Here is a 72089-nt window from a genome sequence, read left to right as displayed (position 1 = left end):
AGTTGGTTGTCATCGAGGAGTCGCTGGTTGGGTTGATCTGGTTGGTTTGTCATCAAGGAGTCGCTGGGTTGGGTTGATCTAAGATTGGTTTGTCATCAGAGTCACTGGTTGGGTTGATCTAGTTGGTTGTCATCAGAGTCACTGTTTGATTTGAAATCTACTTGGTTGTCATCAGAGTCGCTGGTTAGGTTGATCCTGGTGTTTGTCATCAGAGTCGCTAGTTGGGTTGATCTGGTTGGTTGTCATCAGAGTCGCTGGTTGGGTTGATCCTAGTTAGTTGTCATCAGGAGTCACTGGTTGGAGTTCAGTCTACTTGGTTGTCATCAGGGGTCGCTGGTTGGGTTGATCTAGGTAAGTTTGTCATCAAGGGAGTCGCTGGTTAGGTTGATCTGGTTGGTTGTCATCAGGAGTCGCTGGTTGGGTTGATCTGGTTGGTTGTCATCAGAGTCGCTGGTTGGGTTGTCTGGTTGGTTGTCATCGAGAGTCGCTGGTTGGAGATTCGATAGTTAGTTGTCATCGAAGTCACGTTGGGTTGATCTGGGTTGTTGTTGTTATCGAGGTCGCTGGATTTGGGTTGATCTGGTTGGTTGTCATCAGGAGTCGCTGGTTGGGTTGATCTGCGGTTGTCATCAGGAGTCACTGATTTGGGACTGATCTAAATTGGTTGTCATCAGAATTAAGCTAGTTGGGTTGATCTGGTTGGTTGTCATCAGGGAATTCGCTGGTTGGGTTGATCTAGTTAGTTGTCATCAGGGAGTCACTGGTTAAGGTTGATCTATGGATTTGTCATCAGGAGTCACTGGTTGGATTGATCTAGGTGGTTGTCATCAGGAGTCGCTGGTTGGGTTGATCTGGTTGGTTGTCTCGAAATTAAGCTGGTTGGGATGATCTAGTTAGTTGTCATCAGGGAGTCGCTGGTTAGGTTGATCTGGTTGGTTGTCATCGAGGTCGCTGGTTGGGTTGATCCTGGTTGGTTGTCATCCAGAGAATTCGCTGGTTGGGTTGATCTAGTTAGTTGTCATCAGAGTCGCTGAAGTTGGAGTTGATCTGGTTGGTTGTCATCAGGAGTCGCTGGCTGGGTTGATCTGGTTAGTTGTCATCAGAAGTCGCTGGTTGGGTTGATCTAGTTAGTTGTCATCAGGAGTCGCTGGTTGGGTTGATCCTAGTTAGTTGTCATCAGGAGTCGCTGGTTGGGTTCGATCTAGTTAGTTGTCATCCAGGAGTCACTGGTTGGGTTGATCTGATTTGGTTGTCATCAGGAGTCGCTGGCTGGGTTGATCTGGTTAGTTGTCATCGGGGAGTCGCTGGTTGGGTTGATCTAGTTAGTTGTCATCAGGGAGTCGCTGGTTGGGTTAATCTAGTTAGTTGTCATCAGGGAGTCACTGGTTGGGTTGATCTAGTTAGTTGTCATCAGAGGAGTCACTGGTTGGGTTGAAATCTAGTTAGTTGTCTCATCAAGAATTAAGCTGGTTGGGTTGATCTAGTTAGTTGTCATCAGAATTAAAGCTGGTTGGGTTGATCTAGTTAGTTGTCAAAATCAAGAGTCGCTGGATTTGGGTTGATCTGGTTTGTCATCAGGAGTCGCTGGCTGGGTTGATCTGGTTAGTTGTCATCAGGGAATTAAGCTGGTTGGGTTGATCTAGTTAGTTGTCATCGGGGAATTAGCTGGTTGGATGATCTAGTTAGTTGTCATCAGGGAGTCTGGTTGGGTTGATCTAGTTAGTTGTCATCAAGGGAGTCACTGGTTGGGTTGATCTAGTTAGTTGTCATCGAAGTCGCTGGTTGGGTTGATCTAGTTGGTTGTCATCGAGGGAGTCGCTGGTTGGGATTGATCCTAGTTAGTTGTCTCATCAGGAGTCGCTGGTTGGGTTGGTGATCTGGTTGGTTGTCATCGAGATCGCTGGTTGGGTTGATCTAGTTGGTTGTCATCAGAGTCATGGTTGGGTTGATCTAGTTAGTTGTCATCCAAGTCGCTGGTTGGAGTTGTTGATCTGGTTGGTTGTCAGCAGAGTCGCTGAGATTTGGAGTTGATCTAGTTAGTTGTCATCAGGTCGCTGGTTGGGTTGATCTGGTTGCTTGTCATCAGGGGAGTCACTGGTTAGGTTGATCTGGTTGGTTGTCATCAGGGTCGCTGGTTGGGTTGATCTAGTTAGTTGTCATCAGGAGTCACTGGTTGGGTTGATCTGGTTGGTTTGTCATCGAAGTCGCTGGTTGGAGTTGATCTAGTTAGTTGTCATCAGGGAATCAGCTGGTTGGGTTGATCTGGTTGGTTTGTCATCAGGGGAGTGGCTGGTTGGGTTGATCTAGTTGGTTGTCATCAGTTAGTCGCTGGTTGGGTTGATCTCGTTGGTTGTCATCAGGGGGAGTCGCTGGTTGGGTTTATTTGGTTGGTTGTCATCAGGGGTCGCTGGTTCGGTTGATCTGGTTGGTTGTCATCAGGGAGTAGCTGGTTGGGTTGATCTGGTTGGTTGTCATCAGGAGTCCTTTGGTTGGGTTGTTGATCTGGTTGGTTGTCATCAGAGTCGCTGGTTGGGTTGATCTGGTTGGTTGTCATCAGGGAGTCGCTGGTTGGGTTGTTGATCTGGTTGGTTGTCGTCAAGAGTCGCTGGTTGGGTTGATCTAGTTAGTTGTCATCGGGAGTCGCTGGTTGGATGATATCTGGTTGGTTGTCATCAGAGTCGCTGGCTGGGTTGATCTGGTTAGTTGTCATCAGGGAGTCGCTGGTTGGGTTGATCTAGTTAGTTGTCATCAGAATTCGCTGGTTGGGTTGATCTAGTTAGTTGTCATCAGAATTCGTGGTTGGGTTGATCTAGTTAGTTGTCATCAGGAGTCACTGGTTGGGTTGGGAATCTGGTTGAGGTTGTCATCAGGGGAATTAATGGCTGGGTTGATCTGGTTAGTTGTCATCAGGGAGTATTTGGTTGGGTTGATCTAGTTAGTTGTCATCAGGGAGTCGCTGGTTGGGTTCCAGTCTAGTTAGTTGTCATCAAGGAGTCACTAGTTGGGTTGATCTAGTTAGTTGTCATCAAGGGAGTCACTGGTTGGGTTGATCTAGTTAGTTGTCATCAGGGGAGTCGCTGGTTGGGTTGATCTAGTTAGTTGTCATCAGGAGTCGCTGGTTGGGTTGATCCTAGTTAGTTGTCATCCCAGGGAGTCGCTGGTTGGGTTGAGTCTGGTTGGTTTGTCATCAGGAGTCGCTGGTTGGGTTCAATCTAGTTAGTTGTCATCAGGGAGTCGCTGATTTGGGTTGATCTAGTTAGTTGTCATCAGGGAGTCCTGTGGTTGGGTTGATCTGGTTGGTTGTCATCAGGGTCGCTGGATTTGGGATTTGATCTAGTTAGTTGTCATCAGGAGTCGCTGGTTAGGTTGATCCTGGTTGGTTGTCATCAGAGTCACTGGTTGGGTTGATCTGGTTGGTTGTCATCAGGGGTCGCTGGTTGGGTTGATCCTAGTTAGTTGTCAATGAGGAGTCACTGGTTAGGTTGATCTGGTTGGTTGTCATCAAGAGTCGCTGGTTGGGTTGATCTAGTTAGTTGTCATCAGGGAGTCGCTGGTTGGTTAGATCTGGTTGGTTGTCATCGAGGGAGTGGCTGGTTGGGTTGATCTGGTTGGTTGTCATCCAGTTAATTAAGCTGGTTGGATTGATCTGGTTGGTTGTCATCAGGGAGTAGCTGGATTTAGGTTAATCTGGTTGGTTGTCATCAAGGAGTCGCTGGTTGGGTTGATCTGGTTGGTTGTCATCAGGAGTCGCTGGTTGGGTTGATCTGCTTGAGTTTGTCGTCAGAGTCACTGGTTGGGTTGATCTGGTTAGTTGTCATCAGAGTCACTGGTTGGGTTGATCTAATTGGTTGTCTTCAGAGTCGCTGGTTGGGTTGATCTAGTTAGTTGTCATCAGGGGTCGCTGGTTGGGTTGATCACCAAGTTTGGATTTGTCATCAGAGTCGCTGGTTGGGTTGATCTAGTTAGTTGTCATCAGGGGAGTCACTGGTTGGGTTCGAATCTACTTGGTTGTCATCAGGGAGTCGCTGGTTGGGTTGATCCTAGGTGGTTGTCATCAGAGTCGCTGGATTTGGGACGATCTGGTTGGTTGTCATCAAGGAGTCGCTGGTTGGGTTGATCTAGTTAGTTGTCATCAGGAGAGTCACTGGTTGGGTTGATCTACTTGGTTGTCATCAGAGTCGCTGGTTGAGTTTGATCTGGGTGGTTGTCATCAGGAGTCTTCAGTTTAAGGTTGATCTGGTTGGTTGTCATCAGGAGTCGCTGGTTGGTTGATCTCTGGTTGGATGTCATCAGGGAGTCCTTCAGTTGGGTTGATCCTGGTTGGTTGTCATCAGGAGTCGCTTGGTTGGGTTGATCCTAGTTAGTTGTCATCAGGGGAGTCACTGGTTGGGTTGATCTAGGTGGTTGTCATCAGGGAGTCGCTGGTTGGGTTGATCTGGTTGGTTGTCATCAGGAGTCGCTGGTTGGATTCGATCACTTGGTTGTCATCAGGAGTCACTGGTTGGAGGTTGATCTAGGTGGTTGTCATCGAGGAGTCGCTGGTTGGGTTGATCAGTTGGTTGTCATCAGGAGTCACTGGTTGGGTTGAAGTCTAGGTGGTTGTCATCGAGGAGTCACTGGTTGGGATGATCTACTTGGTTGTCATCAGAGTCGCTGGTTGAGTTGATCTCGTTGGTTGTCATCGAAAGTCGCTGGTTGGGTTGAATTGGTTGGTTGTCATCGAAGTCGCTGGTTGGGTTGATCTAGTTAGTTGTCATCGAGGAGTCACTGGTTGGGATTCGATCTACTTGGTTGTCATCAGAGTCGCTGGTTGGGTTGATCTGGTTGGTTGTCATCAGGAGTCGCTGGTTGGGTTGATCCTGGTTGGTTGTCATCAGAAGTCGCTGGTTGGGTTGATCTGGTTGGTTGACATCAGGAGTCATTGGTTAGGTTGATCTAGGTGGATTTGTCATCAGGAGTCACTGGTTGGGTTGATCACAAATTGGTTGTCATCGAAGTCGCTGGTTAGGTTGATCTAGTTGGTTGTCATCAGGAGTCGCTGGTTGGGTTGATCTCGTTGGTTGTCATCAGGGAGTCGCTGGTTGGGTTGATTTGGTTGGTTGTCATCAGGAGTCGCTGGTTGGGTTGACGATCTGGTTGGTTGTCATCAGAGGGAGTCAAGCTGGATTTGGGTTGATCTCGTTGGTTGTCATCAGGAGTCGCTGGTTGGGTTGATCTGGTTAGATGTCATGGGGAATCGCTGGTTTGGTTGATCTGGTTAGATGTCATGGGGAATCGCTGGTTTGGTTGATCTGGTTAGTTGTCATCAGTCGCTGGTTGGGTTGATCTGGTTAGTTGTCATCAGGGAGTCGCTGGTTGGGTTGATCTGGTTAGTTGTCATCAGAAGTCGCTGGTTTGGTTGATCTGGTTAGTTTGTCATCAGGGAGTCGCTGGTTGGGTTGATCTGGTTGGTTGTCATCAGGGTCGCTGGTTGGAGTTCTGATCTAGTTGGTTGTCATCAGGGAGTCACTGGTTGGAGTTGCTCTAGTTGGTTGTCATCAGGGAGTCATGGTTGGGTTGATCTGGTTGGTTGTCATCAGTCGCTGGTTGGGATGATCTGGTTGGTTGTCATCAAGAATTAAAGCTGGATTTGGGTTGATCTAGTTGGTTGTCATCAGGAGTCACTGGTTAGGTTGATCTAGTTGGTTGTCATCAGGGAGTCACTGGTTAGGTTGATATCTGGTTGGTTGTCATCAGGAGTCGCTGGTTGGGTTGATCTAGTTAGTTGTCATCAGAAGAGTCACTGGTTGGGTTGATCTAAGGTGGTTGTCATCAGTCGCTGGTTGGGTTGATCTGGTTGGTTGTCATCAAGAGTCGCTGGTTGGGTTGATCTACTTGGTTGTCATCAAGGGAGTCACTGGTTGGGTTGATCTGGAAATTGGTTGTCATCAGGAGTCGCTGGTGGAGTTGATCTGGTTGGTTGTCATCGGGGAATTACGCTGGTTGGGTTGATCTGATTAGTTGTCATCAAGGAGTCACTGGTTGGGTTGATCTACTTGGTTGTCATCAGGAGTCGCTGGTTGGGTTGATCTCGTTGGATTTGTCATCGAAGTCGCTGGTTGGGTTGGGGCCCAGTTGGTTGTCATCAGAGTCATGAGTTGGGTTGATCTAGTTAGTTGTCATCAAGGAGTCACTGGTTGGGTTGATCTACTTGGTTGTCATCAGGAGTCGCTGGTTGGGTTGATCTGGTTGGTTGTCATCAAGGAGTCGCTGGTTGGGTTGATCTTGTTGGTTGTCATCGAAGTCGCTGGTTTGGGTTGATCTGGTTGGTTGACATCCAGGGTGTCACTGGTTAGGTTGATCTGGGTGTTTGTCATCGGGAGTCACTGGTTGGGTTGATCTGGAAGTGGTTTGTCATCGGGGAAATTAGCTGGTTGGGTTGATCTGGTTGGTTGTCATCCCAAGGAGTCGCTTTGGTTGGAGTTGATCTCGTTGGTTGTCATCAGGGAGTCGCTGGTTGGAGTTGATTTGGTTGGATTTGTCATCAAGAGTCGCTGGTTAGGTTGATCTGATTGGTTGTCATCAGAGTCGCTAACAGGTTGGGTTGATCTCGTTGGTTGTCATCAGGAGTCGCTGGTTGGAGTTGATCTGGTTAGATGTCATGAGAATCGCTGGTTTGGTTGATCTGGTTAGATGTCATGAGGAATCCTGGTTTTGGTTGATCTGGTTGGTTGTCGTCAGAGTCGCTGAGGATTTGGGTTGATCTGGTTAGTTGTCATCAGGGACTCGCTGGTTGGGTTGATCTGGTTAGTTGTCATCAGGGAATTAAGCTGGTTTGGTTGATCTGGTTGGTTTGTCATCAGGAGTCTCGCTGGTTGGGTTGATCTGGATTTAGTTGTCATCAGGAGTCGCTGAGGTTGGGTTGATCTGGTTGGTTGTCATCGAGGTCACTGGTTGGAGTTGATCCTAGTTGGTTGTCATCAAGGAGTCACTGGTTGGGTTGATCTGGTTGGTTGTCATCAGGAGTCGCTGGTTGGGTTGATCTGGTTGGATTTGTCGTCAGAGTCGCTGGTTGGGTTGATCTAAGGTGGTTGTCATCAGAATTAAGCTGGTTGGGTTAATCTAGTTGGTTGTCATCGAGAATTACGCTGGTTGGGTTGATCTACTGATTTGGTTGTCATCAGGAATTCGCTGGTTGGGTTGATCTAGTTAGTTGTCATCAGAGTCACTGGTTGGGTTGATCTAGTTGGTTTGTCATCAGGAGTCGCTGGTTGGGTTGATCTAGTTGGTTGTCATCAGGGAGTCACTGGTTGGGTTGATCCTAGTTGGTTGTCATCAGGAGTCACTGGTTGGGGATTCTGATGACTCTGGTTGGTTGTCATCAGGGAGTCGCTGGTTGGGTTGATCTGGTTAGTTGTCATCGAGGAGTCGCTGGTTGGGTCCAGTCTGAGTGGTTGTCATCAGAATTACTGGTTGGGTTGATCTAGTTGGTTGTCATCAGGAGTCACTGGTTGGGTTGATCTGAGTGAAGTTTGTCATCAGAATTAAGCTAGTTGGGTTGATCCCTAGTTTGTTGTCATCAGAGTCGCTGTGGTTGGAGTTCGATCTGGTTGGTTGTCATCGAGGTGGCTGGTTGGGTTGATCTGGTTGGTTGTCATCGAAGTCGCTGGTTGGGTTGATCTGGTTAGTTGTCATCAGAGTCGGTGGTTAGGTTGGTCTGGTTGGTTGACATCAGAGAGTGGCTGGTTGGGTTGATCTGGTTGGTTGTCATCAGGGAATTCGCTGGTTTGATTTGTTCTGGTTAGTTGTCATCAGGGAGTAAGCTGGTTGGGTTGTTCTGGTTGGTTGTCTTGGGGAGTCGCTGGTTGGGTTGATCTGGTTAGTTGTCATGAGGGAGTCGCTGGTTGGAGTTGATCTGGTTGGTTGTCATCAGGGAGTGGCTGGTTGGAATCGATCTAGTTAGTAGTCATCGAAGTCTCGCTGGTTGGGTTGATCTGGTTGGTTGTCATGTGGGGGAGTCGCTGGTTGGGTTGATCTAGTTAGTTGTCATCAGGGGTAAGCTGGTTTGGACCTGATCTAGTTGGTTGTCATCAGGGAGTCATGGCTGGGTTGATCTGGTTAGATTGTCATCCAGAGTCGCTGGCGGGGTTGATCTGGTTAGTTGTCATCAGAATTCGCTGGTTGGGTTGATCTGGTTGGTTGTCATCAGGGAGTCGCTGGCTGGGTTGATCCTGGTTAGTTGTCATCAGGGAGTCGCTGGTTGGGTTGATCTGGTTAGTTGTCATCAGAGGTCGCTGGCCAGAGTTGATCTGGTTAGTTGTCATCAGAGTCGCTGGTTAAGGTTGATCTGGTTGGTTGTCATCAGGAGTCGCTGGCTGGAGTTGATCTGGTTAGTTGTCATCAGGGAGTCGCTGGTTGGGTTGATCTGGTTAGTTGTCATCAGAATTACGTGGTAGGGTTCGATCTGGTTGGTTGTCATCAGGAGTGCATAGGTTGGGTTGATCTAGTTAGTTGTCATCAGGAGTAAATGGTTGGGTTGATCTGGTTAGTTGTCATCGAAGTCACTGGTTGGGTTGGTCTAGTTAGTTGTCATCGGGGTCGCTGGTTGGGGACTGATCTAGTTGGTTTGTCATCAGGGAATTACGCTGGTTGGGTTGATCTGGTTAGTTGTCATCGGGAGTCGCTGGTTGGGATGACTCTGGTTGGTTGTCATCAGAAGTCGCTGGTTGGGTTGATCAGGTTGGTTGTCATCTGAAGTGCATTTATTTCAGATTTGATCTGGTTAGTTGTCATCAGGGAGTCGCTGGTTGGGTTGATCTGGTTAGTTGTCATCAGTCGCTGGTAGGTTGATCTGGTTGGTTGTCATCAGGGAATTAAGCTGAAAGTTGGGTTGATCTAGTTGATTTGTCATCAAGTCGCTGGTTGGGTTGATCTGGTTAGTTGTCATCGAGGAGTCGCTGGTTGGGTTGATCCTAGTTAGTTGTCATCGGGAGTACGCTGGTTGGGTTGATCCTAGTTGGTTGTCATCAGGAGTCGCTGGTTGGGTTATTTGATCTGATTTAGTTGTCATCAGGGAGTCGCTGGTTGGAGTTAATCTGGTTGGTTGTCATCCAGGAGTCGCTGGCTGGGTTGATCTGGTTGGTTGTCATCAGGAGTCTCGCTGGTTGGGTTGATCTGGTTGGTTGTCAGAATTAAGCTGGTTGGGTTGATCTAGTTAGTTGTCATCCAGGGAGTCGCTGGTTGGGTTGATCTGGTTAGTTGTCATCAAGGGTCGCTGGTTGGGTTGATCTAGTTGGTTGTCATCAGAGTCGCTGGTTGGGTTGATCTGGTTAGTTGTCATCAGGGAGTCGCTGGTTGGGTTGATCTGGTTAGTTGTCATCAGAATTAAGCTGGTTGGGTTGATCTAGTTAGTTGTCATCAGGGAGTCGCTGGTTGGGTTGATCTGGTTAGTTGTCATCAGGGAGTCGCTGGTTGGGATGATAAAGTTGGTTGTCATCAGGAGTCGCGGTTGGGTTGATCTAGTTAGTTGTCATCAAGGGAGTCGCTGGTTGGGTTGATCAGTTGGTTGTCATCAGGGGAGTCGCTGGTTGGAGTTGATCTGGTTAGTTGTCATCGGGGAGTCGCTGGTTGGGTGATCTGGTTGGTTGTCATCAAGAATTACGCTGGCTGGGTTGATCTGGTTAGTTGTCATCAGAATTAAACTGGATTTGGGTTGATCTCAGTTAGTTGTCATCGAAATTAAAGCTGGTTGGGTTGATCTAGTTAAAGTTGTCATCAGAATTAGCTGGTTGGGTTGATCTGGTTAGTTGTCATCAGGGAGTCGCTTTGGTTGGGTTGATCTAGTTAGTTGTCATCCAGAATTAGCTGGATTTGGGTTGATCTGGTTAGTTGTCATCAGGGGAGTCGCTGGTTGGGTTGATCTAGTTAGTTGTCATCAGGGAATTAAGCTGGTTGGGTTAATCCTGGTTAGTTGTCATCAGGAGTAAGCTGGTTGGTTGATCTGGTTAGTTGTCATCGAGGGAGTCGCTGGTTGGGTTGATCTAGTTAGTTGTCATCAGGGTCGCTGGTTGGGTTGATCTGATTTAGTTGTCATCGAAATTGCGCTGGATTTGGGTTGATCTAGTTAGTTGTCATCAGGGAGTAAAGCTGGTTGGGTTGATCTGGTTGGTTGTCATCAGAATTAAGCTGGTTGGGTTGATCTAGTTGGTTTGTCATCAGAGTCGCTGGTTGGATTGATCTGGTTGAACGTTGTCATCAGGGGTCGCTGGTTGGGTTGATCTAGTTGGTTGTCATCAGAGTCCGCTCAGTTTGGGTTAAGTCTGGTTAGTTTGTCGTAGAGAATTCGCTGGTTGGAGTTGATCTGGTTGGTTGTCATCAGGAGTCCTTTGGTTGGTTGATCTGGTTGGTTGTCATCAGAGAATTAAGCTGGTTGGGTTAATCTGGTTAGTTGTCATCGAGGGAGTCGCTGGTTGGGTTGATCTGGTTAGTTGTCATCAGAATTAGCTGGATTTGGATGATCTGGTTGGTTGTCATCAGGGAATTAAGCTGGTTGGGTTGATCTGGTTTAGTTGTCATCAGAATTCGCTGGTTGGAGTTCAATCTGGTTAGATTGTCATCAGGAGTAGCTGGTTAGGTTGATCTGGTTGGTTGTCATCAGAGTCGCTGGTTGGGTTTATCTGGTTAGTTGTCGTCGAGGTCGCTGGATTGGGTTGATCCTGGTTAGTTGTCATCAGAGTGGCTGGCTGGGTTGATCTGGTTAGTTGTCATCAGGGAGTCGCTGGTTGGGTTGATCTGGTTGGTTGTCATCAGGGAGTCGCTGGTTGGGTTGATCTAGGTGGTTGTCATCAGGGAGTCACTGGTTGGGTTGATCTAGTTAGTTGTCATCAGGGAGTCGCTGGTTGGGTTGATCTGGTTAGTTGTCATCAGGGAGTCGCTGGTTGGGTTGATCTGGTTGGTTGTCATCAGGGAGTCGCTGGTTGGGTTGATCTAGTTAGTTGTCATCAGGGAGTCGCTGGTTGGGTTGATCTGGTTAGTTGTCATCAGGGAGTCGCTGGTTGGGTTGATCTGGTTGGTTGTCATCAGGGAGTCGCTGGTTGGGTTGATCTAGTTAGTTGTCATCAGGGAGTCGCTGGTTGGGTTGATCTGGTTAGTTGTCATCAGGGAGTCGCTGGTTGGGTTGATCTGGTTGGTTGTCATCAGGGAGTCGCTGGTTGGGTTGATCTAGTTAGTTGTCATCAGGGAGTCGCTGGTTGGGTTGATCTGGTTAGTTGTCATCAGGGAGTCGCTGGTTGGGTTGATCTGGTTAGTTGTCATCAGGGAGTCGCTGGTTGGGTTGATCTGGTTGGTTGTCATCAGGGAGTCGCTGGTTGGGTTGATCTAGGTTGGTTGTCATCAGGGAGTCGCTGGTTGGGTTGATCTAGTTAGTTGTCATCAGGGAGTCGCTGGTTGGGTTGATCTGGTTAGTTGTCATCAGGGAGTCGCTGGTTGGGTTGATCTGGTTGGTTGTCATCAGGGAGTCGCTGGTTGGGTTGATCTAGTTAGTTGTCATCAGGGAGTCGCTGGTTGGGTTGATCTGGTTAGTTGTCATCAGGGAGTCGCTGGTTGGGTTGATCTGGTTGGTTGTCATCAGGGAGTCGCTGGTTGGGTTGATCTAGTTAGTTGTCATCAGGGAGTCGCTGGTTGGGTTGATCTGGTTAGTTGTCATCAGGGAGTCGCTGGTTGGGTTGATCTGGTTGGTTGTCATCAGGGAGTCGCTGGTTGGGTTGATCTGGTTTGTTGTCATGAAATTCGCTGGTTGGGTTGATCTGGTTGGTTGTCATCAGGGAGTCGCTGGTTGGGTTGATCTGGTTGGTTGTCATCAGGGAGTCGCTGGTTGGGTTGATCTAGTTAGTTGTCATCAGGGAGTCGCTGGTTGGGTTGATCTGGTTAGTTGTCATCAGGGAGTCGCTGGTTGGGTTGATCTGGTTGGTTGTCATCAGGGAGTCGCTGGTTGGGTTGATCTAGTTAGTTGTCATCAGGGAGTCGCTGGTTGGGTTGATCTGGTTAGTTGTCATCAGGGAGTCGCTGGTTGGGTTGATCTGGTTGGTTGTCATCAGGGAGTCGCTGGTTGGGTTGATCTAGTTAGTTGTCATCAGGGAGTCGCTGGTTGGGTTGATCTGGTTAGTTGTCATCAGGGAGTCGCTGGTTGGGTTGATCTGGTTGGTTGTCATCAGGGAGTCGCTGGTTGGGTTGATCTGGTTTGTTGTCATGAAGTCGCTGGTTGGGTTGATCTGGTTAGTTGTCATCAGGGGTCGCTGGTTGGGTTGATCTGGTTAGTTGTCATCAGGGAGTGGCTGGTTGGGTTGATCTGGTTAGTTGTCATCAGGGGGTCGCTGGTTGGGTTGATCTGGTTGGTTGTCATCAGTGAGTCGCTGGTTGGGTTGATTTGGTTAGTTGTCATGAGGGAGTCGCTGGTTTGGTTGTTCTGGTTAGTTGTCATCAGGGAGTCGGTGGTTGGGTTGATCTGGTTGGTTGTCATCAGGGAGTGGCTGGTTGGGTTGATCTGGTTGGTTGTCATCAGGGAGTCGCTGGTTGGGTTGATCAGGCTGAGTCACAAGAGCTTGGAGGTCATTTCCATATTTTAATATTTCAATGAATTCTCTTGGTAGTAATGGAGAAGTCAATTCCACTGAAGCGTTACACCCAGACATAGCAGAGTATGATGAACAATTTATTCCGGCAAGATAAGTGGAATTTTTCTAGAATTGCACGAATTCGATACCAACAGTAATCTTGTGAGCTATTGTCTGCCATCCATGCAACCAACACATCTCTGATATCTCCATTGGCCCTTTCAACGGATCCCTGGCTATTGGGATGTCGAAGCTTTCCATGGACCAATATAATAGATCTGGTCACGTTTATAACAATTCAGTGATGATATGACATGTGATGTAAATTTAGATCCGTTATCACTCTGGAGAATAGCTGGGGGACCAATGAGAAAGATATTTAAAAAGTGGAATGCAGCGATCACATGTGATTTTTTTTTAAGTCCGGGTGTCAAGGACTGAAAGACGTGGCCGACAGGTGCTGTTTCGTTAAGTCGGGACCATAGATTATGGTCAAGGGACTAACACAGTTAGTCTTCTTGTGTCAGGCCAGGTCAATCAAGGCCAGAATTGCCCTGATGACACGTTTCGCAACAGAAGTTCCACACTCCTACCTGTGAGCTGTTCTCAGCTAGGTTTATAAAAACTTAAGAACATGAGAATGGAGGAAACTACAGCGGGCCTATTGGCCCATACTGGGCAGTCCCGTTTACACCCAACCCCTATAACCCATATATTCATGCAACCTATGTTTGAAGCTGTCTAGTGTATTCAAGTTAATGTTGATGTTTGGTAACTTGTTCGACTCATCCACTACTCTATTTCCAAACCAATGTTTACCTATCTTGCACCTATATCTAAATTTGTCTAATTTAAAACCATAGCTACGAGTTCGCTCCTGGTTGGATGGTTTGAGTACCTTTATTGTATCACCTTTGTTTAGCCCTGACTTCCATTTACACATCCCAATCATATCGCCTCTCACTCTACGTCTCTCGAAGGAGTGCAAATTAAGATGCGGAAAGAAATGGCAACAAATTTCAAAGATAGATATCCATAGTCTTTTGATTTTGTTCAGTTTTGCTCTCATAATGTCAGAGTTACATGCTCACACCGAGGCAAGGGCGAATTTTGAAGTTTATGATGACATAGTAAAGTTTTGGATTACTTTATCCAAGGGACATTCATCGCTAAATATCGATCTATCAAGGTTCTGGTACAATTTGGAAGCATCTATGTCTGTGAGGCAGCTTTCTCGCCAATAGTGTTTATAACAAAAATATTATAATAACTGTATATCACACTTCAATTAAGAAAATTGTATGATTTTCAAATTTGCCCCGCAAGGGGGCTAGTTTATTGGGCACCCCCATGAATGCTGTGCAAAGCAAAGCTCAAACGCGTTTATAGTGTGTCACGGAGAAAAACATTAATAACAAAATGCAGGGGAAACAATGGAAAAGCAAGATTACAATCACTGTCCTGTTCTAACATCTACATCCTGTATTCACCAATGGAGGAGAGAGCATCTCCAACATAAACAAACAATACATCTTCTACAATTTGAATATTAACTCAAAACTTCTTTTGTATATGTTTTGTATAAATGTATATTATATGATTACAAAATATTAGAAATTACATTGAACTAATATAATTCACATTGAATACACACAATAAACTCATTTCAAGGGACATATATCTTTTTACATCTTTCATGTAAAACCAAACCGCATTTACAATGGTGATTGATACAAAAGTACATACAGCACACATCTTAGTATATTAACGGTATGTAAATACAGTGCCATATGTAACAAGCGCCCAACAGGGAAGCATGCCGAGTTCATACTTGCCTTCACGACTCGTGCATTTCTATGTTGCTTAACTTCATATACCACCAGGAATAGAAATTAATCAAATAATGACGTACATATGTCAGATATGAATTATGCTACAGTCTTAGCATTTGACATATGACAGTTGTAACTTTAAAAATATGTGTTCTATGCTGTTTAATTACATAATTATAACCCAGTTAACATAAAGAGTATTAAATAATAATGTATATATATATATATATATATATATATATATATATATATATATATATATATATATATATATATATATATATATATAATCACTGTAGGTGCGCGTGATCTAGGTATATGCTGATAACCACAAGGAAAGAAGAAACACGTTCCCAAGCGCTTTCGTGTAATTCACACTAGTCTGTACTCACCCCTGAAGATGTGAATTACACGAAAGCGCTTGGGAACTTCGTGTTTTTCTTTCCTTGTGGTTATCAGCATATATATATATATATATATATATATATATATATATATATATATATATATATATATATATATATATATATATATATATATATATATATATATATATATATATATATATATATATATATATATATATATATATTGTGACGTCATTAGATGTAACTGTGGCACTACTTGGCACTGCTACCTCGAGCTTGTATATAAGCTACGGTGGCCATGGCTGGTCACATTTCCACGGTGCATTTAGCGGTAGACGGGAGTATCGTTTTTCGCAAGATAATAAGGTAAGTCGATAAGGATGGTACGTTAATATTTTTTCAAGTGGTATCTGTATTACTGGGTAGCGTGAATAGATTTTACTCACCAGAAATATAGTAGCATGTTTTTATATGGCAAATAGATAATATTTAACTCTGTTTTATCGCATATATCGCCCAGTGTATTTGTAATACGCACTGAAATACATATCGGTGTTATAAGATATTACTACCCTTCAACAGCTGAGGTTTATAAGCACTTTAAAGAGAGTAGTCACTAAGAACTATGGGATATAGCATATCCTACACGTGTTGTATAATTGTGCTAAAATACAGACATACTTGTATAATCTATAATTCCATATAACCGTATACTTTGAGTAGCGAGGGTGAAGACTGAGGTAAATAAATGGATGTTGATCAAATAGGAGTGAAGGACATAATAGTTAATTTTCTTACACATTTTCCAAATTAAAATTATACAACTGTGGATTGAATAACTTTGTTACTTTATTTTACCTAAGATGTCGTCCTGGAGATGTGTAGTAATTCTTAAGTAATGAGGTAAGTGGTGGTTGGCTGACCCGACTGTGTTCATGAAAAGCCGATGAGGATGAACCTAGTATAAGGAAAATCAGTGTGGCAGGATTCTTTATGTTAAAACATGCGGGAATTAAGGTTACATGAAGTGTTAAACGTATCGAACGCAAAAAAAAAAAAAAAACATGACAGACACCATGTTTTTAAAACATGTTCCCAAGCACGAGTGTTTACATGCAATACCTTAATAATCTTAGGAAAGGAAGTGTTCAAAACACGTAAAGGGAATTTGTCACTGTAGAACTTTCAGTATAGATGAACATGTAAATGCATCTGCTTTCACTGGCGCTGTAAATGAAGCAGTGAGTTTTAACCAAAATTTGGTTCTTTTCTGCTAAGATCAAACATTAGCCTATGCTCGCGGAGGTAAAGATCTGCTTGTCTCTTCGTAAGTAGATTTCGAAATCACTGTATCACGCGAAGGATGATTGAAATTTGAATATAATTGAATAAGAAAAAAACAGTTGTTACGAAATTGTTTTCTTGAACATAAAAAACTGAGTAATTGCCTATGTTCGTGTTATGTTTTTTTTGTTTTTTTTAATACATAGAAGTGTTGGAGAATGGAAGTTAAATACGAATGTGAAGTTTTTCGAAGTTCTAGCTACTCTGTGAGATCTTCACATTCAACGAAAAAATAGTTTACGTGTAAATTTCTGGTAATTTTTAAGCATTACATATTGTTGGTGTGCCTTTAGAAAGTATCGTATTTTAACTTTCCAATCACTCAGATCCAAGATAATTAGATAATTAAATATGCACTCTTTCCTTTTCTTTCCAACATATTCAAGGAGTAACAAAATTGTTGCGCAAAGAATAAAATTAAATCCTGCGCTAAGAATTGAGTGAATAAGGTAGACGGAAACATAGTGTAAACGAGACTATGTAATATGTCCAGGTTATTTTTAGATCTCATTTAATTTTTACCACCAAGGAGTGAAATAGCTTGTAGTAGTTGGAAGCTCTCCCTTATTACTTAACACATATGTCTTTGCCTTATAAAAATATAGACATGCTGGAACCAACCTTGGATGTCAAGTATTGATTAAATGTCTGTTTGCCATCCAAACATTAATCTAAGCTAACCTAAAATAAGTTAAACTATCCTAACCAAGCCTAATCTAACTTATTCTACCCTAACATAATGTAACTTAATTTAAGTAAACGTAGCCTAACCTGACCTAGAAATCCATCATATTATAGTTATATTCTTATTATTTCTCCGTGCAAATTAATCCTAGTTAAATAATTCAATTTTGAACAATTAGCGTTAGTGGCGTGGTGAGGACGCTGTTAGCCTTAGTTCGATAACCGTTTATGTTGTACAGTTTATATATTGTACAGTTAGACCTATGTTATGTAACAGGAATAAATGTTGATTAAGCTTTTGAGATAATAATTATATAATTATAGGATCCAGATTTATTCAACATATACTGTACGTTGGCGTTATAAAGTTATTACTGCGCTTCAAAAACTAAATTCTTTAAGTACCAAAGAAAACTAGCAACTCCACTAGTCCATTTGCAAATAAAAACTATAAATTATAAGAGATATAACTCTCTATATTAACATGAATATCTAAAGTGAGAGATTCTTACAATCGCGTTCAACAGAGGCAGCAAGAGCATTATGGACGTAAGAGAAGCAAAAACCCTAGAGTTGATTAACGATCGCGCCAGGATTGTATGGCTGTGGATGTGTGGTATGTCTGCGCGGAAAATTTCGTGCAAGACCGGGGCGAGCATATCCACAGTGTACAGATGGATCAAGAGGTGGAAGGAGAAAGGCACCGTGCAGACAAGACCTGACTGTAAAAGACAAATCGTCATTCCTCAAGAAGACAATTACGCCGTTCCTGTATACACGCATTTACCTCACCCAAGAATAATAGATTACAGATTTCCTCTTCATATCCATTACACTCCATACGCAGCAAGATATACATTTTCCCATGGCAGTTCCTTTCATGAAATATATCCTTTTTGTAATGATTTATTTTCGAAACATTACCATTAAGAGTGAACAACACATTTAGTTTAAGATATGCGTTTATTATCACATTCAAATTAACTACAGGCCAACCTTTATCTTGAGAAACAGTAAAGTAGAAAACAATGTAGACACTAATTCCTTTATACTCAACCAAATTAGGTATCGTGTTCAAAGTTGGTAGTAATTTAAATATCCATTGATAGAACTGTTTACGGAGGACGTATAATAAAAAGCATGTATCCTAGGAGATCTCTTTAATAAACTGGTTAGTTTCTATAGTCATATATTATTATATTATTTGAATTTGTTTTAAAAATGGCAACATTAAATAAAAAGTTATACAATTTATCTTTTATTCAATCACTCATATTCGTGCTTTTGAATATATATATATATATATATATATATATATATATATATATATATATATATATACTGCTTTGCTAGTGTGCAACCGCCGTCCGGCTGACAGCGACATAATTTTCCAGCGTAAATAAAATGGTTAATTAATGCCTTCCTAAAGAACAATCGACATGGGACCAGGTTTGTTCCACTCTACGAATTTTTTGCGATTTTTGATGAAAAACGATTATGCCGTTTCGGGTGCCCAGAACAGACACACACACACAGACACACGGTTATTCATATAGTATATTAGATAGATGGTCGTGGTTGTTATAATCATGGTCGTGGTTGTTATAATCATGGTCGTAGTAGTTATAATCATAGTCGTGGTTGTTATAATCATGGTCGTGGTTATAATAATCATGGTCGTGGTTGTTGTAATCATGGTCGTGGATATAATCATGGGCCTAGGATTTGAAGGACTGCTGAAAGAAAATTATTCAGTAGTGGACGCCTCTTAAGTGGCTTTGCTTTGTAAAATATTCTGTTGTACTGTTATCAGTTGATCCTTGGAGATCGTATGTGTACAGAATATAGGAATGTGAAAGAGTTCCATTTAGTTTGTTAAGTAGAAAAGCAGGTATATGTTAGAATTAATTAAGTTAACTGTGAAATACCGTAAGTTAGTCATGGGCCGCATTATGATTTAGGTATTTTTCCGCGGGCAAACCCACCAAAATTTGTAGCCTGCCTGACCCAAAAGTAATGTTTATATTGTATTAGCACAGAAAGTGAAAAAGTTTATCGACACGTCTACCTAACGATATTTTCAGGTTACAATCACAGTCGTTGGCATTTAACAGAAGGTGAGTGAAGCAGTCTGTGAATAAGGTGATTTTTCCTGCAGTTAAAGTATTCGTCTTACTTATGAGACAAACGCACCAGAATAATACCAATGTTAATATATGAGGAACTACAATGAAACAGCCTCTCTCTATATATATATAAAAGAACATAACATAAGAACATAAGAAAGTGGGATACTGCAGGAGGCCGACTGGCCCATACAGGGCAGATCCCTTTCACACCCATCCCAGCACTTCCATGTGCCTATCCAACTTCGTCTTGAAGCTCCCCAGCGTCCCCGATCCTACTATAGCACTCGGTAGCCTATTCCACATATCCACAACTCTATTACCAAACCAGTGCTTGCCTACATCCTTTCTGAATCGGAATTTATCTAATTTAAAGCCATTTGTTCTAGTTATTTCGTTATTACTGAGCTTCAGAACATCTTCCATTTTACCCTTGTTAATCCCACTTACCCACTTGTACACCTCTATCATATCTCCCCTAACTCTCGCCTCTCCTAATGAATGTAAGCCCTAAGCTTTTCAGTCTTTCTTCATATGGAAGGTTTCTATCAATATGGATCATTTTTGTCATTCTTCTTTGTACTCTCTCCAAAGAATCTATGTCCATTCTATAATAAGGACACCAGACTGAACCGCATAATCCATGTGTGGCCTCACTAATGCTGGAAATGCAAAGTTTCAAGATAACGTCAGCAGTTCTGTTACTCACAGACCTAGATATGAACCCAAGAATCCTGTTTGCCTTGTTGCGAACGCTAATACATTGTTTTCTAGGTTTCAAGTCGTTGCTAACAAATACACCTAGATCTTTTTCACAAACTGAGTTTTCTATTTCCGTGTTACCTAGTTTATACTTAACGTTTGTATTCGTCTACCCTATCTGTAGTACCTTGCATTTATCAGTATTAAAATTCATTTGCCAGTCTACTGACCACTCATGTAAGGTATCTAGATCTCTTTGAAGGTGTTCAAAGTCACTGTCTGAATTTATCACTCTCCCCATTTTGGTATCATCTGCAAATTTACTAATCCTACTAGTTATACCTAAATCAAGATCATTAATGAATATAACAAACAGCAGAGGGCCTAATACAGATCCCTGGGGAACTCGGCTTTTGACCGCACCCCAGTCTGACTTTAATCCATTTATGCTGACTCTTTGTTTCCTACCAGTTAACCATGACCTAATCCATTTTAATACTGATCCACCTATTCCATGTGCTTCTACCTTCCTTATCAATCTCTCATGAAGGACTCTATCGAATGCTTTACTGAAATCTAAATAAATTATATCATATGACTTATCATTATCTACCGCTTCATATACTTCTGAGAAAAAGCTAAGCAAATTTGTGAGACAAGAATGTCCCTGGGTGAACCCGTGCTGAGAAGAATGAATTAAGTTGAATGTTTCAAGGTGGCTTCTGATTTTTGTAGCAATAATTGACTCTAGCAACTTGCCTATGATTGACGTGAGACTAATGGGACGGTAATTTGATGCTATTGATTTATCACCCTTGCGAAAATCGGAACTACATTTTAGTTTCAAACTTCTGGCACTAAGGCCCGATTCTAATGACTTATTAAATAAAACTGCTAATGGATTACTCAACTCATCTCTACATTCTTTTTAATATTCTAGCATATACCTCGTCTGGACCAGGCGATTTATGAGGAGAAGCTTCAGTTTGTTAATTACTTTAAGCACATAAGATTTACTAGTAATATTGATATTCATCAACATATTTTCTACTATATACTGTCGTTATATACCTTATGAACTTCTGGAAACTGTGCTGGGTTTCATTTTGTGAATACAGACGAAAATGACTATTTAGCATTACTACACATTTCTAACTCATCATCCAGTCATTTCTCACCATTAGTTTTAAGGGGACTATTGTATCTCTAACCTTTGATTTATACAGTTGATAAAAAGCTTTGGGGTTATTTTTCGATTCGTTTGCTACCTTGATTTCATAATTTCTCTTTGCTTTCCTAATTTCTGTTTTTACCTGTCTTGTTAGGTTCTGATAGTAACCAAGTAAGTGATTTTCGCCTTTCTTAACTTTTCTATATACTCCTTTCTTTTTCCCTAGAAGATCTAAGAGTCTATTATTCATCCATTTTGGTTGGTTCGTATCGATCTGAATTTTCTTTTAGGGATGTGTTTATTTTGGGCATTATTGATTGTCGCAATAAATTGTTCATAAGTAGCTGCTAAATTAAATTCGGGGTTATCCCGTCCTAAGTTGACAGTTTCCGGAGGTGTGGGGGGGATTAATCTTTTGACCATAGGGTCATCCCTTAGGTCTCTCCTTATGCTACCGTAATTAGCATTCCTAAAATCCGGGATCAAGGCCGAATTTTCCTTCTTCCTGCCATCCCATATTATGTTAAAATATGTGGCTTTATGATCACTGTTTCCTAGTTCGTCTCCAATCCCAACATATTTTACTAGATTTTCATTATTACTGAGAACTAAATCGAGGATATTATTTCCTCTAGTGGGCAAGTTTATAAATTTATATATAAAACTATCCTGTACTACTTCTATAAAATCTTCAGATTCATTATCGCTAAGTTGATTTTTCCAATCTATGCCTGAAAAGTTGAAATCACCTAGAATACATACATTGTTTCTATCAGATGCCTTCTTTATTTCCTCCCATAGCAATTTACCATCTTTCCTACTCAAATTCGGTAGTCTATATATAACACCAATGACTACGGATTCACTGCCCTCACCAATCTCTACCCAAATACTTTCATTGTCGCTATTTGTTTTAATGTTTGATTTATTGCAGCCTTTTAATGACACCCTGATATACACTGCTACACCGCCACCTCTCCTTCCTACTCTGTCAAATTTAAATAGGTTATATCCTGGAATATGAAATTCTGCTAAAAAATGCTTGCTGTTTGAATTTATCCATGTTTCCGTTATTGCAATTATATCTATGTTCTCTTTACTAACAATGGCCCTGAGCTGGTCCATTTTGTTACACAGGCTTCTACTATTAGTATAATAAACACTCAATATATTTCTTCCGTTTCTATCTGTTTTACATTTATTACTTTGATGTTTGTTATTATGACTAACTATATTTTCAGCATTATCTACTTCTGTTTCACTACTTCCCAGGACCTGCTTGTTTTTTGACTCCCATTTTCCCCGACCCCTCTCTACTGGCGAAACCCCCCCTTCGGAGTGACAATTTCACGCTCCAGGGATGCAGACAACGTCTTTACCCCCTCACGAGACAAGTGTACTCCGTCGCGACAGTACAGGTAGTCGTTGCCATAAAATCGTTGCCCGTCATCAATGTTTTCCAGTCGGCAATTACCAGCAAATTGCCGTGACAGCCATTCACGACCAACCCTTCTAGGCAAGACACCACAACAAGTGGGGATCCCTCCCTACCTCTAATCTTCCCAGCGCCTCCCTATACCTCTCGGAAAGTTCCTCACTCCTAACTCCATTTCTATGTCAGCCTCCCACACTAAGACACACTACTGGATTGGTACCTCCCTGACAAAACTCTCATCTAACCTCTCCGCTACATGCCCTATCCCAGCCCCAGGGAAAACATTTTACCCTAGTCCTACGTTTCTATCTCTCTCGCACAAAAGCCCTATCCATAAACCTCACCTGGCTGTCACCAAATACAACAACGACCTTGTGGCCTGTGGGCAGGGTTTGTACAACTGCCCTTTCCTCCTTGATCCATACTGTCCAAGCCTCTTCTTCCTCTCCAGCTTCCTGCAGCACCTGGTAAGGGTTACTGCACTCCACACCCTGGTCAGCTTTCCTAAGCCTGACCCCTAGTCCCTTGGAGACGTCCACTTCCACGCCTGCTCCTCTTCCGCAGGTGTCCTGCTAGGCAGGACACCTACCTGGAAGGAGTTCCGTCCTGAGGGCTTCATTTTCCCCTTTAGGAGTGTCAACCTCTACCCTCAACTGCCCCAGCTGCCTTAACAGCGTGTGTAAGGGAGGTCTCCCTTCCCCTACACACTCCCTCCTCTTCCCCACGGCACAACGATCCAAAGCGGCCATTTTCCTGGTCTCTAGCGGGAGCACGATCAGCACGACCTTTCTCCTGTTAAATATATATATATATATATATATATATATATATATATATATATATATATATATAAGGATAATCATTAGAGTTTTAAAAGCTGCGGTAATTCACATCTTCAAGGGTGAAGATGTGAATTTAATGAAAGCGCTTGGGAATCTCTGTGTTTTCTTTCTTCCTTTTTGTGGTTATCAGCATATACTATATATATATATATATATATATATATATATATATATATATATATACAAGGAAAAAAGAAAAACACAAAGTTCCCAAACGCTTTCGTGTAATTCACATCAAGGTGAAGATGTGAATTACAGTGATTTACTTGCATATATATATATATATATATATATATATATATATATATATATATATATATATATATATATATATATATATATATATTATATAAATATATATATATTTATATATATTTATATATATATATATATATAATATATATATATATATATATATATATATATATATATATATATATATATATATATATATATATATATATATATATATATATATATATATATATATATATATATATATTCGGAAATTTTAGTGTGATTTAGATACGTGCGCCATATTGGCGATACTGAGTTTTCAAGGTCGACTGAGGGAGGAGCGCTCCCACACGTAGTGGAGTTTCTGGAACTAGGCCTATACGATATTAAATGTAATTTACTGAATTAATATGAACGCAAATCATGAAATTAAATGACATTATTAAATTTGAAATTTTTATGGATCGTTTCTCAGTCTAAATATGTTACATGTGTCCCAACGAAGCTATTAGTTATGCGAGAAAATATGTCACGTAGGCCTAAGCTTGGGAAAGCAGGAGCCTGGCTGTTTCTCAGTGAGACGGCAGCGTTCGAACAGAGAGGACGGTTGTGCGTCAGACAGGACAAAACGGTCACGTGGTCTAGTCACCTGTGTTGCGACATTGCAGTATGACAAGTAAGTCTCATTCAATCTCAGACAGGGTTTAGGGCAGTGATAAAATTAGCAATGGCTTACAGTGAGTTCATTGCAGGGTTTTCGTCAGAACCCACATGACTGCCAGTGATGACCTCGAGTGATGACTGCATTTGAGACTGCCGATGATGATTGAAGATTAGCGATTATCGCAGTTGGAACGATCAGTGCAGTCTTGTCACTGGTTAGCCGGGTTTACAAGGGATCTCTCAAGTAACACCAGCTGTCTGGGTGCCCAACCGACGATCGTCTGGGGTCGCCAGATCTCTTCTACCTCGGCTCACAATATCACATATCTTCAAGGAGTAAGTGAAAACATTTTACTACGGGCTAAAGCTTCTCTCAACTGAACAAGGTCTGATTGGCTCACTCCCTTCCGTCTCATGGGTGTACTGAGTGTAAATGAAGCCAGCTGGGACCAGGAGTCTAGTGGAACGTGGTACATTTTCCAAGGTGGAAAAGCTGTGCCTATTGGTTTGTGCCATAAAACTACACAGGTGCATGGAATCTATGTGTTAGGTTAAGAAGCATGGTTTATGGGTATTGGGGGAATTAGTAACTTCTTAAAATAGTGATAATATTTACTCAGTCACTGATATTGTCTTTCTGTGTGTAGTTAATGCCATTTTTTTTCAGTTACTGATATAGCCTTGCTGTGTGTGTATTTCTTAAATAATTTTGAGAGTATTGTTTTTAATGTTTGTGTCACTAATTGAAACCAGAGAATGAGGGAACTGTTTTTCAGATGAGGTTTCTCCCTTCTGTTGTAAGTGATATTGTGATTTAGTTCCTTTAATGCATTTAATATTTCTTTATATTTCCAATCTCAGGTATAACCTTTGTTCCCGGTATTGTTTTGGTTAGGTTAGAGTGTGCATCCGTTGGGGCAAAATAATTTTATTAAGTGCCCTTTAGACCTATCCATGGTGGATTTAATAATTTCTTATTTTGTATACCATTTTCTCAGTGATTGATATCATTTGGTTAAAAACCCTAAAGGCTTGCATCTGTTGGTGCAACATAATTTTAATGAGTGCCCTTAAGGCCTATTTATGGTGGAGTTAATAATTTCTTATTTTTATACCATTTTCTCAGGGACTGATAATATTTTGTTGAAAGCCCTTAAGGCCTGTTTCATGTGCGCAAGCAACATTTCTTAATACTTTGAATTTATTGTTGTCTAATGAGGCATTGTCTGAGTTTCTAATAATTTCAATATCATGAATAACTTTTATTCCCCACAGTAGTGTTTTAAGTTCAGGTTAAGAGGTCTATATGTTGGTGTACCATTATTTGATTTTGTCTGTAGTTGGAGAATAAGTGTCTAAATTTTACAGTGTGTCTCATTCATCCTAGTCACAGATGCTATCCTTCTACGGGTCGTGGAGAATTCATTTTGTTAGTAAATTTAAGTGTTTCTGTGCTGGTTCGGGTTTTTCTCAGGGCGCTTCCACTGCAATTACCATCTAATAATATTTAATAAACCCGAAGTCAAGTGAGAAATTAAGTCCAGTAATTCCGTGTAATTCACATCTTCAGGGGTGAGTACAGACTAAGGAGAAGTATAAAAACAAGGTGTATATATACAGAGGAGGGTGTAGGCAAATCCTAGACAAATGCCTGAACATTACTAAGAAATCTTTCAAGAGAACTGATCCCAAGCCCACTCATGACCATAAGAATCTCTTAGTATTACCATTTCACAAAAATTTCTCTCAAATTCCTTTACAACTAAAAACCTGGAACGTCAATTTGGCATTTAAAAACTTTTGCACTGTTAAACAAATGTTAATCAAGAACTCCCCCAACAACACAATTGGTTGCATTTATAAAGTTCCTTGCAAGGAATGTAAATATGTTTTACTTAGGCCAGACAGGTAAAGATCTTGTAACTAGACTTAAACAACATAAATATAGTGTTAGGACAGGAATCCAATGCTCTGTTTGTTCATCTGAGGGATAATAAGCATTGCATTGACTGGGATAATGCCTCCTCAATATTACCTTGTAATTCAATTGACAGTAGGAACATTATAGAGTCTAGTCTCATTAAACATACCGAAGCAGTCAACCTGAATTTGAGTAATGGCATGTACAAACTGGACAATTTTGTAATTAAGAAGATTTGTAGCCAGGTGGGGTTGGGTCACCTTACCCTCTGACCTGACTACCGACTGTTGCTTTGCTTTTTAAAGATTAGTAGGGTCATTACCTAATACCTTACCATTGTGGACCTGGTCTCACCCTCCTCTGTATATATATATACCTTGTTTTGTACTTCTCCTTAGTCTGTACTCACCCCTGAAGATGTGAATTACACGAAAGCAGGAACTTCGTGTTTTCTTCTTTCCTTGTGGTTATCAGCATATACCTGGATCAGGCGCAACTACAGTGATTTACTTGCATATATATATATATGTATGTATATATATGCTGATAACCTACGCGCACCTACAGAGAGAGAGAGAGAGAGAGTTCATTAATTTATGCACAGTTAACGTTATTTGGCTAAGGAACAACTCTGGTAATCTAGTCCTCAAACTGTCTGTACTCTAGCAAATCAAAATTCACCGCTACATTTTTGTTTTAACGTGATCTTTTCTACAAACTGGGCATTGTATATTTAGTATTTACAATAAGCGTCAACCATACATACACAGGTTACAATGGTGCCACCTTGTTATCGTGCTTTGCTGATTGCTGCTTTGATGATGAGTGTTCCGCTTGTCATTAGTCGTGAAGCCGATGGACCCTTGAAGCACAGGAGCGTGGATGTGGGCTTGGTGGTGGCTCAGACGATGAAACACCACCTCACCAGCTGTCAGGTGATACTCATCACCACTAGTCAACACTCACACGTATTCTCCAGTGTACTCAGGTGAACTTATTTATTGTGTAATGTTTTGAGAATAGAAATTTGCAGGTCTTTTTCTAGGACTAAATTGACTGGGAACACCCCTCCCCTCATTTAGGGGTATTGTGATATAAACTTGCGTCCCTCAGACACACGAGTATGTATTTGGAGGCTAGCCTGGTGGTGGAAGCAGGGTTGGTGTTCTCCCAGGACCAGCTGGCCCAAGACCACCTCCTCCAGGGGCTGTGGGGGGACAGTAAGACCACCTGTCGGGCACTGATCCTCGACCTCACTATCAACACCAACAACACCCAACTCATCTTAAGGTATATTTTCTAGACCTACTTAGAAGTGCCAATGTGTAATGCAATTGTTTTTTGATGACTGTTGTCAAAAAAATTTACTTGATGACCTCTGTCTGATTTCTGGCGTAGGAGAAAATTTGTGTGGTCAAAATATAACTGTCTACACACTAGGACGTGAATAAAGTAAGATTCCTCTATTTAGCCTGTTGGAAGCAGCGGGGATGTGGCAACTCCCAGAGACACGGGTGGTGGTGGTGGGACTGGCGAGGAGGGCAGGAGTGAAGGCTATTCTCCTCCACCACAGTTTCCGTAATACTGCCCACGTCCTCTACTTGGCCATGCACTATCCCACCCTCCACATCCTACCAAGACACGGACACTTACGCCTCAACAAAGTCATTCAAGTACATGGTCAGTATGCGATCTTTTGTAAAACCAGCTTCCCGGTTGACGATATGGTGAAAAGCTAAACCATGTTTTGTATAGGGCATACAGTTATTTTGTTCTTTATATCTAAATTTTACCTTTTCCACAGCTGAATATATACGCGTAAGGATTTACCGACGGTGTTTGTACTGCAACAACGGGGAGGCAGACGTACAACCTGTGTTGCAGGAGAACATTACTTCAACTGTAGAACTTTGTAGGCGCATCATATCTGACAACGGTATTTGAACCTCCCGGGAACTTTATTTTGTTGTTGCGCTCTATTTTGGTTAAAGTTAAAGTCACCCTTCGTCGAATTTCTATTACGATATTTATTCTACTAGTATAGTTAAATAGTATGCTTATTAACAAAACTGTAATTTGATAATGAGTCTAACAACACTACCTCACCAAAATGCTTTATCACACTGATGGGAGGTGTCATAACGATTCTTCCAAGCTAAAACACGAGACAAGCTTGAACCAATACAGTCAGATACCGGCGAGATAGCGGATATCGATGGAGAAATGACCAATAATCTGAACAGATATTTTTCAACAGTTTTCACCACTGAAAATTTAACATGAAACTCGAGGCACAGACTTAAAAAAAAAAATATATATATAAATATATATAAATATAAATATATATATATATATATATATATATATATATATATATATATATATATATATATATATATATATATATATATATATATATATATATATATCATGTAAATCCACAATGAAAACGTGGATAAGATAAATCTTGATAAAATCACATGGGAAAATGGAAACAACGGAGCACCTTAGCTTTCTCTTTATTCAAGACATCTTCAGAGGCCTCAGTTGCCTCTGAAGATGTGAATAAGACAGCGTGTTTCATTTCCGATATCAAGATATATATATATATATATATATATATATATATATATATATATATATATATATATATATATATATATATATATATATATATATCAAAATATATATATATATTTATATATATATATATATATATATATATATATATATATATATACATAAGAACATAAGAAAATAAGAAGTCTGCAATGGGTCGGTTGGCCTGTGCATGGCAGCTCCTGTCGAGAGTTACTACCACTCTCTATCATCCATGAATCTATCTAGCCTCCTTTTGAAACTTTCCAGAGTTCCGCACTTACTACAAAGTTGCTAAGCTTGTTCCACTCGTCCACCACCCTATTTGTGAACCAATTTCTTCCTATCTCCCTCTAAACCTAAACTTATCCAACTTGAATCCGTTGCTCGAGTCCTATCCTGCTCGGATATTATAAGAACTTTATCTATATCCTTTATTGATTCCTTTCACCCACTTAAATACTTCTATCATATCTCCCACTCTTCGTCTTTCTAGGGAATGCAAGTGAAGTTTCTTTAACCTATCCTGATATGGAAGGTTTCTAAGCCCCGGAATCATTTTGTCATTCTTCGCTGCACTGACTCTAGTGAATTATATCCATTCTATAATAGGGGCACAGAACTGAACCGCACATTTGAGGTGCGGCCTAACTAGCGCAAGATATAGTTGCAATAAGACCTCTGCACTCTTGTTACTTACACTTCTAGATATAAAACCCAATACTCTGTTTGCCTTATTTCGAACATTAACGCACTGTTTTTAGGCCGTAGGTCCGGGCTTACAATACCCTAGGTCTCTTTCACAAGTCGACTTCTCTAGGTTGATGTTGTTAAGGCTGTATACATTATAAGTATATATATATATATATATATATATATATATATATATATATATATATATATATATATATATATATATATATATATATATATATATATATATATATATATATATATATATATAATATATATATATATATATATATATATATATATATATATATATATATATATATATATATATATATATATATATATATATATATGCAAGTAAATCATTGTAGTTCCCTGATCCAGGTATATGCTGATAACCACAAGGAAGAAGAAAACACAAGTTCCCAAGCGCTTTCGTGTAATTCACATCTTCAGGGGTGAGTACAGACTAGAGAGAGAAATACAAACCAAGGTGTATATAGAGGAGGGTGAGACCAGGTCCACAATGGTCAGGTATTAGGTAATGACCCTACTAATCTTTAAATAGCACACAACGGTTGGTGGTCAGGTCAGATGGTCAGGTGACCCGGCCTTCTCACCTGGTTACAAATCTTCTTAATTACAAAATTGTCCAGCTTGTACATGCCGTTACTCAAATTCATGTATTTTCAACAATGTTTTTACGTGCCTTGAGAATTTGCAGTCCGGAATTCATTGATGAGGAATACAAATATATATATAATATTGGCTCAAACCTTAAATACCCTAGATCTTTCATAGACAAATGCCTAAACATTACTGAGAAAACTTTTTGTAGAACTGATCCCAAGCCCACCCATGACCATAAGAATATCTTAATATTACCATTTCACAAAAATTTCTCACACCAATACGGTCAGACTTCGGCGAGCTCACTGATAACGACGGAGAAATGAACAATAATTTGAATAAATATTTTTCAACAGTTTTCACCACCGAAAATTTAAACATGATACCCGAGGCACCGACTCGATTCAGAGATAGTGAAGAAAACAAATTAAGTGAGATAGTAGTGACTAGTAACGATGTTAGTAAGCAAATAGACAAACTAAAGCCTAATAAGTCACCTGGTCCCGATGAGATATTTGCCAGAGTATTAAAGGAATGTAAGGAAAGGCTTAGTATGCACTTAGCAAAGTTGTTTAACATGTCATTAAAAACAGCTGTAGTACCAGAATCTTGGAGGATAGCGAATGTAATACCGATTTTCAAGAAGGGGGATAGATCACGATCCTCTAACTATCGCCCAATCAGTCTAACATCAATAGTAGGCAAATTACTGGAAGCAATCCTTTCAAACTCTATTCCAAATCACCTGGAGAAGCACCTATTGATCAATAATTCCCAGCATGGCTTCACAAGCGGGCGTTCTTGCCTAACTAATCTATTAACATTCTTTTCATCAGTTTTCGAATCGGTGGACGAGGGGCACAATTATGATGTGGTATATCGACTTTAGCAAACCTTCGACAGAGTCCCCCACGAAAGACTAATTAGAAGGTGAAGCTCATGGCATCAAGGTGACATCTTAAATGGATTAGGGCGTGGTTACAGGACAGGAAACAGAGAGTGAGCATTAACGGCACTAAGTCCCATTGGAGCAACGTCACAAGTGGAGTTCCCCAAGGCTCAGTGCTTGGACCATTATTATTTATTATATACATAAACGACATAGATATCGGCATTGACAGCAACATAAGTAAATTTGCTGATGACACTAAAATAGGACGTGTTATCAAATCTGAAGAGGTCTCAGCAAAACTAGGAAGATCTAAACAAATTTTTCGAATGGTCTGAAAAATGGCAGATGAAATTCAACGTCGACAAATGTAAAGTAATCAGTATAGGAGATGTAAACAGGAAACCAGATACCAGATGAACAACGATGCCATAGAAATCCGACTGCGAGAGATTTAGGAGTAATGATAAGTAGGAACCTTAAGCCAAGTAAACAATGTGTTTTCCTCCTAACAAGGCTAATAAAGTACTTGGGTTCACACAAGGTGTTAGTTACAAGACTAGCGAGGTCATCCTAAAACTGTATCTTGCTCTTGTGAGACCACACCTGGATTACGCAGTTCAGTTCTGGTCACCGTATTACAGAATGGATATAGAATCCTTGGGAAAGAATTCAGAGAATGACAAGACTAGTCCCGGGCATTAGGAACCTTGAGTATAGAGACAGGTTAAAGCATCTTAATTTGCACTCCCTTGAGAGACGTAGAAGAGGGCGACCTGATGGAGGTGTATAAGTGGAAGGCAGGGCTAAACAAAGGGGATATTACAAAGGTACTCAAACTATCCAACCAGGAGCGAACTCGTAACAATAGTTTTAAATTAGACAAATTTAGATTTAGGCGTGATATAGGTAAACACTGGTTTGGAAACAGAGTAGTGGATGAATGGAACAATTTACCAAATATCATCATTAACTCGAATACGCTGAATTGCTTCAAACATAGGTTGGATGCTCATATGAGCAATAGGGGTTCGGTGTAAACGGGACTGCCCAGTATGGGCCAATAGGCCCGCTGCAGTTTCCTCCATTCTTATGTTCTAACTAAAAACCTGGAACGTCAATGTGGCATTTAAAAACTCATGCACTGTTAAACAAATGTTAATCAAGAACTCCCCCAACAACACAATTGGTTGCATTTATAAAGTTCCTTGCAAGGAATGTAATATGTTTTTCTTAGGCCAGACAGGTAAAGATCTTGCAACTAGAATTAAACAACACAAATACAGTGTTAGGGCAGGCCAGGAATCCAATGCTCTGTTTGTTCATTTGAGGATAACAAGCATTGCATTGACTAGGATAATGCCTCCTCAATATTACCATGTAATTCAATTGATAGTAGGAACATCATAGAATCTAGTCTTATTAAACATACCGAAGCATTCAACATGAATTTGAGTAACATGTACAAGCTGGACAATTTTGTAATTAAGAAGATTTGTAACCAGGTGAGGAGGCCGGGTCACCTGACCATCTGACCTGACCACCAACCGTTGTGTGCTATTGAAAGATTAGTTGGGTCATTACCTAATACCTGACCATTGTGGACCTGGTCTCACCCTCCTCTGTATATATACACCTTAGTTTGTATTTCTCTCTAGTCTGTACTACCCCTGAAGATGTGAATTACACGAAAGCGCTTAGGAACTCGTGTTTTTCTTTCTTGTGGTATCAGCATATACCTAGATCACGCACCTACAGTGATTTACTTGTATATATATATATATATATATATATATATATATATATATATATATATATATATATATATATATATATAATATATATATATATATATATATATATATATATATATATATATATATATATATATATATACACTATATATATATAATATATATATAATATATATATAATATATATAATATATATATATATATAAATATATGTATATATATATATATATATATATATATATATATATATATATATATATATATATATATATATATATATATATATATATATATATATATATATATATATATATATATATATATATATATATATAACAATAATAATAATAAAAATAATATTAATAATAATAATATATATAACGAAAACAAAATCAATAGTAAGAATCGCTATACGTATGTTGGGTTGTCAAATTAACGGAAACAAATGAGACCCTACAATTGTGTGGAAATGAGTCAGAACGTCAAATCAGCATCCTGGGATTTAGTCACAATTTTCGTGATGCCATGAGTCTACCATTAGACATCACATTATGCTTCCAATATCTTCCTTAGGTAGTACTTTCGTTTGATAGCTGCCTACTACCTTCTAGATTAAGCGCGATAGTAGTGACCAGTAACGATGTAATTAAGCAATTAGAAAAACTAAAGCCTATCAATTGATCAGGTCCCGATGAGATATTTGCCAGAGTACTAAAGGAATGTTAGGAGGAGCTTAGTATGCCCTTAGCAAATTTGTTTAACATGTCATTAAAAACGGGTGTAGAACCAAAATCCTGGAGGATAGCGAATGCGACCGGTTTTCAAGAAGAGAGATGGACCACTATCTTCTAACTACCGCCCAATCAGTTTAACATCAATTGTAGGCAAGTTGCTGGAAGCATTAATTTAAAACTCTATTCGAAATCACCGGGAGAGGCACTTTTTGGAGAGAATTAGCCCACCGAGACAGGGTCACTAACCCACAACCCTAGTGGGCTTCAAAGGTGGGCGTTCATGTATGACAAATCTATTAACATTCTTTTCATCTGTTTTCGAATCAGTGGATGATGGACACGATTATGGTGTGCTATATCTCGACCTTACCAAAGCCTTCGACTGAGTCCCCCACGACAGACTAATACGAAAAGTGGAATCCTCAGAAAGAATTCCGAGTAGAATGACAAGACTAATCCAGATCATTAGAAACCTTGAGTACAGAGACAGGTTAAAGAATCTTAATTTGCACTCCCTCAAGAGACGTAGGGTGAGGGGCGATATGATTGAGGTGTATAAATGGAAGTCGGTGTTAAACAAAAGTGATATAACAAAGGTACTCAAACTGTCCAACCAGTATCAAACTCATTTAGATTTAAGGGCGAAATATGTAAACATTTTTGGGGGAAATAAAGTAGTGGACGAGTGAAAGTTACCAAACATCATCATAAACTCGAATACCCTGGATAGCTTCAAATATAGGTTGGCACGGATATATGAGCCATAGGGGTTAGGTGTAAAAGGTGCTGCCCAGTATGGACCAATAGGCCCGCTTCATTTTCCTCCATTCTTATGTTCTTATTTAACAATCAGTTCAACCTAACTGACATTTCCCTGTACAGAACACCTTCAAGACATGAAAGGTCACAAGTTCTTCATCGTCACACGGCCGTACTTCCCCTACATGGACTACAAGCCTGATACCGATGACCCCGAGACCTTAATCACTGCCAGGGACTCCCTCGACATTAGAGTTCTCAATACACTAGCAGTGAAACTGAACTCAGGATGAATGTTCGCCTTGAAAGTGATTGAAAGAAATAAAATGTAGGGTTGCCTCTTTGGTAATAACCCTTGACCAATCAGTGGAGAGCAACCCTGCTTGTACAGTATTTCACATTAATTGCTTCGTTAAAATAATTAAGTATAGGGAACTTGGTAGAGAAAACGTGATGAGAAAAAAATAAAACGCAAGAAACTTAACACACATTTTCCTACTTTCTTTTAGACCGGTTCGAAATATTTCGTTCGTTTGTTTGTTGGCCGTCAACATCGATGGTCATTACGGCCGTAGTCTTGTTATTTTGACCTGTTCTTTTTTCTTCTTGCTTCTTCTGCACTTCCCAGATTCCTTCTTTCTGATCTTCTAGTTCTTGTAATTATTCGCAGAAGTCGATAAACTCTTAAAGTCTTTCTCTTAATATATCTGGTTCTTGTTCATGTTTTTTCTTTTCTTCTGTCTTGTTTTGTTCTTGTTTCTTTTTTCTTCTTTCTTCACTACAAGGAGAGCCTCCTTGTAGCTCAGTCGTTCCTTGTTTCACAGCTTAGCTACTCTGCACTTCACCCTTCACTTGGGACACCCCGTCGGAGGAATGATGGCCACAAGCTGCGCATTTCTTTTCGGTCGCCGAGCATGTGGTGAGCTGGTGCCCGGTGGTCCTGCACGTGGCACATACCTCCCGGGTCCGGCACTTTCAGGATGTCCATATTACCTGGCACTTGTAGCATCGTTTGGGTCTGGCAACGTAGGTCTTAACTGGGATGGTCTCCCATCTCAATCGTACTTCTTGTGGTAGTAGGGTGTGTCATACGGAGGCCGAAATTTTTTTTTTTTAGTTTGAAAAAATCATTACATGGTATTAATGATGTGATTCTATGTGCAGAATCATGTGATATCATGAATTTGAAAGGAACATTTTTGCTAGGTGAATTTTAACTTGAAATCTTATGAAAATTCAGTATTCCCTCCTTTTACCAACACCACTAAATAGCTTATTTAAAGTAAAGTAAATGTATCAGGTTAATTTATTGGGATGAAAATGATCAGAATAGTAAAGCGAATGAAGATCTTGGCCACATTTATTAAATTTAATATTCCTTTAGAAAACAAAATCATCAAATACAAAAACGGTTTTACTACTACACGACCGGTGTTGCTGCACCGCAGAGAACATATAACTTTCTTGCTTCTGTTTCTACTCATCACCTCCCTGCTGACCACCTGAGCTCGGATGTAGCCTTCCCTATACCAACAGCCTGCGTGATACCACTGGCCTGCGGCTCACTTGCACTGTACACCGCTCTATACTCTGGGTGTCGCGAGGGGCCAGTCAGGGACATGCATGGGGTTGTCGGGGAGAGCTCTGGCTTGTGAACATTGGGGAGGCTGCAGGTAGGGGCTCACTGCCAGCCTGGATCTTTACATCAGATCATGAGATCAGTGAGGTCTTGGCACCTAAGATTGACTTCAGGAGTCTTCACTCACCCTGAAGGAATCGTCACCAACTGGGTCGTCATGCAGTCTCTCATAAGTCTCATATCCAAGATCTTTTGACTGCCACTCTCTCTCCTCATCCTTACTGCAGAGCATTGTCTGCAGAACTGCCTCGGGGATGAGCATATACCGGAGAATCTCCTCACAGTCTGCTCCTAATCCTGAACAGCCTTCATGGCTGACTCCTCAGGAGCTCAAGCTGGAAGAGAACATGCACCGGACCTTAGGAGAACAGTGACTTGACCTTGAGGTGTTGAGCCAAATTTGGCAAGTAGAGACTCACGATGAATTGGACAATAAGTCTCAGGTTGTAGAAGCTGGTTCCCTTGCAGTTTATGATGAGCGACTGATTCTGCAGAACCCACAGAGCCGTTGTGAGCCACCTAGAATGTAGGGAATGGACCTATCTGCGGGTAAGCAAGTCTATCAGGCATGACCCGGATTTTGTGGCACTGCAAATCATGTAACCATAGTACTGAGATGAAACCAGTTAAACAATGAGCAGTATGTGCAAGCTCAGCGAGTGGAGGGGCAGCGCGGATTTTTTCCAAAGCTCCGGATTTATTTTTCTAACTCAGTGGCAGAGTCCAGCATCTTGCCGAGAGGACCAGACCATCTGTTGTTTGAAAAGTCGCCATCCAGCTCTGGTTAGATGTCAGAGTGGCAACTCGTTGGTGTGGAGGTCACAAACAATCCAGACCAGCTTCCTGCAATCTTCCGCTCTATCCACTGTATGGCCCCCCCTTGCCACCCCTGTGTTCATGTGGTGCTATTACACTCAATGGCCTGCAGGGTCTGGTCTACGTTCCTCTCTCTGAGCCAGTTCACAATGTTATCTACCACTATCTCAGCTGGTTTCCTGATGTGTCATCTTTCTCTGGGTATTACTTGCACAAATAGCACCCTCTGATTTCCTGCAGCAGGAGTAGTGTTCCTCCTTCACCATGGCAGGGAACAGCTTGTCCAGAATCTCAGCTTTTCATGAACACTTGGTGTCATCCTTCTCCCATCAGAACCGACAATTGGTTCAAACACTCTTATCCTTATCAAACTCCTCTTCTAGGTTACTGACAAGTTTCTCCCCTGAGCTCTCCTTACTTTGTTATGATCTATCACCAGGTGAACATCATCGGTGGTATCAAACCACCGTCAATCCAGGCAGCTGTTGCTATCTCTGCGGTTTCTCACAGAGACCAGTGTGGTGTCACTGCTGGCCAGAGCTAATATAGGATATCTTTCTATTTCAGATCTTATGCCTGGAAGGTTTGGGATCATTATTTTCTGGGTTAGGGACAAAGTCACCCATTCTCCTGGTCAGCACTCGGATCAGCCATGGGGAAGTCATTAAACTCTGGATAAACTGACTCCAATCATCGGCCTTTTTACACCTCACCCACGGGCCTTCTCGTCTGCCTCGGCTCTTCCGCCCTCTTCTGTCTCTCTTGGCGGCTCTGACTCTTGGACTCAGGAATATCTTAGAAGCAAGAAATCATGTGAGGCCCCTATACTGCCAGTCTTCTCTCTCTGTGCTTTGACAAATGCCAGTTCGATCACAGGAATGCTTCAGTTCACGCTTGCAAATACCACGGAGATGTAGGGCCTCCAGTTTACAGTCACGATCGCGTCCGGCTCCAGGACCAGAGAACAATTGGGGCACTTGCAAGTAATTATGTCAAATAACTGGTCCAGTTGGCAGCAAAGCTGTCCTTAACTGCAAGTTTTCCTCTCCCAAGAGATATCTCTTGCCTTTTCCCCAACTGGCTATAGTCTCTCACTAATCTTCAGCTGACGTATGACTGGAGGCTTGAACTGAGCGTTAGCCAGAGAGTGTACTAATGCCAAGACAGCTTGGTCATATCACTGGCAATGTCTTTGTTTGTGTAAGTTCTTTGGTTCTTTTCACTGATTTGTCTGATTCATACCGTATCTCAAAGCATCTCTCAATGTAGGCAACTCCGACTTCAAGGGCTCTCTCCAGACCCAAGATAGTAGCTAGAGATGGCTGGATTTTTGGTTCCTCGTCCTGGCACAAGCAGCCATGTAAATATTATCAACTTATAAATGCATCAAGTCTGAAACAGAAAAAAATGTGTTAGTTGGGTTTGTTTAAGGACCAGCCTCCTATGACACACCCTATTGTGGTCGTGTCTTCGGGTAGCCGACAAGGGCCGCTTGACTGATCAGCTTCCTTACGGCGTGGAGCTGGTCACCTATCAGTTTGGCCAGCTCGTCTTGTTCTAAGTGTTTAAGTTCAGCGTGGGAGATCACTCCCATCACAAGTTGTCGTCTCTGTGAATCTCTATCTTGATTGGGACGTCCTTGGTGACTCGGACGACCGACACTTGCATGGCCTGCCTCCATCCTCAGTAGGTGACGTTAAATATGACCACCACTCACCAGTCTGCTAACGACCTTCGTAACCCTCTTGATCCCAAAGGAGTCGAAATAACTTCCCTGGGATAAGGAGGTTGAGTTTCTTGAGGGGAGGTGGGCTCGACCAGATACAGCCAAACCTTCTTCGCTTCGGGAGAAAAGAATGATGTCTTCACTCGCCGAGGTTCAGCTCCAGAATGTGAGGAAAGATTTATACACAGATTCAGCTTTTAAGTCTAGAGGAGGACGAATTTACACTGATTTCATTCTAAACTCTCTTCCTATTGGTTGGGCGAGTGAATGGGAGGAGCATCATCAACAAAGTGTAAACAAGAGGATAGCGTTTCTTAACTGTTATAGATCTAACTTGTTTTACGTTATTTATAATAAAAAAATTTCCAAACGCCGCGGCTGTTATAAAATAAATAATTACCCTAATTATCCACTTCAAAACGTCTGCTTCTTCAGAGGCCTCTAATACAAGTCCTTCGTATTTAATTTTAGCAGCTTATTTGCGAATGATTTGGACTACTTCGTGATATTTGATGCAAAAAATTATCCACTATCCTAATTTGCTTTTAATAATAATATTTTTTAAACTCTTAATACACTTATCGTAACATCAGGACAACCATTTTTGTTGATGTAAACACTGGTCACGGGCAGCTCCAGTCTTCAATCTTCGACTTTCCCACTGGGCATCATGGACAGAGCACATTACTGTTCTGTACTTCAAGCAATCTGAGTTAGGCCAGTAATGGCCTGTGAAATGTGTTGGGTGTGAACACTGCGGTACTAGTTTGCACCGAGGGAGATTGGTAATATTGTCACAAGAAATCCGTGTTTCAAAAAACTCAAACGCTGTATCGTTCCCATCAACTACTTTTTAAATAATTTCTACTTCACTGAAGGAACACCCATCACACTCCATTGTTGAAAACATTACAAAAGGGTTGAACTGCCCAAAAATCTGAAAATCTATATTAAGTTTGAAAGGAAAGCACTGATTCAGTAGCAAATGAAAAATCGATGGTTTTGGATACCCAGTCATGTCGGTATCTTGGGGAATGAGGCATCAGATGGCTTTGCCAAGACTGGCTGCAATAAAGCCACACCTGACTACGTTGTTCCTCGAACACTTTTACAGCTTCGGACCCAAATTCGCCGCAAACAGAGAGAAACTCGGGAAGCAGCATCCCCTGGACTCCCCGCCCACACCTTATGATGTCCTCCGTAAACTTCCTGACCTCTCGTACGTCTATGGAAGACTCGCGGAAAGGGACGTGATTGCTGCCCGTATCATCATTATGGGTATGACTTTGCTTGGGAGATTGGTACCGCATCCCCTGAGCAACGCTTTTGTGCATTATGCTGAAGACCCGCAGCAGCACCCTTATCCACTACCTCCTAAGATGTCCCCCACACACAACGCTTCCGTGACGCCTGCTGGACCACCGCTCCACGACCCCTGACGAGAACACGATCCTCCCCATACAGGCCAGATATTTGTATATAACATTGATTATGTGTTAAAGGAATATCCTTCCTTCCTTAGGCTTTAGTAAGCCCCTTTATAATATTTATACTGTATATACTTGTCACACTTGCCAGATGCTTCTGGTGTCATTGTACAGGGGTACCTAGTGACAGCACTAGGATCCCGCTTCCTCTATCAAGGAATAAACAATTGAAATTGAATGGTCATTGGCTGAAACAAAGGACTTCCTGTGACGTCATGAAATTATGAGTCATTATTGTGCAAACCTCGGGTACCTGATTGGTGGAAAAATTTACGTGTTTCCCATATAGTAACTGATACCAACTCCTCGCTCATCACTTGAGAACTGAACCTCGGCGAGGTAGGTTCTCTCTGCTCCCGAGGTACCGCGTGACCATGTTCACCTGCAACCAGGCGAAGGTCGTTAGACTGTATCCAGTCAAGCGCCCTTCGCGCAAGCAACTCAACCTCCTTGTTCTGAGGAAGTTTTTTGACTCCTCGGGAATCACGGGGGTGACAGGGGTCGTCCGCAGTGACAGCGGTGACCTTATCGTCCCACCCGCGGAATGAGGGAGGCCCAGCAATTAGAAAACATAAGACAAATCAATGGAATCGAGATCCAAGTTGAAGCCTGCCTAGGACAACTTGGTTTGAAATCATCTCCCACAGAAATCGAACATCTCGAAAAAAAGAACTTGCCGAGCTGATCGGAGATCAGCTCTCCAATTCGAAGCTAACAATGCAGTTGCCTGGTTGGCTTCCCAAAACGTCCTAGCTCCGTTTTGCTGGGATGAGAGAAGATCCCAGTACGGCCATCTGGCCAGGAAGGTGTCGTGCTCCGGAGGTGTGTTCAAGCTGCAGGACACCGGGCACCAGGACATAACTGTGGCAGCCGCCAAGAAAATCCGCAGCTTGTGGTGGCCCTCCTCCTCCTCCGACCGGGAGTGTTCCAAGTGGAGGACGAGTGCAGGTGGCCAAGCTGCGGACTAAGGAAAGACAGGCTACAGGAGGCCCTCCTTGTAGTGAAAAAATCAAAAAGAACAAGCAAGACCAGAACACGATCACAACAATTAAACCCGATTTCATTACACTATCTTTAACATCGTTTATTGAGTGTATGAGAATATCCCAGAAGAAGACCACGAAGAAGAATGGAAACTGAAAAGCAAAAGAAGAAACAAGAAAAGGAAGAAGTCCAACCATCCAGCTTCGGCCGAAATAGCCTAACGGCGAAGAGGCCAGTAATTTAATACCATCCATCCTCCTCGCGTCATGTTACCAGAAAGACATTAAATTTCCCCAAGAGATAACTATTATAACCCAAATTGAAATTACGACCTGTAATAAAAAATAACCGTCCTGGTGATCGGTGCATTTGTCGGTGTATGGAAATAATATCACATAATATTTATCAATGAATACATTTATAGAAAAATCTAACCTAACCTAACCTTCTTTAGGTATAATTTACCTATATTTTGATGTTAAACGATGTCTTAAATGAAACTTAGCTAATTTTAAAATTTGCTATAAAATTTCCATCAGCTTATCCTGATTGAGGAATAACGTCTTTATCTAGTCTCTAGTGTCACACACACACACACGCAGAGATCCCTGTTCACACGGAGAAGTTCAAGGTTCGATTCCGGACTAGTGAGGTATTGTTGTATATGGAAGTCGTGCTATATAGAATGATGATATATATATATATATATATATATATATATATATATATATATATATATATATATATATATATATAAATATATATATATATATATATATATATATATATATATATATATATATAATTACATATACATATACATGTATCATGTAGATCACAATGGAAAACGTCGATAAATAATATAAAACCCCACAGGAAATGAAACACTGGAGAACCTTAGCTCGTCTTGAATAAAGACAGCTAGGATCTCCAGTAATTTCTAACATTTCACAAAATTTCTCTCAAATTCCTTTACCTAAAAACTGGAACGTCAATGTGGCATTTAAAACTCATGCACTGTTAAACATATGTTAATCAAGAACTCCCAATAATACAAATGGTTGCATATATAAAGTCCGTGCAAGGAATGTAATAGGTTTTTAGGCCAGACAGGTAAAGATCTTGTAACTAGACTTAAACAACATAAACACAGTGTTAGGACAGGCCAGGAATCCAATGCTCTGTTCGTTCATTTGAGGATAACAAGCATTGCATTGACTGGATGGCCTCCTCAATATTACCTTGTAATTTAATTGACAGTAGGACATTATAAGAATCTAGTCTCATTAAACATACCGAATCTGTTAACATGAATTTGAGTAATGGTATGTACAAATTGGACAATTTTGTAATTAAGAAGATTTGTAACCAGGTGAGAAGGGTGGGTCAGTTTTTCCCTCTGGCCTGACTACCCCCTGCGGTGCCTTTGTAAGATTAGTCGGGTCATTACCTATACTTGACCTCTGTGGACCTGTTCTCCCCTCCTCTGAAATATATATATATATATATATATATATATATATATATATATATATATATATATATATATATATATATATATATATATAACTTTGTTCTGCACTTCATTTTGTCTGTACTCACCTGAAGATGTAGATTACACATTCTTGAGAACTTCGTGTTTTCTTTTTCCTTGTGGTTATCAGCATATACCTGGATCACCGCGTCTACAGTGATTGATTTGCATATATATATATATATATATATATATATATATATATATATATATATATATATATATATATATATATATATGTATATATATATATATCAGTCCATATATGTTCGTGTTTTTACTCTGATTTCCCTTTTCTCTTAAAATCTATTAACAAAAATGCAAAAAACTCCAACAGTTATGAAATAAGAGAGTCACCGGGGCGAGCCTTCGGTGACTTACGTAATGGACAGTACACTGGGAATATAGGAAAACTGCAGCGTGAAGAGGCAGACTTCTGCACCATAGTGGCGCCCACACGAGGACGCCTCCAAGTTTCTTTGTTTGCAAGGCTGTATCAAGCTGATAAGATGGTCATAACCTCTCTAAAGCCCACGCTCCTACCTGCACACCTTTCTCTGGTCAGGCCATTTGAAGGTATGACTCGAACTTTATCCCTTCTTCTTGAGAGTTTTTGGGTTAAGTGAATCTCTTTTTGTTGTCTAGATAACTTATGCACGTGAGGCCAATGCCATTTTGTGCGTTTCTCGGAGATGAACGATTGCAAATTTCATTATAATATGCTAAAAAAACATTTACAAAGCAGTACAGTATTAACCTCTTTACATACCTAAGGCATAAATCAATCAATGTTCTTTAAGAAAACTAAATTTATTGTGTCACACAAACCTTCCAAAACAATTATTCTCCCTTTCCTGAAATAGGCAAAGCAAAAACATTCATATCGAAATATCGGTACACGTTTACTCAGCCGTAAACTATTATCCTTCCTATTCAGGAGAACTGTGGCTTGGGCTGCTGGTGAGCGTGTTGACGTGGGGTGTGGTAATGTGGGTGTTACATAGGGCGTCGCAGTGGTTTACAAGAGGTCGTGGTGTAAAGTTCAGCACCGCCCTCATGTATGGCTGGGGCGCCGTCCTGGAGCAACCACCCTCCAACCCCTGTGTCAGCGACTCAGGAAGAGTAAGATGAGCAGATGTTCTCTCTTGTATTACCTAAAATTATATATATATATATATATATATATATATATATATATATATATATATATATATATATATTTATATATATATATATATATATATATATTATATATATATATAATATATATATATATATATATATATATATATATATATATATATATATATATATATACATATATATATATATATATATATATATATATATATATATATATATATATATATATATATATATATATATGCTGATAACCACAGAAGAAAACACAGAAGTTCCCAAGCGCTTTCGTGTAATTCACATCTTCAGGGTGAGTACAGACTAGAGAGGCGGGAACTTCGTGTTTCTTCTTTCAGCTTATATCTCTACCTACAGTGATTACGCATATATATATATATATATATATATATATATATATATATATATATATATATATATATATATATATATATATATATATATATATATATATATATATATATATATATATATATATATATATATATATATATATATATATATATATATATATATATATATATATATTTTTATATTTATATATATATATATATATATATATATATATATATATATATTAGTTCATGTAAATCACAATGAAAACGTGGATAAGATAAATTTGATAAAATCACACGGAAAAGAAACAACAGAGCACCTTAGCTTTCGTCTTTATTCAAGACTTCAGAGGCAACTGGATTACATGGACAGAGAGGCTTAAATATACAGGGTGACCTTAAACATGAGGTCAGGTCATAATGATGTCATCCACTAATCCCCCCCAACACACACGTAGAGGAGCTTAAGAGAAGGGTGGTGACGTGACTAGTCAGGTCAGGTCAGAAATATGGGACCCACTAAATAACTATCATACATCAAAGCCAAAGCCTTTTTAACCTTGGGCCACTGACAAATATATTTATGTAATATCAGTTTTGAACTGACCATCACTAAGGTTTATTGATTTTAATTCCTTAATCAAACTACAACCAGAAGTCTTTCTGTGACACAAGATGATTTGAAACTTTCAAGCTTTTTTAAGCAATGGGGTGATTATTATTCTAACATGAACGAACAGGGCAGCAGATGCTGTTCCGATATTATACTTTTGTTGTTTGATTCTGAGCTGCTGTTTTCCTGTCCTACATAATTACAATTACATTTGCTACATGGAATACAATAAACACTTCCATTTACATTCAAACTTCTATTTCTTATTATTTCATATTGGTAATAGTTGAGTCATACTTGAAAACAACATTAATATTTAGAAACTTGAGGACCGAACTAACGGGACAAATTCATGATAGGGCAGGTCAAAATATTCTTAAGTGTAGTAATTTGTCTGGTTTGAGAGGAATGAAAGGATTTTTATATAAAACAACGATCAACAAACACAGAAGGGTAACCGAGTTTCTGTGCAATGGAACGAATGTGTTACAATTCATCGTCAATAAAGTCAGTCAAATACGCAGACATCTTAAAACATAGCAGAAAAAACTGACATTTTGGTAGACTCAAGGTGATTCGATAAAAAATGAATGAAACTGTCTACCTGTGGGCTTTTTATATACCTTAAATTTATAGTTTTGGCCATTTCTCATGATAAGCATATCAAGAAATGGAAGGGATCCATTTATTTCTCTTTCAATTTTGAATTTATAATGCCTCCTCAATATTACCATGTAATTCAATTGATAGTAGGAACATCATAGAATCTAGTCTTATTAAACATACCGAAGCATTCAACATGAATTTGAGTAACGGCATGTACAAGCTGGACAATTTTGTAATTAAGAAGATTTGTGACCAGGTGAAAAGGCCGGGTCACCTGACCATCTGACCTGACCTGACCACCAACCGTTGTGTGCTATTTAGATTAGTAGGGTCTTACCTAATACCTGACCATTGTGGACCTGGTCTCACCCTCCTCTGTATTACACTTGATTTGTTTCTCTCTCTAGTCTGTACTCACCCCTGAAGATGTAGATTACACGAAAGCGAACTTCGTGTTTCTTCTTTCCTTGTGGTTATCAGCATATATATATATATATATATATATATATATATATATATATATATATATATATATATATAATATATATATATATATATATACTATATATATTTATATATATATGTGTGTGTGTTACTTCGTGTTTTCTTCTTTCCTTGTGGTTATCAGCATATATATATATATATATATATATATATATATATATATATATATATATATATATATATATATATATATATATATATATATATATATATGTATATTATAGTGTTTCTTCTTTCCTTGTGGTTATCAGCATATATATATATATATATATATATATATATATATATATATATATATATATATATATATATATTATATATTATATATATACTATATATATATATATATGTGTGTGTTTACTTCTGTTTTCTTCTTTCCTTGTAGTTATCAGCATATATATATATATATATATATATATATATATATATATATATATATATATATATATATATATATATATATATATATATATATATATATATATATATATATATATATATATATATATATATATATATTTATATATATATATATGTGTGTGTGTGTGTGTTACTTCAGTTATGTAGCCGAGACCACTAAGTCCGCGACGGTGATCAGGACCTGAAGATTACCTCCATGTAGCATCAGAATGATGATACCGAGCAAGGGTGTAAAGAGTTTTCTACTCAAGTTCATTTATAAAAAAATCTGACGAAATGATACTTAAGTCAGATTTAAAATACTAGGGTATTCCTAAATTGTTCTGAAACTAGAGTAAAAATTACCTAGTTCATATTGTACTTAAGTAATAAAATAAAATTGTCTCACACTACACATTAAAACTCCTTTAATTCATCATGCTAGTGGTTCAATACATGTCGAAACTGAATCTGCTGAATTATGAGTCATGTTGATTATCATCTCACTTATTTATACGTACCGTTATCACCCCCACCCCTATTACCTTGTCAACCGACGCTCAAAACTAATGCTAAATTAACTTTATTACTTAGAAAACATACTGCTCTGGGTGAAGGCGTTTTCTGAAAGTAGGTGATTTCGGGAAGTCAAAAGATTTATTCTAAGAAACTATATACTAGGATACATTTATTAAGCACTAAGTAATGTAAACATTGTCATCAATACTAACACAAAGTTGTTCTCACTCAAAACACATTTTCCCTATTGTCCTCTGATATTTTAAGTCTAAAACAAAATGCAACGAAATCATATTCTTATCCTTTACCTTTAAATGCTAAATAACTTGAATTTAAGAGTTGAAAGCATAGTGGGCCGCATGAACGACCCTCCATCTCAGTGGACTGCATGAGTGGCCTTCATGACCCTGGGCCATATGAGTACTCCTCCTCCTTCTCATTGGTATATGCAACATTGATATCGGACTTGTGAACGAACCATGACCTAAGAATAAGCATTAATACATTCATACAAGCCAAATATTTCATAACGAGTTATAGAAAATATTTCATCATTCACATATTAATAATATTATCATCAACTTGAAATGAGAAAACCAAAATAAAAAAGTTATGGTACGTTCACTCCATGTCACCTGGAGACAGAGAGGTTTAACATGAATCAAAGACTAAATAGAAAAAAGCCATTATTGTGTACATTTTAACACAGTTTCCCAGCCTAAAAGTGTCTGAAATATTATTCGGGATAAACAACAACAAGAGTATTCAGATTGACTTTGGACAACTTCGGCCAGGCGCACGTAGTAGATAAGTGACCTAAGGTGATATAGTGACCTGAGGTGAGTTATGTCTCCTGACCTTAACCCAAACTTAAACAATGGTGTACACCCTCCCAACTGGCATGAGAATTTATATAAAAAAAATTGTGGTATCGGAGACCTGCCCCAATACAAATGTCCCATCTTCAAACTGTTGCTTATTTGTCACTTTTGCATTATATACAGATTCTGGTGGGGTGGTGGCTGGTGTTTTGTCTGGTCATAAGTACAGGATACCGCTCTTCGTTGATGGCCCACCTGACAGTCCAGGGAATATCGGACACTCTGGACACCTTCCAAGACCTTTTAGATCAAGACGGTTGGAGGTGGAGCACTGAACCTTGGCAGTTTAGTGGGGCAACCTTGGAATATTTTTCAAAAAATACTGACCCAGTGGTGAAGAAGATCAATGACGCAATGGAGGTCAGTACCCATAAACTCCAGGGATGGGCATTTCTTCCACCCACATATGATAACAAATTTCTCACTTCTTTGCAAACGAGAGGCGTTGATGCTATTTTGTTTACACAAATTTGCCATATTTATCAATCTGTATATCTGCCATCAATAATGATAAAATTAATAACATTTCTATTATGCAGAAAATTAATATTAAAATGATAAGTAGCAAGGGCGAGATGATGACATAATGGATTTTGCGATGAAAGCATATTTGTACTTTCATGTTAACTTGTAATAATACTATAAGCTAACCTTAAAAATCAAATTGTATAACACAATCCTTTGCCCTAGGTGTACGTTATAAAGGAGTCACTGGAGAAGGTGCTGGAGGGTGGCTTCTCCTTCATTAGCGTGAAGAACTACGTGAAGGTATTCGTTTCTTCCTGGTTCGCCAATAACAAGGGAGAGACGCCCTTCTACATCAGTAACAATGGGATCTATGTGCTACTGTGCTTTGGGTGGGGATTCAGGTGAGTAGGGTTCTTAAAACTAGAGAATATTTAATTGTGAATAGAGTTTAATGTTTACCTTATATTCGCTTTTCATTGCAGTACTACTCTCTTCACACAGTATTGCTTCTGCGTTTCTCAAAGTACTAATATTCTCATGTGTAACTTCAGGAAAGGTGCACCATTTTATGCAAAATTTAATCTGATGATATCACGACTGGAAGATGCTGGCATTATAGAGTACTGGACTGAAGAGGTGATAGACAAGCGTGTGAAAGAAAACAGGGAGGCTGCAACCTTGGACCTCGTAAAGGACACACCGCAGGTTAATTTCATCAGAAGTTTACTGTTACTCAGTGCTCATATTGACTAGTTCTATGTTTTTGTGGGGTTTTTTCATTGATGTAGAACAACACCATATGTGCACCTGTGTTCTGAAGCATTCCTCAAACTTAATCGTACATACCTCCCTTAGGCCGACACACAGGTGGTGCTGGGGATGCACCACTTACAAGGAGCTTTTTACCTATTGACGGGAGGTTCTGGCATCGCATTCATCATCCTGCTGTTGGAGAAATACGGCAGCAACCGCGCCGCCCCTCCTCACTGATACACTTTGTAGCATCTTCAGCCTCTGGCGTAACTTTCTTCACCACCGTTGATGGAGACATTAAGAAAATCACTAGAATTGAAATTGGAGTGATAAGCTGACTATTTAGTTATATTTAGTTAATTAGATAAGAAGATACTTGATGAACCACCAATATATTTTTCGAGTAAGGATTTATTTTCCCAAAGAACTGTCTCTTTAGTGATCGTGTTTATACCATCTACACGATCATGTTTTATTTATGGACGTTAAGATGGGTATTTTCACTTCATAATAGGTAGAAAAAATTATGCACATGGAGATAAGCTATGTATTAACTGCCAATAAAAGGAAGTATAAATAATGAAATTTTATTATAAAAACTGCAGATTACTAAAGAACAAAATGAGTCGGTTCGGCAAGTAGTTTACTGTATTTGGAAAATAGGCACAGCATGAGATCATTAATAAGAAATCATTACTTCTGCATTCATATATATATATATATATATATATATATATATATATATATATATATATATATATATATATATATATATATATATACTGTATATGTTGATAACCATATAGGAAACAAGAAAACACGAAGTTCCCAAGGGCTTTCGTGCAATTCACTTATTCAGAGGTGAATACAGACGGAGTAATTATTGACAAGGCTAATATATACAGTAAAGGAAAATGAGATCAAGTCCCTAGAGACAGCAGGTGTCCACAAAATTGTTCAATTTGCACATGCCATTACTCAAATTCATGTTGACAGATTCGGTATGTTTAATGAAACTGGATTCTATAATGTTCCTACTGACAATTGAATTACAAGGTAATATTGAGGAGGCATTATCCCAGTCAATGCAATGCTTGTTATTTCTCAGATGAATGAACAAAGCTTTGGATTCCTGGCCTGTCCTAGCACTATATTTATGCTGTTTAAGTCTAGTTATAAGATCTTTTCCCGTCTGGTCTAAGCAGACCATATTACATTCCTTGCAAGCAACCTTGTAAATGCAGCCGTCTTCATTACTGGGGAAGTTCTTAATTAAAATTTGTTTTACAGTGCACGATTTACTAAATGTTACGTTACATTTACGTTCCAGGTTTTCCGTTATAGAGGAATTTTAGATAATTTTTGGTTAAGTGATAATACTAAGAGATTCTTACTGCCATGGTGAGGTTTAGAATCAGTTCTATAAATGATTTCTTAGTAATGTTAAGGCATTTGTCTATAAAAGAACTAGGGTATTTTAAGTTCAATCCAATATTATAGATACATTTATATTCCTCGTCAATGAATTCCGGACTGCATATTCGTAGAGCACGTAAAAACATTGATGAAAATTCTGACTTTTTTACTTTATTATGGTGGGCAGAATAATAATGAATATATGAACACACGTTAGTAGGTTTCCTATAAATACTCAACTTAAAGGTGTTACCTACTCTGTGGACCAGACAGTCTAGGAATGGTAATTTGCAGTCACTCTCTAATTGTTAAGTAGTGGTAGAAAGGCCTTTAAGTCCTCATTACATGGTCAAAGTCATATTGCATAATCTACACATCTAAACCAAACTGCTGAAGGTGGTAAAATATTACTTAGTAGTTTCTTCTCAAAAAATTCCATATATAAGTTTCTCATCACTGGTGAAAGCGGAAAACCCAACGCAATACTAAATTTCTGAACATAATATTCTCCATTGAATTAAAATTTACAATCCTTAATACACAGTTTGATAAGTTCAATGAAAACATTTTCATGAGACGGGCTGGGGAATGTCCTCCAGGGAGTCCGTGAGGAACTCAAGCAAATCATCAACTGGGACCTTTGATAAGAGTGACGTTACATAAAAACTGACCAGTTTAAAATCATTATTTATGTGTGTGTCAACTAAATTCACATTATTCTTAATATTAGAGTTTGATATATTGCCAACTAGGGGATTTAGTAAAGAAACTAACCATTTAGATAACTTATAAGAAATTGACCCAACTGAGCTAATGGTGGGTCTTGTTGGGTTATTGTGTTTTTTTGTGAGTCTTGATAATACCGTACATGTATGGAAGTGGAGGGGAAGTTGAAAAAACTGTTTAATGAGATTATCTTCACCTCTCACCAGAGACTTAAGTTTTTTGTTAAACTGAGTGTTAACTGTGTTGAGAGGATTATTTATGAGCTTAAAATACGTTGCAACATCACATAAAAGGTCCTTCATTTTATATAGATAATCATCTTTGTTTAAAATCACTAATGTTTTCGCTTTATCTGTTTTAGTAATATGTAAATCCTTATTTTACTTAAGATTTTGGATTGCTTTTGTAACTGTTTGACAATTTGGAATACATGGCTTAGACATAGATGCATATACAATTGTTATGCCATGACTGTGGACCAACTGGCTAAAGACTCGTTGGGCTGGTTCAAGCAGCAATTACTGACGTCATTCAACATCACAGCTCGCCATAGCGGAACTGGCCAATAAGAAAGGGACTATGAGATGGTGTGACCTCACCTCCGGGACAGACCACCCAACTGAATACACCCCAGCCTGCCAATCTACAAGAGGCATTCACCGAAGAACAAATAATACAGATGATCACTATTATGATAGTGACTTTCTCTACGATAATGCAGAAACAAGATACAGCACCGAAAATATAATAAACGCAGTTATGACACAGCTCACAGAAAAGATGCAGGAAGACCAGACCCCCAAAACTCCACAACTACGAGTGGAACAGACGACGCCCTTGAGACATATATCAGACAAGAGGAAGAACTTGCCATCCAAGAGATCACTCAAAACCGTGAAACCTCAAGCCCCTTGCAACAGATCACGAGGAATAGAACAACAAGCACTTACCGTCAGCAAACACACGATCACAGACAAGAGCGACAGCACGAAGAGAGAAGAAAAAGCTCCCGAGATACCTCCCAAAACAAGCAAGCTTCCACCTCCTACTCCTCCCTCAGAGCAGGTGCCCAAGAAACAGCCTCCACTCCTAACGGACGAGGAGGAGAGCGACTCAACCATGAACGCTGAGAGCAACTACAGCACCAGCGACGAGGAGATAATGATAGAATAGCCCCACCTCCTTGTAATCTCAAGATAACACAGTGGAATGTACATGGTCTGACCAACAAACGGCATACTGTACAAGCAGCAGCCATAGCTAAAAATATTGATGTCTTCATTCTGCAAGAAACCCTGATGTCCCAAGATAAACAATTCCGTTTGCCTGGATACCAACAGTACTCTGTACCAAAGGGGCCCAACTCCCATGGCAGCATGATTCTCGTCAGGGCGACCATCCCCAGTTCAGAAGTAGAACCATTTCACTGTGGAGATGGAGTAGAGGCACAAGCTGTTCGGATACACCTGGCAAACGACAGTCTTGTAGTATACAATATCTATAAACCGCCTACCAAACGACTAGAAGCCGGTGAACTACTGACACAAGCAACACAGGAACTTGTGCTCATTGCTGGGGACTTCAATGCCCACCATCCAACGTTCAATTCGACTACAAAAATGAATCAGGATGGTCATCACCTAGTGGAACTGCTGACAGATGTTCCAGAAATAACGCTCATTAATACTGGGGAACCAACACACATACTGGGAGGAACATTGGACCTCACATTCATCTCCACTGAGCTCGTTCCAGTAGCTCAGTGGGAGGTGGATGATGAACTGATCAGTGACCACTTTGAAACGACAACTACTTTGAGAATGGAACTACTCCCTCCTCCCCCCACGTCCGCCACCCAGATGGAATACCAAGAAAGCAAATTGGAAATTATATCAAGATGAACTCCAAAAATGGTTTTCGAACTTTGAACCGGCAGAGGATATTAACCAACTAAACCAGGACCTTACTGATGCCATACAACACGCAGCAGAAAAAGCAATACCAAAAACAAACCCTACAAATAGACACCACAAAGACTACTGGTTCTACAATGACGAAGTCAGAGAACAGAATCACAGAATCAACACATTCAGAAGACATCTCCGACAATACCCTTCCCCTGAGGGAGTGAAACTCGTGAGAGCTGCTGTTCAACATGCTCGTCAAATTACTCAGAAAATTAGGGAGGACAAATGGCTCGAGTGGTGTGCAACCTTTGATGCACACACCAGCCTGAGTGAACTCTGGAGAAAACTTAGGATAGCAACAGGAAAATTGTCCAGATCTCCAGCCCACCCCAGCCACTACAGGAAGCAAAACGCTTGGCAGAGCATTTTGCAGAACGCTCGTCATCAGCAAGTACAACTGGAGAGAGAAGTAGTAGTCAGACATGCAATTGAACACGCTGACACTACAGACTGTCTGTTTACTATAGAAGAAATCAGAAGGGCCAGGAAAACAAGCAAAGACACCGCTCCTGGCAGTGATGGTATAACCTATTCAATGCTCAGCAATGCAGGACTTGCTGGTGAACTTGCTTTCCTAACAGTTATAAACGCATCATGGTCAGCAGGCAAACTCCCGTCAGCTTGGAAAAGAGCAAACATTGTTCCTATTCCCAAACCCAATGATCCCCCGAATTTCAGACCAATATCACTAACAGCATGCATCGGCAAAACCGCCGAAAGGATGGTCCTTACACGACTCCTCTGGAAAACTGGACGACTTCGCCACAATATCTCTGGATTCACCAAAGGTCTTAGCACTGCACACAGTTTGGCCACTCTCCTGGGATCGATTGGTCAAAATAAGGCAATCGTAGTATTCCTTGATCTAGAGAAAGCATTTGAGCTGGCAAATGCACAGGCCATTGTAACCACTCTGGCCCGGAAAGGCGTCAAGAGATACCTACTGGCTTGGATTGCTGACTATCTCCAGAACAGAACTGCAAGAGTTACCTGTCAAGGACAAATGCCTCAAATTTGATACTGAGATAAACTAGAGAGAGTCAACATGATGAGAGCCATGACAAGACCCAAGGTGGGTGCGGGACTTGTAGTCCTAAGAGCGCTATATATACACGCCATTCGATCATTAACAGAATATGCGACACCGGTTCTAAACACACTGTCTGAGGGGCAGTGGGCGAAATTAGAAGTTGCCCAGAATAACGCTATGAGAGCCATTGTCAAGGCACCTATGTGGACAAAAATTGAAAACTTACGCATAGAGACAGGTCTTACATCTCTCCAAACCAGAGCGGAACGATTAACAGCGTGTTTTCCAACAAAACTGATTACCAGTGCTCGGGAGGGTGACATCAAGAATGGACTCTTACGAGCACTGAACCTTAACAGAGATGTCTTTAACAAGAAAACATGCTATTGTGCGCAGCTGACGCTGTAAATCGACTGAAATTGAAAGACACAATCCTCAGCAAAGGACCTGATACAATGAGTCCAGACTACAGCACCCCAGCACCGTGGGAGTCCCCGCCAGCAGTCTTCAACATTCTACAAACTGGGACAAGAAAGGCTGACTGTAACCCACATGACCTCCGACAGATAGCAGAGAGAAACATAAAGGCTCTAACACCTCACAATAGTACAGTGTATTACACAGACGGTTCTGTAGAGACCACCAGTACGAAGGCAGGAGCAGCCTTCACTATGGAAGGAGGTAACACGTCCCTTTGGAGAACCTCAGATGGATGCTCTACTTTGCAAGCTGAGCTAGCTGCCATACTTGGAGCCCTAAGACAAGCTTCCATAAACAGTCAACAAGGCATTGTAATACACACTGACTCACGATGTGCTATTGAAGCACTACAATGCAGAGAGCATAGAGACAACATTCATCTCATAACATCCGTTATTGGACTACTGCAAGGTTTAAAACTACAAGATCGGCAAGTTATCATTAACTGGGTGCCCAGTCATATCGGAATCCCAGGGAATGAACGAGCTGATGCTGCTGCCAAGGCTGCGTTAGAACAGCGAAACATTGAGATGAACATCCCGCCCAGTCAGGAGCAGATAAAGAAGACCACAATAACACGAACTGCCTAGTGGAAAATAGAGAAACATAGAAGATTAACACCAGTATCACGATCGGCCAGGTGGTACTATCTGGTCACGAATTATGAGAGACCACCATTCATGAAGGATATAACAAGAAGGGAAGAAGTCAACTTCCACCGACTGAGACTGGGATACCCATTGTTCCATATTATTCCTGTAATAATGTGTTATATTTACTATTATATAAACTAGTCACCTTACCCTGTGCTGCTAAGGTTTTAACTGTTATTATTTGTTCAAGCCCATCTTATTTCTTCATTTAGTATTGTAACAAGCATTCTTTCTTTCAAACGACCATCTGCATCGTTAAACGACCCACCTGCCGGTTTTGGGCAGGAATTGGCCCTATATATAGTGGTCCACCAACTGACTGTGTTTAGTCTAGTCCTCCTTGTCATTCAGTTCACATTGTTTTGAGTGACACCCGTCACCTGTTACTTATCCTTAAATTTATTCCTGTGTTGTTCCTGTCGCCACCAATGTGGTATATCAATGTGAGTACCTATTCTTGTCTCTTATGTGTCCATCAGTGCTTGCTTAGTTACATTTAAGTAATTTAGTGTTGTTTCACGTTAGTTTATTTCAGTGTTAGTTATTTTATATGTTTATGCAGTGTTAACGTTATCCAATGCTTTATTTTTATTCTTTTGATGTTTCGATGTTTAGTATCATTTGTGTCTTAAAAGTTTCGATGGTGAATCACTTTGCTGTGACAGCCTACGAGGCTCTTTATTGTGTTAATATTTAATTACTTAAATTATTATAGGTTTACTTTATTTATTTTTATTCCCTTTTAATTTACTTCACTTTTTTTGTTTGTTTACGCCTAGAACTTGGATATTTAAGTAAATTAAGAGACGGCGTAACAGTTTTGGCGACCTTGCTAGGATTCACTAACGACCGTTTGACACTTGTGATATTCTTTTTGTGTTTTTTTTTATTATTTCTTAACTAGCCATCATGTTTGAAGATAGTGTTGATGTTAGTTTAAGAGAAGACCACGGTGAAGCTAGTCAAATTAATGTAGTTGAGTCACGGTCAGTGACTGATGAATTACGCCTTCTCGAGCCACAAATGAAATTGAAAGAAGTTGGAATACGTCAGGCGGAAGCTGAAGCTAAAGCGAAAGTAGCTGAGGCTAAAGCGAAAGAAGCAGATTCAGAAAACTTGCGACTACGTATACAGCTCGGTCAGAGTAACCCTTCTAGCACCGATGGCTTCACCCCCAGATCTAGTTTTTCTCATTTCGATCCAGCACGTGCTGCTAGGCTAATGCCCACGTTTTCAGAGGAAACAGTTGACGAGTTTTTCATTGCTTTCGAGAGACTTGCTACCACTTTAAAGTGGCCTATAGAGTTTTGGCCCATTTTGCTTCAGCAGGCGTTTACAGGTAAGGCTCTGTGTGTTTTTTCGTCTCTTACAGACAGTGACGCTAAGGATTATTTATGTATTAAGGAGGAAATCTTAAAGGCTTTCGTGGCCTCCGTCAGAAGGCAGAGCAGACCCACCTTGAATTTGCTAGGAGTAAAAGAGAGGTATTCTCAAAGTGGTTACACTCCAAGGAATGAGTGATTTTGACTCCCTGATTGAGTTAATGCTCACAGAGGAATTATTGAGAACCATCGACGAAGAGGTTACCTTATACTTGTTAGATAGGGAATTTAGTACTATCGAAGAGGCTGCTAAGCATGCTGATGGATATGTTTTGAGGCATGATAGGACTAACAATGATGTTATGCCCCCACAGGTTTAAAGGACTTTTAATCCCTCTCTCCATAGAGCGAGACAAAGGAATATTAACAATAGTAATTTTGTGCATGACAGGAGGAGCTGGACGCGTTCGCCACCTAATAGGTGCGTCCAAATTTTCTACATACCCTTATAGTTACTGCGGAAAGGCAGGTCATAAGGCAGAGGTTTGTTGGACAAGGCTGCAGCTAAATACGGGCAAACCAGTTATTATTGTTACTGAAGAGACTAATACGTCACCAGTCGGAGTGATGGCTGACTTGAGTAAGGCTGACAGCATGCTAATTGGGTTGGTTTTCACAAAAGGTGAAGTACGAGAGAGTGCAGTTTCGATTCTCGCCTCACGAGACTTTGATCCTTTCCAGGAGAGTTTTGTGAAGGACCCAGACGTTGGTGCCTTTCGTCCCTTTTTGTCTCAAGGCACGGTAGAAGTTGATGGTGTCGAAACACCAGTCACTATTTTGAGAGACTCGGGTTGTCGCCAAACTCTCATCATAGAGAGTGTTGTTGCGGCGAGGAAGACTGACAAATACGTCGTTTTGGGATCCCATTGGGGTCAAGGTGTAGCTCCTTTGGTTTTAGTACGTGTCAAGTCTTCTTGTTTTCAGGGATAGCTAACGTAGCCTGCGTGCCCGAGCTACCTGTTGCTGGAGTGGACCTCATACTCGGTAACGATTTGGCTGGAGGTCAAATGGGGAACGTAACCCCACCTCCTGTGCTGCTGGAAAAACCAGACTCTACCGTAGAGCTGCAACAACTTGAAGATGATATGCCCGGTGTTTCCCCTTTGTGTGCTGTGACTCGTTCTATGTTAATGACTAATGATCATAATGTAACTCCTGTTGTAGAAGATTCACTTTCCTTAGAAGGACTTTTTGCTAACCCAATTGCTTCCCAAGATATTTCTTCCGCAGTTAATGCTGTGATCGGGAGAGTTGCTTTAATAGCTGCGCAAGAGCAAGACGATTCATTACGGCTCTTGTTTGATTCTGCCAATGATTCAGGCCATACCACGAGATATTTCAGTCAAAAAGGTGTTTTGTGCCGCCGCTGGCTCCCACCGACTATGTCAGAGGAAGACGCGGACTGGGCGTCTGTCACACAAATAGTTATCCCACACACTTACAGGCAACATGTTCTAGCTCTGGCCCATGACGGTCGCTTTTCTGGACATCAAGGTGTCCGAAAGACGTTCAACAGGATGGCCAGAAAGTTCTATTGGCCAGGTATGAGGAGAGATGTCACTAAATATTGTAAGTACTGTCATTTTTGTCAAGAGGTAGGCAAAGCCAATCAGGCTATTCCACCTCTTCCACTTGTAAGAGTACCTCACGTACCTGAGCCCTTTACAACAGTACAGTGTGACATTGTAGGCCCTCTGCCTAAAACTTCTAATGGGTTTGAATTTTTATTTACAGTCATTGATACCTCCACTAGGTACTTGCATGCTGCACCTCTTAGGAAAGTTACTGCTAGGGCCCTAATATCATCCATTTTGTTTCTCATACTTCTACTGTTCGCTCATCAAGTAAGAGGTCCTTTGCACATAGTTAGAGATAGATTGTTAGGTAGTAGTGAACAGAGCATTAATGTATTAAGTTTAGTTGGAGATGCTGGAGAGAATTTTCTAAGTTGTTGGAGCCTTGCCGCAGACCACTTACAGCAGCCTCAGTCCAAGACCAAGACATGGTACGACAAGCGTGCCAGACACAGAGAGTTCCAGATAGGAGATCAAGTTCTCATTCTCTTGCCGAGACATGGACAGCCGCTCCATGCGACGTTCAGTGGGTCATATAAAGTGGTGAAGAAGGTAAGCCCCACGAATTATATTATCTCTACCCCTGACAGGCGCCGACTACAGCGCTTATGTCACGTCAACACCATCAAGCTGTACCATACACGCCCAGCACCCCCATTTGTTGCTGATGATCCAGTTCCCGTGTGTGCCATTGACACTTTCTTGGTAGACGGTGAGAAAGAAGAGGAAAAAGAAGGGGGAAGTCCACTCGCCCTGTCATCAGTCAGGGTTTGGCAGTCCAACTCCGTGGAGTTGCAGAAGCTACAGCGTCTACCGGGACACCAGAGAGCTGACGTGCTGGCCGCCATCCAACAACATCCTCCTGTCTTCCAAGACAGGCCTGGCTGTACCACTGCCGTGGTGCATGATGTTGCTGTTGGTTCTGTTAAGCCTATCAAGCAGGCTCCCTACCAGCGAGTGGTGCTCACCAGTCACTCTAGTACCAAAGAAGGACGGCACTCTTCGATTCTGCATCGACTTCCGCAAGGTAAACGCCGTCACCAGCAAGGACAGCTTCCCTCTACCAAGAGAAGACGACTGCATCAAAGCAATCGGGAACGCCAAGTACCTCTCTAAGATTGATTGCCTTCGAGGGTTTTGGCAAGTACCATTGACCCGTCTTGTTAAAGACATCTCCAGTTTTGTGACATTAGGTAAGACCTATAAATTTAATGTCATGCCTTTCGGGCTTTGCAATGCCCCTGCTACCTTTTAAAGGCTGATGTCACAAGTCACGGCCAATTGGCCTGGTTGTGTAGTATATTTAGATGATGCTGTAATTTTTTCTGACACTTGGTCAGACCATTTATGTCAGCTAGACGCTCTCTTCACTGTATTAGGAAATGTAGGACTTGTTATAACTTTGCTAAGTCAGAAATTGTTTGTGCTCAACTTTTGTATCTGGGACATGTAATTGGGTTGGAAACTCGCTCCTCCCACAGCAAGGTGTGACACTATTTCTCAGACGCCTGTTCCATTTAACAAACGACAAGTCTGCAAATTTTTGGGTTATGTGAGTTATTACCTGAGATATATTTGTAATTTTGCCGAGTTGGCACTACCCCTTACTGATTTGTTGAAGAAGGGTAATATTTTTTGTTGGACTTCAAGGTGTCAGGATTCTTTTCAAAACTTGAAAAATGTATTATGCTCATATCCTATTTTAAGAGCCCTAATTTTTCTAAGCCTTGCAAGCTTGCCTGTGATGCTAGTGATCTGTTATCTAGACCCACAGAATGAACACATATGTCATATCAAAATTTGTGCAAGGAAAATTTTATTTTATGGGGGGAAGTGTTACGGCCGTGTCGTATTTTTCTATTTTTTTTATATAACATGCTTCCATGTTGTTCCATATTATTCCTGTAATGATGCCTTATATTTACTATTATATAATTTAGTCACCTTACCCTGTGCTGCTAAGGTTTTAACTGTTATTATTTGTTCATGCCCATCTTATTTCTTCATTTAGTATTGTAACAATCATTCTTTCTCTCAAACGACCATCTACATCGTTAAACGACCCACCTGCCGGTTTTGGGCAGGAATTGGCCTTATATATAGTGGTCCACCAACTGACGGGGTTCAGTCCAGTCCTCCCTGTCATTCAGTTCACATTGTTTTGAGTGACACCCGTCACCTGTTACTTATCCTTAAATTTATTCCTGTGTTGTTCCTGTCGCCACCAATGTGGTATATGAATGTGAGTACCTATTCTTATCTCTTATGTGTCCATCAGTGCTTGCTTAGTTACATTTAAGTAATTTAGTGTTGTTTCATGTTAGTTAATTTCAGTGTTAGTTATTTTATATGTTTATGCAGTGTTAACGGAATCCAGTGCTTTGTTTTTATTCTTTTGATGTTTCTATGTTTAGTATCATTTGTGTCTTAAAAGTTTCGATGGTGAATCAGTTTTTATTCCCTTTTAATTTACTTCACTTTTTTGTTTGGTTACGCCTAGAACCTGGATATTTAAGTAAATTAAGAGACGGCGTAACACCATGCATTTGGGAAATAATTGTATCAGCACCAGCAGAGCAGCTCATATGTAAGACCTGCTACAGCGGAGCAGAAAACACACTGCAACACTACCTCATAGAGTGCCCTGGAACACAATTAGCTAGGAGAAACATACAACAACCTATCACAGCAGAGAAGGTTGCCAGAATGCTAACCACCAACCACTCACAAGAAACCCTACAGTTTCTTACCGAACATCCTCTCCACCACACTAGTGGTGTTTTATCCCAGCAGTGGGTGGACCAGCATATTCCTAAAAAAAAAAAAAAAAAAAAAACTCCGAGAGTCTGACTTCTCGCCTGGCCCGGTCAACACTGCTGCCGTCAGCTGTGAGCTGTGGGAGTACTGCCGTGAGCCGTGTGTTGTGGGACTCCTGCCGTGAGCTGTGTGCTGTGGGAGTACTGCCATAAGCCGTGTGCTGTGGGAGTACTGCCGTGAGCCGTGTGCTGTGGGAATCCTGCCATGTGCTGTGGGAGTGCGGCCGTGCGTCGTGGGAGTGCTGCCGTGCGTCATACCAGTGTTGTGTGTTTTAATTATTAAATAGTGTAGACCACCCTTACACGTTGTTAGTACCAACCATATTATTCTATTGGAAATAGCATAAAAATTGGCGCCCGAACAGAGACAACGTTTGTGTGGACTAATTGATGAAACTGTGTGGTTGTTTGATTGGTGGCCGTGGACAAGTTCTAACGAAGAAGTTTGGTTACGGTTACGGCTGTGGTAAAGTAGAAAAGATGTCTACCTCACTTATTTGAGTACGCAAAGCTGATGGGGATCAGTGAACTTACTGAAATTAGTTATTCTGTGTTGACTAGGCAAGCCGAAAAACGTGAAGAAAGAGCCAAGGAACGGGAAGAGCGAGCCAAAGAACGAGAAGAGCAAGAAAAGCTACGCCTTCACGAGCTCGAAGTCTGGAGAATTAGAAGTGATGAAATTGAGAAAGCCAGGAAACACGAACTGGAGATCACAACAATTAAACAGGATTCCCAGCCCAGACGCCTGCCGTATCCTTGTTTCCTCGCGTAAAACTACCAATGTTCAACGAGCAACAAACCAGAGAATCATACACACAACGGTTTGAGGATCTGGAAAGCTCTACAGTTTCAGCGAGTCTATGAAATGTCTCCACTTCATGAGCCTGTTCGAGGGAAAGCCACTGGAAATCCTGCATCGTATCAGCAGTAATAAGACATATGACGTGATGAAGTCGGCCCTTCTTAAGGCTTATGGATTAAATGTAGACCAAGCAAGATCCCAGTATCTTAGTGCTACGATGCAGGACAAGGAGACCACTACTCAGTTTGCAGCCCGAAAAGTGAGTAGCAGTCTACTCTATTTTGGAAATAGAAAAGTGAATGAATGGAAAAAGTTACCAAACATCATCATTAACTCGAATACGCTGGATAGCTTCAAATATAGGTTGGATGGATATATGAGCAATAGGAGTTGGGCTCAGTATGGACCAATAGGCCCGCTGCAGTTTCCAGCATTCTTATGTTCTTATCTCACTGCCTATTTAAACCAGTGGATAAGCATAGACGAAAAACCATATACCAAAGAGGAAATGACGGATTTAATGTTACGCAATCAATTTGAAAATTCTTGCCCACCTGAGCTCATCTCCCAGTTCAAAATTCATAAGGCGGGGACCAGATGGCTGAAAAAGCAGACGCTCACTTTTCTTCATATGGCTACCAAACAAGGAAACAGTGGCAAGGTTAGAAACCACCAGCACCTCCCCAGTACAAAGATAAGTCACAAAAAGTTAACCGGCATCTTTATCGCCAACAACATCTGTCATATCAGGCTTACAAGAGGGCCCAGACTAAATGGTGCTCAGGGTTTAATCACAGTGATATCCGACAACAGAAAACCGCCGCCTTTGCGTTCCACCACAACGAGGATCCTGAACCCCTTCAGAAGTTACAACCTCCACCTCAGGATGACTTGGAACAGAGGCAGCGCAAGTTTTGACAAGCAGCCGCCTCAAACACACTTTCGTCACTGGCTAGCCAACTTCTTTATCCATCCTGTGTATGTAGGAGAGATACTACTCCAGTGAAGAAGGGGGTGCGGCTATTGTATGGTGATGTAGTCCAGAATATTACCCGCAGGATTATCCATCCTTAGGAATACCTGGATTCCGTGAATGGTCACCTGAACAACAGCAGTACTTAGAAACAGTGAGGGGTCACTACTGCCAGGATAACTCCACCATTTGTGCAGCCGCCGTGGTCCCTACCAGTGACGACGAACACGAAATTATCTCTGTATAAGCCCAGCAGGTGGAGACAGTTGATGATATAACCCTGGGAACAAATCTCTCTGACTGGGAGAAAGAACAAGTTATGACCCTTCTACCCCGATTTTCAGATGTTTTTTCGGACAAGCCTAAAGTTGGCTTGGTTGATAATCATACAATACAATTAATTAGTTCAACACCTGTACGGGTAAAGCCGTACATTATTCCTCAGAGACTGGTGGAGCCGGTCAAGCAAGAAATTGGATAGGTGGAAGTAACAGGCATAATTGAAAAGTCCTCATCTTCGTATTGCAGTCCCCTCGTAGTAGTCCATAAGAAAGATGGAGGTGTGAGAATTTGCGGTGATTACCGGCGGGTGAATGTTATCACCAAGGTGGATGCGGAGCTGATGTGTGACCACAGGGTTATATTCTCCCGACTATCCGGCTCAAAGGTATTTTCCAAATTAGATCTAACGAAAGGTTTTTCCAAATAACTCTTCATCCAGACAGCCGACCAATTACAGCTTTCAGCACTCCTAATGGGTTTTACCAGTATATAGTTCTCCCTTTTGGCCTCATTAACAGTCCTGCTGTTTTCAATGCTGAAGGTCCTGCACGATGTTCGTGGAGTGGAAGTCTTCGTGGACGATATCCTCATTCACACTGCCACAATTGCAGAGCATATCATTATCCTTGCACAAGTTTTCTAGAGGCTTTAAGATTTCAACCTTACCATTAAGCCCAGCAAATGCGAGATCGGCCGAGATCAAGTTCAATTTCTGGGACACACTGTAGGAGAAGGTAGATGCAGTTGACATCGAGACAAGATCAAGAAGATTCAGGACTCTGAGAGGCCCAAAACGAAAAACCAAGTAAGATCCTTCCTGGACCTTGCCAGATACTACAGGGATTTCATCCCAAACTTCGCAGTGATCGCGCTACTACTCTACTATCTTTTGAAAAAACATGCACCAAACAAATTCCAATGGGCATCTCACCACGAAGTTTCATTCAACACCTTGAAAAATCTGCTATGTAAACAACCAATTCTTTAGTTGCCTAATTTTGATAAGCCTTTTATTCTTAGAACAAACGCTTCTCTGGACGGGATCGTAGCTGTACCTTTACAAGAAAACGAGGGCGAGGTATATCCGGTAGCATACCATAACAGAAAACTAAAGCCCGCAGAGAAGTATTACAGCACGGTTGAAAAAGAATTACTAGCCGTAGTGGAAGGTATGAAGAAATATTATTTTTATTCATAGGGTGAAATTTTTTCCTGAGAAACAGATCACATGCCCTTAACAAGCCTCAGCACATCTAGAAACTCAAATGCAAGATTAACACGGTGGGCGTTATATCACCAACAATTAAATTTCACGATTCGATATCTCAGAGGAAATGCAAATGTCGGAGCTGATCTTCTTTCTAGACTAATGGTAAGGGATATAGACACAGATAATCAGTAGATGGACCAACGTCGGAAATATGGCCCATAGAAGTGTGAAATTTTCCTTTCCTAAATAATTTTTTTTTTAAGCAGGGCCGAATGTCATGCAATGACTGTGGACCAGGTGGCTAAGGACTTGTTGGGCTGGTTCAAGCAGCAATTACTAACGTCAATCAACGTCACAGAGCGTCATAGAAGGACTGGCCAATGAGACGGGACTACAAGGTGGTGTGACGAGGGTCAGTTCGCTGCCGCTGAGTCGTGCGCTGTGGGAATCCTGCCGTCAGCGGTGTGCTGTGGGAGTACTGCCGTGAACCGTGTGCTGTGGGTGTTCTGCCTTGAGCTGTATGCTGTGGGAATCCTGCCGTAAGAAGTGAGCTGCGGGAGTACTGCCGTGAGCCGTGTGCTGTGGGAGTACTGCCGTGAGTCGTGTGCTGTGGGAGTACAACCGTGAGCTATGGGAGAACTGCCGTGAGCTGTGTGCTGTTGTAATCCTGCCGTGAGCCGTGTGCTGTGGGAGTACTGCCGTGAGCCGTGTGCTGTGGGAGTATTGCTGTGAAGCGTGTGCTGTGGGAGTCCTGCCGTGAGCCGTGTGCTGTGGGAGTACTGCTGTGAGTCGTGTGCTTTGGGAGTACTGCCGTGAGCCGTGTGAGTGCTGCCGTGAGCCGTGTGCTGTGGGAGTACTGCCGTGAGCCGTGTGCTGTGGGAGTTCTGCCGTGAGAGTGTGCTGTGGGAGTAGTGTCATGAGCTGTGTGCTGTGGGAGTACTGCCGTGAACCGTGAGCAGTGGGAGTAGTCATGAGCTGTGTGCTGTGGGAGTACTGCCGTGAGCTGTGTGCTGTGGGAATGCTGCTGTGTGCTGTGGGAGTGCGGCCGTGCGTCGTGGGAGTGCGGCAGTGCGTCATGGGAGTGCTGCCGTGCGTCATACCAGTGTTGTGTGTTTTAGTTATCAAATAGTTAAGTCCACCCTCACACGTTGTTAATGCCAACCCTATTATACTATTGGAAATAACATACACAATACCTTTACACATGTTCACTTTTTCATTTGTTAAATTACTGAATTTGTCCAAATTGCAAAAAGCTCTGGCTATATCAACACTGTCGACTCTTTTGTTAGAGCAAGCAAAACTTACACCTTAACCGAGGGCATACAAGGTATAATTGTCTAGTTGTTTAGAGGAGAGATTCACTACAAAATTTTGATAAGCTGTGCTAATTTGCGGTTTAGTTTTGCTTGGAGGTCAGAACACTCATATCTTAGTTTATCAAAACAGTAATAAGAACATAAGAACATAAGAAAATAAGGAGTCTGCAATAGGCCGGTTGGCCTGTGCATGGCAGCTCCTGTCGAGAGTTACTACCACTCTCTATCATCCATGAATCTATCTAGCCTCCTTTTGAAAATTTCCAGAGTTCCCGCACTTACTACAAAGTTGCTAAGCTTGTTCAACTCGTCCACCACCCTATTTGTGAACCAGTTTCTTCCTATCTCCCTCCTAAACCTAAACTTATCCAACTTGAATCCGTTGCTCCGAGTCCTATCCTGCTCGGATATTATAAGAACTTTATCTACATCCCCTTTATTGATTCCTTTCACCCACTTAAATACTTCTATCATATCTCCCCGCACTCTTCGACTTTCTAGGGAATGCAAGTTAAGTTTCTTTAACCTATCCTGATATGGAAGGTTTCTAAGTCCCGGAATCATTTTTGTCATTCTTCGCTGCACCGACTCTAGTGAATTTATATCCATTTTATAATAGGGGCACCAGAATTGAACCGCATAATCGAGGTGCGGCCTAACTAGCGCAAGATATAGTTGCAATAAGACCTCTGCACTCTTGTTACTTACACTTCTAGATATAAAACCCAATACTCTGTTTGCCTTATTTCGAACATTAACGCACTGTTTTCTAGGCCGTAGTCCGGGCTTACAAGTACCCCTAGGTCTCTTTCACAAGTCGACTTCTCTAGGTTGATGTTGTTAAGGCTGTATACATTATAAGTATTTGTTCTTCCAATATTAAGTACGCTGCACTTGCTGGTGTTGAATTTCATTTGCCATTTTTCAGACCACCCCTGCAGTTTATTTAGATCCTCCTGTAATGCATTTGCATCCTGCCCTGAATTAATTTGCCGCCCTATTTTGGTGTCATCCGCAAACTTGCTTATGTCACTGCTGATCCCAGTATCTAAATCGTTTATGTAGATTATGAACAAGAGTGGGCCTAGTACTGACCCCTGGGGAACCCCACTGGTTACACAGCCCCACTCAGATTTAACACCATCTACGCTGACCCTCTGCGTTCTATCGGTGAGCCATGATTTTATCCAATTTAAAACTTTCCCCTCGATACCATGAGCCTTAATTTTTCTCAGAAGCCTCTGATGCGGTACTCTGTCAAATGCTTTGCTAAAGTCTAAGTAAATAACATCGTAATTTTTCGTCATTATCTACTACCTCGAAGACTTTCCTAAAAAACGTTAGCAGATTTGTTAGACAAGATTTTCCCTTTGTAAACCCATGTTGAGAGTCGTAGATTAATTTGCTTTTCTCTAGATACGATCGGATGCTATCTGCTATAATTGATTCAAGAAATTTCCCCACTACTGACGTCAAACTGATCGGCCGGTAATTTGACGCTGATGCTCTGTCTCCCTTTTTGAATATGGGTACTACATTCGCCTGTTTCCACAACTCTGGCACAACTCCAGTGTCTAATGATTTTGTAAATAAGTTTACGAGGGGTCCGCTAATCTGTTCCCTACACTCTTTTAAGACTCGAGGAAAAATTTCATCCGGCCCTGGGGATTTTGTGTTCTTTAGTTTATTTATCTTCTTAAGAACATCCTCTTTTCTGATAGTGATATTCTTTAATTTCTCTTCTTCCTTTCCCTTAAATATCAGTTCCACTTCTTCCATTCAATCGGTATAGTCCTATTAAAAGCTTATTTTCTCTGTCTTAAAACACGAAAAGCTTCATCCACTTCATTCTTCTGAATGCCAATGTGCTTCTTTCGGTTGATTTCCTGGAATTCATCAAAAGGGAGGTCAGACGTCTGCAGGACACATTGTGAGAGGATTGATCTTGGCATAACTTGTTCACTACGGCATGTCTGAAAAAATTTCAATCTCATTTTCAAGTTATGGGCCTTGATCCTCGAAGAAGAGTATTTAGTAATGCAGGGAGACAGTCCAGGACAGCTTGTGGAGAAGGAGAAGAAGTGGGGCGTGGAATCCATTATGCAAATAAATCACTGTAGGTGCGAGTGATCCATGTATATGTTGATTAGCGGTAATGATAAGTAGGAATCTTAAGACAAGTAAACATTGTGTATTTGCTCGAAACAAGGGTAATAAAGTACTTGGCTTCATACAAAGGAGTGTTAGTTCAAAAACTAGAGAGGTCATCCTAAAACTATATCTTGCGCGTGTGAGACCTCACTTAGATTACGCAGTTCAATTTTGGACACCGCATTATAGAATGAATACAGAATCCCTAGAAATAATTCAGAGGAGAATGACATGACTAATCCCGGGCATTAGGAACCTTGAGTACAGAGACAGGTTACAGCATCTTAATTTGCACTCCCTCCATAGGCGTAGAGTGAGGGGCGATATGATAGAGGTGTATAAATGGAAGTCAGAGCTAAACAAAGGGGACATAACAAATATACTCAAACTATCCAACCAGGAGCGAACTCGTAAAAATGGTTTTAAAACAGACAATTTTAGATTTAGGCGCAAAATAGCTAAACAATGGTTTGGAAATAGAGTAGTGGATGAGTGGAACAAGTTACCAAACATCATCATTAACTCGAATATGCTGGATAGCTTCAAACATAGGTTGGGTGGATATATGAGGAATAGGGGTTGGGTGTAAATGGGACTGCCCAGTATGGAACAATAGGCCCGCTGCAGTTTCCTCCATTCTTATGTTTTTATGTTCTTATAGAAAACGAAAAAACACGAAGTTCCCAAGCGCTTTCCTGTAATTCACATCTTCAGGGGAGAGTACATTCTAAGGAGTAATTATTGACAAGGCCAATATATACAGTAAATGAGAGTGAGATCAATTCCCAATGGACAACAGGTGTCCACCATGCTCAAGACATATGGTAGTGACCCAATCCCTTCACCTGGCTACAAATCTTGCTAAATCACAAAATTGTCCAATTTGTACATAACATTTCTCAAATTCATTTTAAAAGATTCGGTATGTTTAATGAGACTGGATTCTGTAATGTTCCAACTGACAATTGAATTACAAGGTAATATTGAGGAGGCATTATCCCAGTCAATGTAATGCTTATTATCTCTCTCATATATATATATATATATATATATATATATATATATATATATATATATATATATATATATATATATATATATATATATATATATATATATATATATATATATATATATATATATATGTAACCAGTCGGAATTTACTGGACTTTATTTTCTCACTTGACTTGGGGTTTATTAAAGATTAATAGATGGTAATGGCAGTGGAAGCGCCCCTTTGAGAAAAATCCCGAACCAGCACAAGAACACTTAAATCTACTAAACAAAATGAATTGTCCGTGACCCGTGGAAGGATAGCGTCTGTGACTGGGATGAATGAGACACACTGTAAAATTTAGACACTTATATTCCCTCCAACACTACAAACACAATCAAATAATGGTACACCAATATGCCCACCTCTTAACTTGAACTTAAAACACTACTCTGGGGAATAAAAGTTATACATGATATAGAAATTATTAGAAACTCAGGCAACAATAAATTTGAAGTATTAAGAAATGTTGCTTGCACACATGAAACAGGCCTTAAGGGTTTTCACAGAATAATATCCACCACTGCGGAAGTGGTATAAAAATAAGAAATTAAATACTCTACAATGAATAGGCATTAAGGGCACTCAATATAATTATGTTACACCAACAGATGCACACCTCCTAACCTAACTTAAACACTACTCTGGGGAACAAAGGTTATATCAGAGATTGAAACTATAAACAAATTTTAAGTGCACACAGCATACATTAGTAACTGAAAAAATAGTATTAACTACACACAAAAATATTGTCACAATTATAAAGACGTTACTGAGTCCAATACCCGTGAACCATGCTACCTAACCTAACACACACACAGATTCCACCTGCACTCCGTAGTGGTTTAAGGCACAACCAACAGGCACCCGTAGTTGAAGGCCCCAAATCAGCCTTTCTCCACCTTGGAAAGTGTACCTCTAAACTCCACTGACTCTTGGCCCCAGTGTGCGACCCTGTATCACTCAGCTAGCTTCACTTTACCCCCAGTACATCCATAAAGCGGAAGGGAGTGAGCCAATCAGACCTTGTACAGTTGAGAGAAGCTTTAGCTTCCCGTTAGCAAGAGGGTTTCACTAAGCTGCTCGAGACATGTGGTGTTGTGAGCCGAGGTAGAGGAGAGCTGATGACCCCAACGATCGTCCCGTCGTCAGCTGGGCACCCAGACGGCTAGATTCACTTAAGAGATCCTTTGATACCCGGCTAAACAGTGACAGGCCTACACTGATCGGTCCAATGGCGACAATCGCCACCCTCAATCATCAACGGCAGTCTCAAACAGCAGTCAATCTCTCGCGGTCATCACTCTCCCAGTCAATTTCTCGCAGTCAAGTGGGTTCTGACGGAAACCTTGTTATACTGAAATAGTGCAACACAGGTGACTAGGCCACGTGACTATTTCTGTGGACGGACGCGCAGGGATGTCCTGTAGGTCCAATCTCTTTCACGTGACGGAGGACCAGCCAGCGTCGCGTCTCTCCAAGGCGTTAGCTTAGGCCTACGTGACATATTTTCCGCCTAACTAATAACTCCTTGGGACACCCGTGACATTATTCAGACTGATAAACGATCTATAATAATTTCAAATTCAATAAGAGTCCCTTAACTTCATGAATCGCATCATTATTAATTCGGCAAATTACATTTAATATCACTTAGGCCTAGTTCCACAACCTCTCGCTATGTGCAGGGAGCGCTCTCTTCCCTCCGACGACCTTGAAAGCTCAGTATCGCCAATGGCGCGGTGTTTGAAATTACTCTGAGATTTCTGAATATTACATATTTATATATGCAAATAAATCACTGTAGGTGCGCGTGATCCAGGTATATGCTGATAACCACAAGGAAAAGGAAAACACGAAGTTCCCAAGCGCTTTCGTGTAGTTCATATCTTCAGGGGTGAGTACAGACTAAGGAGAAGTACAAAACAAGTTATATATGTACAGAGGAGGGTGAAATTAAGTCCACAGTAGTCAGGTACCTCGATCACGCGCACCCACAGTGATTTACTTGCATATATATATATATATATATTTATATATATATGTATATATATATATATATATATATATATATATATATATATATATATATATATATATATATATATATATATATATATATATAAATTATCTCACCAATTTACCACCCGTATTCGGCCATAGTTTTATTTCTACTGCTTTTATTTTTATTTTTATTTATTTATTTTTTTTAGGTTAAGGTGGGGAAAGGATGGAAGGCATGCTGGGGCTCAAGGCACAGCCAGACATGAGGGATAGAGAAGTCACAACATATAGTCTTGGTGGGAAAGGTTGGAAAAGAAGTTTAATGAGTTAAACAGAGGGGGACGACACCCCTTGTTTTACATATTACAGAGTTTGTTGGCTAACTAAGCTAACCTAGGATTTAGAATGAGGTTGCACAATGGTTATTTTAGTAGACAATGACTAGATTGATTTTAAAATTACAAGTTTATTAACATCTTATACTGTATTACGTTATGGACTCACTTGATTGTAACTTGTTAAATGTGAATTTATATCATCTAAGTTTTAATCTAAGGTGGATCACTGTGGCGGACATAGATGGATCGCGGGTTGGGTTGTTGTAGTGCGGGCAGACTCCGGAGCCACCAGGCGTGGGGTCTCCCTCCGTAGGTGGTCTGGGCTGTGAGGGTCGTCCAGGAGCTTGTCCCAAACCTTCTTCCCTAGGCGATGGAACCTGAAGTTGAGGGCTTCTGTTTTATTTCTTAGGTGGATGGTTTCCACTGTCTCCTGGTAAGGTGGCGCTTGGCCACTGGCTGACCTCAAACACTTGTTTTGGAAGCTCTGTAGTTGTTGTAGTCTAGTCTTCCCGAGTGTGACGAGTGGTATAGATGGGTACTCCAACACAGGCCTTACCAGCGCCTTGTACAGGTGAACTTGTATCTTCTCAGGAATCAATTTAAACCGTTTTAATTTGGCTGCGGCGACTTTGGCTTTATTTAGTCTGTCCTTCACGTGGGGAATGATGCCCGTCCGAGAAATGATGAGGCCGAGCAACCTGCCTTGTTTAGAGTACTCAATCTCTTCGTCGTCGATCATCAGTGGGGCCGGCTTGAATTTGGCTGTGGGTATGACCTCAAATTTCGTTTTGTTTGTTTTTATTTTCCATTTATTTTCATACTCCGAGATCTCCTCTATTGCCCGAGCAGTGAGTCGCGCCATCCTTGCTGTGGACCTTCCTGGGCAGGTGACGATCTGTGTTACATCGTCGGCATACATGACGTACTCGCTGCCGACGATTGGGGGTGGCAGGTCAGCCGTGTAGAGTGTGTAAAGGTTGGTGAGAGACAAGAGCCCTGAGGCACGCCGCTCGATAGTGAGAATTCTTCTCCAAAATGTTCTTGCATCTTGATTTTGGCTCTGCGGTCCATAATGAAGTTGCACAGCAGGCGCGTCAGATTTTCGGGTAGCCCCAGTTGTATGATCTTATACTGCAGCCCTGCGTGCCAAACTTTGTCAAACGCCTTGCTGACGTCCCTCAGTACTATATTGCACTGCAGGCGGCCAGTCATGGCATTGGCGATCTGCTCGTAGGCCTGAGCTATGGCGGTGGATGTGCCTCGGTACTGGCGGAAGCCGAACTGGCGGGGATTATGCACGTCTTCGTCCTCCAGATACATCCGCAATCGCTTGTTGACTATTTTTTCGAAGATTTTGGCAGGTACCTCTAGCAGCGATATTGGTCGAAAGTTTTCGACTTTGTTTGGAGGCTTCCCTGCTTTTGGTATGAGGCGAATAACGGCGATTTTGAACATCTTAGGGAAGTATCCAGAGGCGAGGCAGGCGTTGCATATATGAGCAAGCCTCTCTATCATGTT

General features: G+C 40.8%; 2 protein-coding genes across 2 annotated transcripts; both read left to right on the top strand.

Annotated features, from left to right (window-relative positions):
• Positions 1 to 15118: 15118 nt before the first annotated feature.
• On the top strand, positions 15119 to 34265 carry LOC121873936. Its single transcript, XM_042377816.1, has 6 exons — positions 15119 to 15156; positions 26686 to 26903; positions 27029 to 27205; positions 27387 to 27595; positions 27720 to 27851; positions 34096 to 34265. The coding sequence occupies exons 2-6, from the start codon at positions 26692 to 26694 to the stop codon at positions 34263 to 34265; spliced, it is 900 nt and encodes a 299-aa protein (XP_042233750.1). The 5' UTR covers positions 15119 to 15156; positions 26686 to 26691.
• Positions 34266 to 35865: 1600 nt separating this feature from the next.
• On the top strand, positions 35866 to 48946 carry LOC121873935 (glutamate receptor 4-like). Its single transcript, XM_042377814.1, has 7 exons — positions 35866 to 35981; positions 42496 to 42734; positions 43096 to 43280; positions 47297 to 47533; positions 47864 to 48042; positions 48193 to 48346; positions 48497 to 48946. Exons 1-7 carry the CDS (start codon positions 35866 to 35868, stop codon positions 48629 to 48631), a joined length of 1245 nt encoding a protein of 414 aa, XP_042233748.1. The 3' UTR covers positions 48632 to 48946.
• Positions 48947 to 72089: the final 23143 nt, after the last annotated feature.

The sequence above is a fragment of the Homarus americanus genome, unplaced genomic scaffold (assembly GCF_018991925.1).
Source record: "Homarus americanus isolate GMGI-L3 unplaced genomic scaffold, GMGI_Hamer_2.0 scaffold25827, whole genome shotgun sequence".
NCBI classification, from domain to species: domain Eukaryota; kingdom Metazoa; phylum Arthropoda; class Malacostraca; order Decapoda; family Nephropidae; genus Homarus; species Homarus americanus.
The sequence above is the reverse complement of the archived record's forward strand: the minus strand, read 5'-3'. Positions and strand labels throughout refer to the sequence as shown.

Bases quoted from the DNA above. Each gene is read 5' to 3' on its own strand.
- LOC121873936 (XM_042377816.1), top strand. From the start codon at position 26,692: ATGGTGCCACCTTGTTATCGTGCTTTGCTGATTGCTGCTTTGATGATG. The intron at 27,206-27,386 runs GTATATTTTCTA...TCCTCTATTTAG, and splicing joins AACACCCAACTCATCTTAAG to CCTGTTGGAAGCAGCGGGGA. The intron at 27,852-34,095 runs GTATTTGAACCT...TTCCCTGTACAG, and splicing joins GCGCATCATATCTGACAACG to AACACCTTCAAGACATGAAA.
- LOC121873935 (XM_042377814.1), top strand. From the start codon at position 35,866: ATGAGCATATACCGGAGAATCTCCTCACAGTCTGCTCCTAATCCTGAA. The intron at 43,281-47,296 runs GTAAGATGAGCA...CATTATATACAG, and splicing joins GTGTCAGCGACTCAGGAAGA to ATTCTGGTGGGGTGGTGGCT. The intron at 48,043-48,192 runs GTGAGTAGGGTT...GTGTAACTTCAG, and splicing joins TGCTTTGGGTGGGGATTCAG to GAAAGGTGCACCATTTTATG.